General features: G+C 43.8%; 3 protein-coding genes across 4 annotated transcripts; all 3 read right to left on the bottom strand.

Annotated features, from left to right (window-relative positions):
- Nucleotides 1-15,516: 15,516 nt before the first annotated feature.
- Nucleotides 15,517-40,212, bottom strand: rbm46 (RNA binding motif protein 46). 2 transcript variants are annotated; one of them, XM_090183388.1, is made up of 15 exons: nucleotides 40,049-40,212; nucleotides 38,765-38,809; nucleotides 38,540-38,675; nucleotides 38,339-38,442; nucleotides 38,160-38,212; nucleotides 36,514-36,643; nucleotides 31,763-31,865; nucleotides 29,769-29,850; nucleotides 28,711-28,835; nucleotides 28,342-28,475; nucleotides 21,943-22,023; nucleotides 21,516-21,599; nucleotides 17,409-17,530; nucleotides 16,839-16,941; nucleotides 15,517-16,456 (listed from the first exon to the last, which is right to left on the bottom strand). In XM_090183388.1, the coding sequence occupies exons 1-15, from the start codon at nucleotides 40,191-40,193 to the stop codon at nucleotides 16,251-16,253; spliced, it is 1,653 nt and encodes a 550-aa protein (XP_090039514.1). In that variant the 5' UTR covers nucleotides 40,194-40,212; the 3' UTR covers nucleotides 15,517-16,250. The 2 variants fall into 2 exon arrangements, with proteins under 2 accessions (XP_090039514.1, XP_090039513.1); XM_090183387.1 differs by lacking the exons at nucleotides 15,517-16,456; nucleotides 16,839-16,941; nucleotides 17,409-17,530; nucleotides 38,765-38,809; nucleotides 40,049-40,212 and adding an exon at nucleotides 18,813-18,969 and having other exon boundaries at nucleotides 38,339-38,577.
- A 1,092-nt stretch (nucleotides 40,213-41,304) lies between these two features.
- On the bottom strand, nucleotides 41,305-52,138 carry LOC118965977 (lecithin retinol acyltransferase). Its single transcript, XM_036987138.2, has 5 exons — nucleotides 51,812-52,138; nucleotides 51,364-51,519; nucleotides 50,070-50,144; nucleotides 48,046-48,198; nucleotides 41,305-41,897 (listed from the first exon to the last, which is right to left on the bottom strand). Exons 1-5 carry the CDS (start codon nucleotides 51,953-51,955, stop codon nucleotides 41,742-41,744), a joined length of 684 nt encoding a protein of 227 aa, XP_036843033.1. The 5' UTR covers nucleotides 51,956-52,138; the 3' UTR covers nucleotides 41,305-41,741.
- Nucleotides 52,139-57,189: 5,051 nt separating this feature from the next.
- On the bottom strand, nucleotides 57,190-64,586 carry LOC110532986 (lecithin retinol acyltransferase). The gene is made up of 2 exons (XM_036987139.2): nucleotides 63,899-64,586; nucleotides 57,190-57,759 (listed from the first exon to the last, which is right to left on the bottom strand). Exons 1-2 carry the CDS (start codon nucleotides 64,496-64,498, stop codon nucleotides 57,607-57,609), a joined length of 753 nt encoding a protein of 250 aa, XP_036843034.2. The 5' UTR covers nucleotides 64,499-64,586; the 3' UTR covers nucleotides 57,190-57,606.
- Between the last annotated feature and the right edge of the window lie 414 nt (nucleotides 64,587-65,000).

Here is a 65,000-nt window from a genome sequence, read left to right as displayed (position 1 = left end):
CCCCCCTTTCCTCCCCTGTCTCTTTGCCCCCCCTCTCTCCTCCCCTGTCTCTTTGCCCCCCCTCTCTCCTCCCCTGTCTCTTTGCCCCACTCTTCCCCCCTCTCCCCCCCCTCTCTCTTCCAAAATGATAGAGACATGTCAAAGGTCATATTATGTCTATATACAGTGTTGTTGATGTGCAGTTTACTTAAAATACAAAAGGGAAAATAAATAAACATAAATATGGGTTGTATTTACAATGGTGTTTGTTTTTCCCTGGTTGACATTTTCTTGTGGCAACAGGTCACACATCTTGCTGCTGTGATGGAACACTGTGGAATTTCACCCAGTAGATATGGGAGTTTATCAAAATTGGGTTTGTTTTCAAATTCTTTGTGGATCTGTGTAATCTGAGGGAAATATGTCTCTCTAATATGGTCATACATTGGGCAGGAGGTTAAGAAGTGCAGCTCAGTTTCCATCTCATTTTGTGGGCAGTGTGCACATAGCCTGTCTTCTAATGAGAGCCATGTCTGCCTACGGCGGCCTTTCTCAATAGCAAGGCTATGCTCACTGAGTCTGTACATAGTCAAAGCTTTCCTTAAGTTTGGGTCAGTCACAGTGGTCAGGTATTCTGCCGCTGTGTACTCTCTGTTTAGGGCCAAATAGTATTCTAGTTTGCTCTGTTTTTTTGTTAATTCTTTCCAATGTGTCAAGTAATTATCTTTTTGTTTTCTCATGATTTGGTTGGGTCTAATTGTGCTGCTGTCCTTGGGCTCTGTAGGGTGTGTTTGTGTTTGTGAACAGAGCCCCAGGACCAGCTTGCTTAGGGGACTCTTCTCCAGGTTCATCTCTCTGTAGGTGATGGCTTTGTTATGGAAGGTTTGGGAATCGCTTCCTTTTAGGTGGTTATAGAATTTAACGGCTCTTTTCTGGATTTTGATAATTAGTGGGTATCGGCCTAATTCTGCTCTGCATTATTTGGTGTTCTACGTTGTACACGGAGGATATTTTTGCAGAATTCTGCATGCAGAGTCTCAATTTGGTGTTTGTCCCATTTTGTGAAGTCTTGGTTGGTGAGCGGACCCCAGACCTCAGAACCATAAAGGGCAATGGGTTCTATGGCTGATTCAAGTATTTTTAGCCAGATCCTATTTGGTATGTTGAATTTTATGTTCCTTTTGATGACATAGAATGCCCTTCTTGCCTTGTCTCTCACATCGTTCACAGCTTTGTGGAAGTTACCTGTGGCGCTGATGTTTAGGCCGAGGTGTGTATAGTTTTTTGTGTGCTCTAGGACAACAATGTCTAGATGGAATTTGTATTTGTGGTCCTGGCGACTGGACCTTTTTTGGAACACCATTATTTTGGTCTTACTGAGATTTACTGTCAGGGCCCAGGTCTGTCAGGGCCCAGGTCTGTCAGGGCCCAGGTCTGTCAGGGCCCAGGTCTGACAGAATATGTGCAGAAGATCTAGGTGCTGCTGTAGGCCCTCCTTGGTTGGTGACAGAAGCACCAGATCATCAGCAAACAGTAGACATTTGACTTCAGATTCTAGCAGGGTGAGGCCGGGTGCTGCAGACTGTTCTAGTGCCATCGCCAATTCGTTGATCTCTCTCTCCCCTACTGTCTGCTCCCATGTCTGACATCACCACTCAACATACATTATCAAAACACTCTTGACACACACACACGCACGCACACACACACACACACACGTACACACACGTACACACACACACACACAAACACACACACATACACACACGTACACACACACACACACGCGCACAAACACACACACACACACACAGATCAAACCTCATGACAGTACCACTCCAGACACATTGTCAAACTCACATATCCGACCGTGACAAGATTCAATCACTTAAAACACAACACGTGGTTTAAATGCATTTCAAAAAACAAACATGTCAGGACAACACAAAACAGGTTTAGAAACTTATTTCAATTGTGGTCCTGATAAAAAAATTACTGATTCCATCATTTCCAGACCTGTATGTAGTATTGACCCACAGCCTCCTAAACACACTGGTTTCACACCGAACACAGAACACAGAACACAGAACACAGAACACAGAACAAAGGACTCCGTCTCAGGCTCCTAAACATACTGGTTTCACACAGAATACAGAACACAGAACACAGAACTCCGTCTCAGGCTCCTAAACATACTGGTTTCACACAGAATACAGAACACAGAACACAGGACTCCGTCTCAGGCTCCTAAACATACTGGTTTCACACAGAATACAGAACACAGAACACAGAACTCCGTCTCAGGCTCCTAAACATACTGGTTTCACACAGAATACAGAACACAGAACACAGGACTCCGTCTCAGGCTCCTAAACATACTGGTTTCACACAGAACACAGAACACAGAACACCGAACAAAGGACTCCGTCTCAGGCTCCTAAACATACTGGTTTCACACAGAATACAGAACACAGAACACAGAACAAAGGACTCCGTCTCAGGCTCCTAAACATACTGGTTTCACACCGAACACAGAACACAGAACACAGAACACAGAACACAGAACAAAGGACTCCGTCTCAGGCTCCTAAACATACTGGTTTCACACAGAATACAGAACACAGAACACAGAACTCCGTCTCAGGCTCCTAAACATACTGGTTTCACACCGAACACAGAACACAGAACACAGAACACAGAACACAGAACAAAGGACTCCGTCTCAGGCTCCTAAACATACTGCTTTCACACAGAACACAGAACACAGAACAAAGGACTCCGTCTCAGGCTCCTAAACATACTGGTTTCACACAGAATACAGAACACAGAACACAGGACTCCGTCTCAGGCTCCTAAACATACTGGTTTCACACAGAACACAGAACACAGAACTCCGTCTCAGGCTCCTAAACATACTGGTTTCACACAGAATACAGAACACAGAACACAGGACTCCGTCTCAGGCTCCTAAACATACTGGTTTCACACAGAACACAGAACACAGAACAAAGGACTCCGTCTCAGGCTCCTAAACATACTGGTTTCACACAGAATACAGAACACAGAACACAGAACAAAGGACTCCGTCTCAGGCTCCTAAACATACTGGTTTCACACAGAACACAGAACACAGAACACAGAACACAGAACACAGAACAAAGGACTCCATCTCAGGCTCCTAAACATACTGGTTTCACACAGAACACAGAACACAGAACAAAGGACTCCGTCTCAGGCTCCTAAACATACTGGTTTCACACAGAACACAGAACACAGAACTCCGTCTCAGGCTCCTAAACATACTGGTTTCACACAGAACACAGAACACAGAACACAGAACACAGAACAAAGGACTCCGTCTCAGGCTCCTAAACATACTGGTTTCACACAGAACACAGAACACAGAACACAGAACACAGAACAAAGGACTCCATCTCAGGCTCCTAAACTGAAATAAGATATATATATATATGATATGTATATATCTGTGTGTGTCGTCTGGCAAGGTAAAAGGAAACTCCATTTCATGTTTGAGACGAAGTCGAGAGGAAAAAGGATCTGTGCGATCGGTTGTCACGGCAACCTAAATTAAAAACAGTTCTATTATCGAAACACTAGTCACCAAATGTTATTTTAAAAGTGGATTTTATTTTTTTGTTCTTGAGAGAAGTGGTGTGTAATTCAAGGGAAGCCAGGCTTCCCTAAAACTATTTGCCCAAATAAATACATTTAAAAAAAAATATGTATATATTTAAAACCATTTATCAGTCATCTCGCTCTGTGTTTTCATAATATTTTTAGTCAATTTGCAAGTGGCTGAATCTCACCGACTAAAATCATCCGAGCGAGGGGGACGTCAGCGAGGGGGAACAGCACCCATCTGTCTAGATGTAGCTCATGTATCTGATGCTGTCTGGACTTAAAGAGGATAACATATTGCCGGCGTAGCATTTCATTGATTGATGCCAGCAATTTTTGTTCTTCTTCTGTTGTTGCCAATCAGCGTTATTAAGCTGAGCTCTTGACACACACACCTGGTCGCATCTGTGGGTCTCTCTAGATGGGAGTCTGCTAGATGACTAATGTAATGTAAATGGTTCTGTGGGTCTCTACATGGGAGTCTGCTAGATGACTAATGTAAATGGTTCTGTGGGTCTCTACATGGGAGTCTGCTAGATGACTAATGTAAATGGTTCTGTGGGTCTCTAGATGGGAGTCTGTTAGATGACTAATGTAAATGGTTCTGTGGGTCTCTCTAGATGGGAGTCTGCTAGATGACTAATGTAATGTAAATGGTTCTGTGGGTCTCTCTAGATGGGAGTCTGTTAGATGACTAATGTAAATGGTTCTGTGGGTCTCTCTAGATGGGAGTCTGCTAGATGACTAATGTAAATGGTTCTGTGGGTCTCTAGATGGGAGTCTGCTAGATGACTAATGTAATGTAAATGGTGCTGTGGGTCTCTCTAGTTGGGAGTCTGTTAGATGACTAATTGAGCGGCTTCACTGCAAGTATAATCGTATGTTTTAAATATTCAATTAAGAAAAATATATATTTTTTAAATCCCTTCCTTTGCAAAACTGAATTTTCAGAAAAACGTACCTGTTTTTGGTCTGCTTGTGTTGATGTCCTTCAGTAGCTATCATGCTAAATTAGCCCTTTGCCTAGCCATGGATGGAGAAACTGGAAATTGGACTTGTGGTTTTGGCTTATTTCTCTGTACAGGCCAATGATTATGACGGCAATTCTGATCTAACCATAAATTAATATGTTGTGCCACCGACCTGAGACGACTGAAGTTCAATATGTAGCCTAGTAGGCTACCGTTAGCTAGCTGGCTAACTTAGCCGGTTCATTGTTGCCCGTGCCAGGAAGTCAGGCGAGCAAGCATTTTTAGCTAGGTAGCTTATGACAAGAAAAACTAACTGTATGACAGAACAATAGATCGCTTTGTCAACATGACAGAGAAGACGATGGCATTGGAGTTCAACTACTACCGTATACTGAAGGGTGAGTCTCACACACACGCACGCACGCGCGCACACACACACACGCACGCACGCACGCACGCACGCACGCACGCATGCACGCACGCACACACACCGTGCGCACACACACACACACACACAAACACACACACACGCGCGCGCACACACACGCACGCACACACGCAGGAATCAGTACCTTGGCCAGCCACATAGTTAGCAACATTGATTGGATTAAATAGTTTTGGTATCTGTAAGTTTGTTTCCAGGGTACAAAACTAACGGTGCATTCGTAAAGTATTCAGACCCCTTCCCTTTATCCACATTTTGTTACGTTACAGCCTTATTCTAAAAGTGATTAAATCCATGTTTTTCCTTATCAATCTACACACAATACACCGTCATTTTTGCTAATTTATTTAAGATGAAAAAAACAAAAAACAGATACCTTATTTACTTTGCTATGATACTCAATATTGAGCTCAGGTGCATCCTGTTTCCATTGATCATCCTTCTACAACTTGATTGGAGTCCACCTGTGGTCATTTCAATTGATTAGACATGATTTGGAAAGGCAAACACCTGTCTATATAAGGTCCCACAGTTGATAGTGCATATCAGAGCAAAAACCAAGCCATGAGGTCGAATTAAACCGATGGAGAGTTTCTCTGTGGAGATGGGAGAACCTTCCAGAAGGACAACCATCTCTGCAGCACTCCACCAATCAGGCCTTTATGGTAGAGCGGCCAGACGGAAGCCACTCCTCAGTAAAAGACACATGACAGCCCGCTTGGAGTTTTGCAAAAGGCACCTAAAGGACTCTCAGACCATGAGAAACAAGATTCACTGGTCTGATGAAACCAAGATTGAACTCTTTGGCCTGAATACCAAGTATCACGTCTGGAGGAAACCTGGCACCATTCCTATGGACTGGGAGACTAGTCAGGATCAAGGGAAAGATGAACGGTGTGGACGGTTCCCCTTCCAACAGGACAATGACCCTAAGCACACAGCCAAGACAACACAGGAGTGGCTTCGGGACAAGTCTCTGAATGTACTTGAGTGACCCAGCCAGAGTCCGGACTTGAACCCGATCGAACATCTCTGGAGAAACCTGAAAATAGCTGTGCAGCGACGCTCCCCATCCAACTTGACAGAGCTTGAGAGGATCTGCAGAGAAGAATGGGAGAAACTCCCCAGATACAGGTGTCACAAGCTTGTAGCATCATACCCAAGAAGACTCGAGGCTTTAATCACCGCCAAAGGTGCTTCAACAAAGTACTGAGTAAAGGGTCTGAATATTTATGTAAATGTGATATTTACTTTATTTTTTCATGAATGTACAAACATTTCTAAACACCGGTTTTTGTTTTTTCATTATTGGGTGGTGTGATGTCATTATGGGGTATTGTGATGTCATTATGGGGTATTGTGATGTCATTAGGGGGTATTGTGATGTCATTATGGGGTATTGTGACGTCATTATGGGGTATTGTGATGTCATTATGGGGTATTGTGATGTCATTATGGGGTATTGTGTGTAGATTGATGAGGGGGTGGGGGGGGGGAAACTATTTAATCCATCTTAGAATAAGGCTGTAACATAACAAGGTTGAAAAAAGTCAAGGGGTCTGAATACTTTCCTTTTAATGCACCGTATATATTTATTGTTGCGTTTGTTGTCAGTGTATTAAACTAGTTGATTTAATGATGTCTAAGTGCTTCCGGAGGAAGTGTGTTGTGACTCGGCTGGAATTCCGTGGTTCTCAATCAGTCGTTGTTTTAGTAAACTGTCGGGGGAAAAAAAACGTGACATTCCTCTACGTGAGTATAACCGTTTGTTATGGGTAATATCTGATTTGTTTACTTCACCGGACAGATGGTTGTATTTCTATTTTACTACGGCTCCCCTTTCACCGTTGCCAAGGCAGCAGCTACTCTTCCCGGGGTTAAAGCCAGTTAAACGCCACTGAGCGGTGATGAAACAAACGCCACTGTGTGACCTGTTGTCACGGGTCTTATTGTATATTACGGATGTGCGTGTGAACTAATGTGTTACAGAGCAAACCAGGCAATTATGACACACACACACACACACACAGGTTGTAATATGGCTAATCTACTAGCCTGGCTTCCTCAGTGAGTTACACCCCAGTGAGTTACACCCCAGTGAGTTACACCCCAGTGAGTTACACCCCAGTGAGTTACACCCCAGTGAGTTACACCCCAGTGAGTTACACCCCGCTGCTGGTTCAGAGTGAACTGTCTCGGACTATGCATTCATCTCACGATGAGTCTGCTACTGTGTCGCTGTGTGGATAGACTGTGTGTGTGTGTGTGTGTGTGTGTGTGTGATAATTATCTTGCTATGAAGGCCTATCTTCTTTTAGAGTTTGTATGGTGGCGGGTATGGAGAGATGTGTGTCACGTTTAAAGAGGAAGAGACGGAATGAGGAACTGAGACCTAGAGAAATGTGTTTTATATTTTAGGAGGTAGAGACGGAATGAGGAACTAAGACCTAGAGTGTACTTGTGTGGCATGCTCACACCACTCTCCTGAATGTGTCACGATCGTCTAAGGTGGAAACAGCGGACCAAAACACAGCGTGGTCAGCGTGCATACTTCTTTATTAGAAGATGTCGTCAACAAAACAATAAACATCAAAACGAAACCGTGACGCCAACGTAGTGCTCACAGGACAACTATACATGGACAGCTACACACAAATACAGGTGGGAAAACAGGCTACCTAAGTATGGTTCTCAATCAGAGACAACGATAGACAGCTGCCTCTGATTGAGAACCATACCAGGCCAAACACACAGAAATACAAATCATAGAAAAAGGAACATAGAATGCCCATCCAAATCACACCCTGACCAAACCAACATAGAGACATATAAAGAACTCTACCGTCAGGGCGTGACAATGGCTTCTGGTTGGGGTATGTACGTACAGTCACTGTGGGGATGACGTCATCGATGCAATTATTGATGAAACCACTCTTACTGTCTCCTCAGTAATCCACAGAGCATCACTCTCCAGAGTCTCATACCCTCTCCTCAGTAATCCACAGAGCATCACTCTCCTGAGTCTCATACCCTCTTCTCAGTAATCCACAGAGCATCACTCTCCTGAGTCTCATACTCTCTCCTCAGTAATCCACAGAGCATCACTCTCCTGAGTCTCATACCCTCTCCTCAGTAATCCACAGAGCATCACTCTCCTGAGTCTCATACTCTCTCCTCAGTAATCCATAGAGCATCACTCTTCTGAGTCTCATACCCTCTCCTCAGTAATCCACAGAGCATCACTCTCCCTAGTCTCATACCCTCTCCTCAGTAATCCACAGAGCATCACTCTCCTGAGTCTCATACCCTCTCCTCAGTAATCCACAGAGCATCACTCTCCTGAGTCTCATACTCTCTCCTCAGTAATCCATAGAGCATCACTCTCCTGAGTCTCATACCCTCTCCTCAGTAATCCACAGAGCATCACTCTCCAGTCTCATACCCTCTCCTCAGTAATCCACAGAGCATCACTCTCCTTATTCTCATACCCTCTCCTCAGTAATCCAGAGCATCACTCTCCAGTCTCATACCCTCTCCTCAGTAATCCACAGAGCATCACTCTCCCGAGTCTCATACCCTCTCCTCAGTAATCCACAGAGCATCACTCTCCCGAGTCTCATACCCTCTCCTCAGTAATCCACAGAGCATCACTCTCCTGAGTCTCATACTGTGGGTGTCTTCCTGCTATCCCGAACCTCTATACCAGGCGGTGTCAGAGGAATGCCCTAAACACTGTCCGACTCCAGCCACACAAGTCGTATAGACCTGTTCTCTCTGCTACCACATGGCAAGTGGTACCGATGCACCAAGTCTGGAACCAACAGGACCCAGGATAAGACTGATAAATAGTTAGTCTGGGTAGCTATTGGTTAACCATTTAACTATCTGCATTGAACTCTTTTGACTCATCACATACGCTGCTGCTACTGTCAATCAACTATCCTGTTGCCTAGTTACTTTACACTACTGACCTATATGTAAATAGCTACCTCAATTAGCTTGTTCCCCTGCACATCGACTCCGTACTGGTACTCCTAAACAGGTGTTCTACTCTGCGTTGGTTATTAAATTATTGCACCTCTCCTAAACAGGTGTTCTACTCTGCTAGCCAGCACCTCTCCTAAACAGGTGTTCTACTCTGCTAGCCAGCACCTCTCCTAAACAGGTGTTCTACTCTGCTAGCCAGCACCTCTCCTAAACAGGTGTACTACTCTGCTAACCAACACCTCTCCTAAACAGGTGTTCTACTCTGCTAGCACCTCTCCTAAACAGGTGTTCTACTCTGCTAGCCAGCACCTCTCCTAAACAGGTGTTCTACTCTGCTAGCCAGCACCTCTCCTAAACAGGTGTTCTACTCTGCTAGCCAGCACCTCTCCTAAACAGGTGTTCTACTCTGCTAACCAACACCTCTCCTAAACAGGTGTTCTACTCTGCTAGCCAGCACCTCTCCTAAACAGGTGTTCTACTCTGCTAGCCAGCACCTCTCCTAAACAGGTGTTCTACTCTGCTAACCAGCACCTCTCCTAAACAGGTGTTCTACTCTGCTAGCCAGCACCTCTCCTAAACAGGTGTTCTACTCTGCTAGCCAGCACCTCTCCTAAACAGGTGTTCTACTCTGCTAGCCAGCACCTCTCCTAAACAGGTGTTCTACTCTGCTAGCCAGCACCTCTCCAAAACAGGTGTTCTATTCTGCTGGCCAGCACCACTCCTAAACAGGTGTTCTACTCTGCTAGCCAGCACCTCTCCTAAACAGGTGTTCTACTCTGCTAGCCAGCACCTCGCTTAAACAGGTGCTCTACTCTGCTAGCCAGCACCTCTCCTAAACAGGTGTTCTACTCTGCTAACCAGCACCACTCCTAAACAGGTGTTCTACTCTGCTAGCCAGCACCTCTCCTAAACAGGTGTTCTACTCTGCTAGCCAGCACCACTCCTAAACAGGTGTTCTACTCTGCTAGCCAGCACCTCTCCTAAACAGGTGTTCGACTCTGCTAGCCAGCACCTCGCTAAAACAGGTGCTCTACTCTGCTAGCCAGCACCTCTCCTAAACAGGTGTTCTACTCTGCTAACCAGCACCTCTCCTAAACAGGTGTTCTACTCTGCTTGCCAGCACCTCTCCTAAACAGGTGTTCTACTCTGCTAGCCAGCACCACTCCTAAACAGGTGTTCTACTCTGCTAGCCAGCACCTCGCCTAAACAGGTGTTCTACTCTGCTAGCCAGCACCTATCCTAAACAGGTGTTCTACTCTGCTAGCACCTCTCCTAAACAGGTGTTCTACTCTGCTAGCCAGCACCTCTCCTAAACAGGTGTTCTACTCTGCTAGCCAGCACCTCTCATAAACAGGTGTTCTACTATTACCAGGTACTTCCTGTATATAGCCATGTTATTACCTGGTACCTCCTGTATATAGCCATGTTATTACCTGGTACTTCCTGTATATAGCCATGATATTACCTGGTACTTCCTGTATATAGCCATGTTATTACCTGGTACCTCCTGTATATAGCCATGTTATTACCTGGTACTCCCTGTATATAGCCATGTTATTACCTGGTACTCCCTGTATATAGCCATGTTATTACCTGGTACTTCCTGTATACAGCCATGTATTTACCTGGTACTTCCTGTATACAGCCATGTTATTACCTGGTACTTCCTGTATATTGCCATGTTATTACCTGGTACTCCCTGTATATAGCCATGTTATTACCTGGTACTTCCTGTATATAGCCATGTTATTACCTGGTACTCCCTGTATATAGCCATGTTATTACCGGGTACTCCCTGTATATAGCCATGTTATTACCTGGTACTTCCTGTATATAACCATATTACCTGGTACCTCCTGTATATAGCCATGTTATTACCTGGTACTTCCTGTATATAGCCATGATATTACCTGGTACTTCCTGTATATAGCCATGTTATTACCTGGTACCTCCTGTATATAGCCATGTTATTACCTGGTACTCCCTGTATATAGCCATGTTATTACCTGGTACTCCCTGTATATAGCCATGTTTATTACCTGGTACTTCCTGTATATAGCCATGTTGTTACCTGGTACTTCCTGTATATAGCCATGTTATTACCTGGTACTTCCTGTATATAGCCATGTTATTACCGGGTACTCCCTGTATATAGCCATGTTATTACCTGGTACTCCCTGTATATAGCCATGTTATTACCTGGTACTTCCTGTATATAGCCATGTTATTACCGGGTACTCCCTGTATATAGCCATATTATTACCTGGTACTTCCTGTATATAACCATATTACCTGGTAGTTCCTGTATATAGCCATGTTATTACCTGGTACTTCCTGTATATAACATGATATTACCTGGTACTTCCTGTATATAGCAATGTTATTACCTGGTACTTCCTGTATATAACCATGTTATTACCTGGTACTCCCTGTATATAGCCATGTTATTACCTGGTACTTCCTGTATATAGCCATGTTGTTACCTGGTACTTCCTGTATATAGTCATGTTATTACCTGGTTTTTCCTATATATAACCATGTTATTACCTGGTACTTCCTGTATATAACATGATATTACCTGGTACTTCCTGTATATAACCATGATATTACCTGGTACTTCCTGTATATAACCATGATATTACCTGGTACTTCCTGTATATAACCATGATATTACCTGGTACTTCCTGTATATAGCCATGTTATTACCTGGTACTTCCTGTATATAGCCATGTTATTACCTGGTACTTCCTGTATATAGCCATGTTATTAACTAGTACTTCCTGTATATAGCCATGTTATTACCTGGTACTTCCTGTATATAGCCATGTTATTACCTGGTACTTCCTGTATATAGCCATGTTATTACCTGGTACTTCCTGTATATTGCCATGTTATTACCTGGTACTACCTGTATATAGCCATGTTATTACCTGGTACTTCCTGTATATAGCCATGTTATTACCTGGTACTTCCTGTATATAGCCATGTTATTACCTGGTACTTCCTGTATATAACCATGATATTACCTGGTACTTCCTGTATATAACCATGATATTACCTGGTACTTCCTGTATATAGCCATGTTATTACCTAGTACTTCCTGTATATAGCCATGTTATTACCTGGTACTTCCTGTATATTGCCAAGTTATTACCTGGTACTTCCTGTATATAGCCATGTTATTACCTGGTACTTCCTGTATATAGCCATGTTATTACCTGGTACTCCCTGTATATAGCCATGTTTTTACCTGGTACTCCCTGTATATAGCCATGTTATTACCTGGTACTCCCTGTATATAGCCATGTTATTACCTGGTACTTCCTGTATATAGCCATGTTATTACCTGGTACTTCCTGTATATAGCCATGTTATTACCTGGTACTCCCTGTATATAGCCATGTTATTACCTGGTACTCCCTGTATATAGCCATGTTATTACCTGGTACTTCCTGTATATAGCCATGTTATTACCTGGTACTTCCTGTATATAGCCATGTTATTACCTGGTACTCCCTGTATATAGCCATGTTATTACCTGGTACTCCCTGTATATAGCCATGTTATTACCTGGTACTTCCTGTATATAGCCATGTTATTACCTGGTACTTCCTGTATATAGCCATGTTATTACCTGGTACTTCCTGTATATAGCCATGTTATTACCTGGTACTCCCTGTATATAGCCATGTTATTACCTGGTACTTCCTGTATATAGCCATGTTATTACCTGGTACTCCCTGTATATAGCCATGTTATTACCTGGTACTTCCTGTATATAGCCATGTTATTACCTGGTACTTCCTGTATATAGCCATGTTATTACCTGGTACTTCCTGTATATAGCCATGTTGTTTTTACCCGTCATTGTTATTCACTGTGTATTTATTTCCTTGTGTCACTATTTTCATTTGATGTTTTATCTTAATTGTGCTTTGTTGGAAAAGTCAGTCACACACCACACAAACACAAGACACACTGTATTTAATATGTTTATTAAATTCAACATGATCTCAGTAACCAGTTAAAATGTTCCTAGTGAACAGTGTGTGTATGAGAAGAAAAACATACCTCCCAAATGGAACTCTATTCCCTATATAGGGCACTACTTTAGACCCTATTCCCTATATAGTACACTACTTTAGACCAGAGCCCTATTCCCTATATAGTGCACGACTTTAGACCAGAGCCCTATTAGTAGTGTACTATATAGGGAATAGGGTTCTGGTCTAAAGTAGTGTACTATATAGGGAATAGGGTCTATAGTAGTGCACTATATAGGGAATAGGGCTCTGGTCTAAAGTAGTGCACTATATAGGGAATAGGGCTCTGGTCTAAAGTAGTGGACTATATAGGGAATAGGGCCCTGGTCTAAAGTAGTGCACTATATAGGGAATAGGGCTCTGGTCTAAAGTAGTGCACTATATAGGGAATAGGGCTCTGGTCTATAGTAGTGCACTAAATAGGGAATAGGGCTCTGGTCTAAAGTAGTGCACTATATAGGGAATAGGGCTCTGGTCTAAAGTAGTGCACTATATAGGGAATAGGGCTCTGGTCTATAGTAGTGCACTATATAGGGAATAGGGCTCTGGTCTAAAGTAGTGCACTATATAGGGAATAGGGCTCTGGTTTAAAGTAGTGCACTATATAGGGAATAGGGCTCTGGTCTAAAGTAGTGCACTATATAGGGAATAGGGCTCTGGTCTAAAGTAGTGTACTATATAGGGAATAGAACTGAGCACCCCATGAGAACAACGTGGGAGGAAACCATAACAACGAAGTGTAAACAACATAGATGTAAACAAAACAACTGCTGGAGAAAAATTACAGAACTTTTAGAATTTATTTACCGGTGTGTGTATCTGTACCGGTGTGTGTGTGTGTGTGTGTGTATCTGTACCGGTGTGTGTGTGTGTGTGTGTGTGTGTGTGTGTATCTGTACCGGTGTGTGTGTGTGTGTGTGTGTTCCCGACGGTCAACTGAACCAACTGGAGAGACAATATGGACCGGTATCACCGGTACAGTACATCAGTTTTGTTCATTTAAAAGGGTACTTCTGGATTTTTTTTTTTTATCTACTTCCTCAGTCAGATGAACTCTGTAGATACCATTTTGTACGTCTCTGCCATGCAGTTTGAAGAAAGTTGCTAACTAGCGCTAGCGCAACGACTGGAAGTCTATGGGTATATGCTAGCACGCTAGTTAGCATTGGCTCGTGAAACTACCTCTAGGCGTCCTTCATACTAGACACAGAGACGTAAAAATGGTTCATCTGACTGTGGGGAAGTAGATAAAGGGCCTCAATGCAAAAATCCCACAGCATCCCTTTAACGAATCCCACAGTATCCCTTTAAATCCCACAGTATCTCTTTAAATCCCACAGTATCCCTTTAAATCCCACAGTATCCCTTTAAATCCCACAGTATCCCTTTAAATGCCACAGTATCCCTTTAAATCCCACAGTATCCCTTTAAATCCCACAGTATCCCTTTAAATCCCACAGTATCCCTTTAAATCCCACAGTATCCCTTTAAATCCCACATTATCCCTTTAAATCCCACAGTATCCCTTTAAATCCCACAGCATCCCTTTAAATCCCACAGTATCCCTTCAAATCCAACAGTATCCCTTTAAATCCCACAGTATCCCTTTAAATCCCACATTATCCCTTTAAATCCAACAGTATCCCTTTAAATCCCACAGCATCCCTTTAACAAATCCCACAGTATCCCTTTAAATCACACAGTATCCCTTTAAATCCAACAGTATCCCTTTAAATCCCACAGTATCCCTTTAAATCCAACAGTATCCCTTTAAATCCCACAGTATCCCTTTAAATCCCACAGTATCCCTTTAAATCCCACAGTATCCCTTTAAATCCCACAGTATCCCTTTAAATCCCACAGTATCCCTTTAAATCCCACATTATCTCTTTAAATCCCACAGTATCCCTTTAAATCCCACAGTATCCCTTTAAATCCCACAGTATCCCTTTAAATCCCACAGTATCCCTTTAAATCCCACAGTATCCCTTTAAATCCCACAGTATCCCTTTAAATCCCACAGTATCCCTTTAAATCCCACAGTATCCCTTTAAATCCCACAGTATCTCTTTAAATCCCACAGTATCCCTTTAAATCACACAGTATCCCTTTAAATCACACAGTATCCCTTTAAATCACACAGTATCCCTTTAAATAACTTTTTTTTGACAAAAACTGTAAATGACATTAAAAAAAAAAAGACAACAAAATGAAAAGTGAATATTTTTGGAGGAGAGGCAACGCTGTCTTGTTGATGATCGCTATGTCTTTATAATGTTAATAATAATAATAATATTCAATATTTAAATCTCAATAAATATATTATGTGACGGAACCATTTTGGATTGTCTTTTACACATCGGCTTTTCCATTTAGATCTGCTCACTTGATTTCCCTTTGTTGTTCAAAATCACCAGCTGCTAATAAATAAATCATGAATTGAATAACAAAATAGAAGTAGAGATTTTTTTTTTTTCAGTACAGAATTTTGACATTGTTTGATTTTTTGAATATTATACGATACAATAGGACCTAAATATACTGCCGTAAAAGATAATATAGGTGGACGATGACATAAAAATAAAATACAGTACATTTAAATAAAAAAAAGTCACTAAAATATTTAAATCATGTTTTATAAATACATATGGTCAAAAGTCAATACTATTCAAGTATCATTATTGCCAAGATATAAAATAAGCGCTAAAGTAAATGAGGTTTTCTTCAGTTTGATCTATAATTCCCTTGTTTACCTTACCTATATGGGGTTTGGGTAGATGCTATGTGGGATCCTTGGGACAACCCTACCCTAAAACCCTACCCGTACCTTAAACCCTACCCGTACCTTAACCCTAAACTTAACCCTTACCGTAACAATTTTAAATGTCAACTTCAAACGGGGTGACGTCGGAGTTAGACGTCCGGAGGATCCCGCTTAGCATGTACCTTTGCCGCATAGAGTAACACTGTGAGCAGAATGAATGCAGCCCTTCCTGAGTCAACTTAACATATGAATTACAGAATGGCCGTCTTTTGAAAACCAAACGACCCAAAAAACTAAACCAACCAAACATCCAACACAAAAGTAAAATGGCTCAGTAACAAACTAGATGTTGTTCACCTCCACCTCCCTCCTCCATCCCTGTGTTCCCTCTTCTCACACAGCGAGTGATGATGGAGGGATGATCAGAAGAAGGCAGGGTTCTGATTAGGGGGGATATAGAGTCTCTGTGGGGTGGTGGGAGAGAGAGGGTAGGGGAAGGCTCTGGTACAGCCGTATGAGAGGAGACCGGGGCTGTTGGAGACAGGAGGAGGAGAGAGAGAACCGTAGGAGACGGGAGGAAGAGGAGGAGAGAGCGAACCCGGGGAACTACCGTTGAGGAAGGAACAGTCTGAGAGAGGAAGGGATAGAGTAGAGAGAACAGTTTAAAAAAATAAAAATAATAATAATCGGTCAATTGATTGCAAACTGGGAACCCCATATCCTGTGTAGGCAACATCGAGGCCCGAGAGCTAATTTGGGAATTCCATGGAGAGAAGATATTTGTAAAGGATGTCATTTTTAATATATATTTATTTTAAAAGATCCATAATAATTTCGACATACTTTTAACCAGGTATAAACGTTAAAAAGTGGAGCCTGAAGTCACGTTATTTTTTAAAAATTCACAAATAATACTTTCCCCCTAAATCCCATCGCGGACCACATTAAAGGGTGCCACCGGTTATGAGTCACTGCTCTAACAAGTGTCAAGCGCGTGTTTAATTACTAACCCAGGTTCCAGAGTGCATTCTGGGCTGCCAGCTCCTTAGCGTCCTCCAACACCGTACACACCTTGTCTGGCATGAAGCTACTTCTCGTCGACGAGATCACGACCTAACAGACACAAACACACACGCGCAGACAGGAGAATTAAAAGGATGTGGACACAGTCGTTGTTAATCTGGCTGACACCAGCTCTCAAAAGTCCTTCACAGCCTGCTGTGTAGTCACGTGGGTCAGCCGTCAGCCAGACTAGATCGTTGTATGAATGTTTGTTTTGGTAAATAGTGTGTAGTTGTGGCAGTAGTAAAGGTGGTGAAAATAATGACTGAATAAATGGCAGGGTAGCCTAGTGGTTAGAGCGTTGGACTAGTAACCGCAAGGTTGCAAGTTCAAACCCCCGAGCTGACAAGGTACAAATCTGTTGTTCTGCCCCTGAACAGGCAGTCATTGAAAATAAGAATTTGTTCTTAACTGACTTGCCTCGTTAAATAAAGGTTAGAAAAAAAAATATTAAAAAAATGAATGAACTAAGGTACTAATTAACAACAAATTAATTAATTAATGAGACATATACCCACCTTGTATATGAGCATTAGCTTCCCATCTTGTCCCGGCGTAGAGTAGAGGTAGTACTCAGGTAGAGCCCAGCTGTTCTTATAGCAGTAGTACTCTAGCAGAGTCACCGCTGAACTAAACTGACCTAGTAACAACATATATAGTATTATTACAGTATATTATATAGTATTATTAGCAGTAGAGGTAGTACTCAGGTAGAGCCCAGCTGTTCTTATAGCAGTAGTACTCTAGCAGAGTCACCGCTGAACTAAACTGACCTAGTAACAACATATATAGTATTATTACAGTATATTATATAGTATTATTAGTAGTAGAGGTAGTACTCAGGTAGAGCCCAGCTGTTCTTATAGCAGTAGTACTCTAGCAGAGTCACCGCTGAACTAAACTGACCTAGTAACAACATATATAGTATTATTACAGTATATTATATAGTATTATTAGTAGTAGAGGTAGTACTCAGGTAGAGCCCAGCTGTTCTTATAGCAGTAGTACTCTAGCAGAGTCACCGCTGAACTAAACTGACCTAGTAACAACATATATAGTATTATTACAGTATATTATATAGTATTATTAGTAGTAGAGGTAGTACTCAGGTAGAGCCCAGCTGTTCTTATAGCAGTAGTACTCTAGCAGAGTCACCGCTGAACTAAACTGACCTAGTAACAACATATATAGTATTATTACAGTATATTATATAGTATTATTAGTAGTAGAGGTAGTACTCAGGTAGAGCCCAGCTGTTCTTATAGCAGTAGTACTCTAGCAGAGACACCGCTGAACTAAACTGACCTAGTAACAACATATATAGTATTACTATAGTATTATTAGTAGTAGAGGTAGTACTCAGGTAGAGCCCAGCTGTTCTTATAGCAGTAGTACTCTAGCAGAGACACCGCTGAACTAAACTGACCTAGTAACAACATATATAGTATTATTATAGTATTATTAGTAGTAGAGGTAGTACTCAGGTAGAGCCTAAATGTTCTTATAGCAGTAGTACTCTAGCAGAGTCACCGCTGAACTAAACTGACCTAGTAACAACATATATAGTATTATTACAGTATATTATATAGTATTATTAGTAGTAGAGGTAGTACTCCGGTAGAGCCCAGCTGTTCTTATAGCAGTAGTACTCTAGCAGAGTCACCGCTGAACTAAACTGACCTAGTAACAACATATATAGTATTATTACAGTATATTATATAGTATTATTAGTAGTAGAGGTAGTACTCCGGTAGAGCCCGGCTGTTCTTATAGCAGTAGTACTCTAGCAGAGTCACCGCTGAACTAAACTGACCTAGTAACAACATATATAGTATTATTACAGTATATTATATAGTATTATTAGTAGTAGAGGTAGTACTCAGGTAGAGCCCGGCTGTTCTTATAGCAGTAGTACTCTAGCAGAGTCACCGCTGAACTAAACTGACCTAGTAACAACATATATAGTATTATTACAGTATATTATATAGTATTATTAGTAGTAGAGGTAGTACTCAGGTAGAGCCCAGCTGTTCTTATAGCAGTAGTACTCTAGCAGAGTCACCGCTGAACTAAACTGACCTAGTAACAACATATATAGTATTATTACAGTATATTATATAGTATTATTAGTAGTAGAGGTAGTACTCAGGTAGAGCCCGGCTGTTCTTATAGCAGTAGTACTCTAGCAGAGACACCGCTGAACTAAACTGACCTAGTAACAACATATATAGTATTATTATAGTATTATTAGTAGTAGAGGTAGTACTCAGGTAGAGCCCAGCTGTTCTTATAGCAGTAGTACTCTAGCAGAGACACCGCTGAACTAAACTGACCTAGTAACAACATATATAGTATTATTATAGTATTATTAGTAGTAGAGGTAGTACTCAGGTAGAGCCTAAATGTTCTTATAGCAGTAGTACTCTAGCAGAGACACCGCTGAACTAAACTGACCTAGATTGATAATGGCGCCGGAGGGAATGGCTGCCGTTTTAACGGGCTCCTAACCAATTGTGCTACTTTGTGTTTTCCCCCCGTATTGTTTGTAACTTATTTAGTACATAGTGTTTCTGCCACCGTCTCTTATGACCAGAAAAGAGCTTCTGGACATCAGAACAGCCATTACTCACCTCGACCTGGACAAAGAAATGTTTCTTTAATGAGTCTGACGCAAAGGATATACTGTTGCTCCTGTATTTCAAAGCCTACCCTTCAAACTCAGTGCCTCTTTGATTGACATCGTGGGAAAATCAAAAGAGAATCAGCCAAGTACAGCTTGCTGTTGCTAGCTAATATGTCCTATTTAGCTAGCTTGCACTTGCTAGCTAATTTGTCCTATTTAGCTAGCTTGCTGTTGCTAGCTAATTTGTTCTGGGATATAAACATTGAGTTGTTATTTTACCTGAAATGCACAAGGTCCTCTACTCCACCAATTAATCCACACATAAAACGGTCAACCCGAATCGTTTCTAGTCATCTCTCCTCCTTCCAGGCTTTTTCATCTTTGAACTTATATGGTGATTGGCATCTAAACTTTCATGGTATTACTATACCGACCGGCAACACGGTTCTTCTTTCAATAACCCACGTGGGTATAACCAATGAGGAGATGGCACGTGGGTACCTGCTTCTATAAACCAATGAGGAGATTGGAGAGGCAGGACTTGCAGCGCGATCTGCGTCAGAAATAGAAAGGACTTCTATTTTAGCCCTTGGCAACGCAGATGCTCGTTGACGCACGCAAGCAGTGTGGGTGCAATAATTGAATAACATAGATTTCTACATTTATTTTGCAACGCTCGCGTGTGGTCAGCCTGTAAGTGTATGTAAACTTCCGACTTCAACTGTAGCCTCGTTACTTTAGTTTATTCAGTAGATATTTTCATAATTCTATTTTCCTAAAACTGCATTGTTGGTTGATAAGGGCTTGTAAGTAAGCTTTTTGCAGTAAGTAACCTGTTGTATTCGGCGCATGTGACAAATTAAAATGATTTAATTTATGAACAACATACAGAGCATTTGGAAAGTATTCAGACCCCTTGACTTTTTCCACATTTTGTGACGTTAAAGCCATATTCTAAAATGTATTAAATAGTTTTTTCCCCTCATTAATCTACACACAAATACCCCATAATGAAAGCAAAAACAGGTTTAGATTTTTTTGCAAATGTGTTATAAATAAAAACCTGAAATATCACATTTACATAAGTATTCAGACCCTTCGCTCAGTACTTCAGCACCTTTGGCAGCGATTGCAGCCTCGAGTCTTCTTGGGTACGACGTTACAAGCTTGGCACACCTGTATTTGGGGAGTTTCTTCCATTCTTCTCTGCAGATCCACAGCTATTTTCAGGTCTCTCCAAAGATGTTCGATCGGGTTCAAATCCTGGCTCTGGCTGGGTCACTCAAGTACATTCAGAGACTTGTTCCGAAGCCACTCCTGCGTTGTCTTGTCTGTGTGTTTCGGGTAATTGTGCTGTTGGAAGGTGAACTTTTGCCCCAGTCTGAGGTCCTGAGAGCTCTGTAGCAGGTTTTCATCAAGGATCTCTCTGTACTTTGCTCCGTTCATTTTCCCCTCGAGCCTAACTAGTCTCCCACTGAAAAAAATCCCCATAGCATCATGCTGCCACCACCATGCTTCACCGTAGGGATGGTATTGGCCAGGTGATGAGCGGTGCCTGGTTTCCTCCAGACATGACGCTTGGCATTCAGGCCAAGGGTCTGAATACTTACGTAAATAAGATGGGTTTTATTTTTAGTAAATTAGCAAATATTTCTAAATATATATATATATATATTTTTGCTTTGTCATTATAGAGTATTGTGTGTAGATTAATGATGATTTTACATTTTTTGTGAAAGGCTGTTTAAAGGCTGTGATGTAAACCATTTGGAAAAAGAGAAGAGGTCTGAATACTTTCTGAATGCACTGTATATAATATAATAATATCACAATCATCATATCATAATATAACATCATCATCAGCAGGTTTTATAAAAAAAATATATATATGGATTTCCTGATTCTGGGAATCTTTCAAACAGGATTTCTGGAAATCATGGGATTTTTTAAACCAAACTTTTGCAACCCTAATCCTCCTCATCATCATCGGTATCGAACGCACCTGGTTTGAGTGACAGCAGGCTGGCGGGGGAGAGACTGGAGCCAGCGAAGATGGGATACACACACCTCTCCACATCCCCTGTTCCTATATAGAGATCATTATACATCATTTACACACACAACCTGTTCCTACAGACAGAACACCTTCATCATCATCATATATTACACACAACCTGTTTCTACAGACAGATCACCTTCATCATCATCATATATTACACACAACCTGTTTCTACAGACAGACCACCTTCATCATCATCATAGATTACACACAACCTGTTCCTACAGACAGACCCCCTTCATCATCATCATAGATTACACACAACCTGTTCCTACAGACAGACCACCTTCATCATCATCATCATCATCCTCATCATATATTACACACTCCCCCCCCACCACGCACGCTCCCTTCCCACAGACACACTGACCTGTTCCAACGTAGAGACTCCCCAGGCGAGGTGGCAGGCTGAGTGGTCGTAGAGGAGTCCCTACCTCCATCCCTCCTCCTCCTAAATTCACCAATAAGTTTAGAGCATCAATGTGCACCACAGTTACTTCTTGATATTACAGTTACACCTACTATTACTACTGCTGCTACTGTTTCTACTACTACTACAACTAGTATTACTACTACTACAACTACTATTACTACTGCTGTTACTACTACTGTTTCTACTACTACTACTACTGCTTCTACTACTAGTACTACTACTACTACTACTACTACTGCTGTTACTACTACCACTACTACAACTACTGTTTCTACTACTACTGCTATTACTACTGCTGCTACTGTTTCTACTACTACTACAACTAGTATTACTACTACTACAACTACTATTACTACTGCTGTTACTACTACTGTTTCTACTACTACTACAACTAGTATTACTACTACTACTACTGTTTCTACTACTACTGCTATTACTACTACTACAACTACTATTACTACTACTACAACTACTATTACTACTACTATTACTAATGCTGCTACTGTTATTACTACTACTACTACTACTGCTTCTACTACTACTACTACTACTGCTGTTACTACTACAACTACTATTACTACTACTACAACTACTATTATTACTGCTGCTACTGCTATTACTACTACAACTACTATTACTACTACTACAACTACTATTATTACTACTGATACTACTATTACTACTACTATTACTACTGCTGCTACTGTTATTACTACTACTACTACTGCTTCTACTACCACTACTACTACTGTTGCTACTACTACAACTACTATTACTACTGCTGCTACTGTTATTACAACTACTATTACTACTACTACTGCTTCTACTACCACTACTACTACTGTTGCTACTACTACAACTAATATTACTACTGCTTCTACTACCACTACTACTACTGTTGCTACTACTACAACTACTATTACTACTGCTGCTACTGTTATTACAACTACTATTACTACTACTACTGCTTCTACTACTACTACTACTACTACTACTGCTTCTACTACTACCACTACTACTACTGCTGTTACTACTACTACCACTACTGTTTCTACTACTACTGTTACTACTACTACTACTACTGTTTCTACTACTACTACTACTACTACTGTTACTACTACTACTACTGTTTCTACTACTACTACTACGGTTTCTACTACTACTACTGTTACTACTACTACTGTTACTACTACTACTACTGTTACTACTAATGTTGCTACTGCTGTTACTACTACTCCTACTACTACTGCTTCTACTACTACCACTACTACCACTACTACTACTACTACTGTTACTACTACTACTGCTACTGCTACTACTGTTACTACTACTACTACTGATGTTACTACTACCACTACTACTACTGCTTCTACTACTACCACTACTACTACTGCTGCTACTGTTACTACTACTACTACTGCTGTTACTACTACTACTACTGCTGTTACTACTACTACTGTTGCTACTACTACTACTGTTACTACTACTGCTGTTACTACTACTACTACTACTGCTGTTACTACTACTACTGTTTCTACTACTACTACTGTTGCTACTACTACTGTTGCTACTACTACTGTTGCTACTACTACTACTACTGTTGCTACTACTACTACTGCTGTTACTACTACTACTACTGCTGTTACTACTACTACTGTTGCTACTACTACTACTACTGTTGCTACTACCACTACTACTGCTGTTGCTACTACTACTGTTGCTACTACTACTACTACTGTTGCTACTACCACTACTACTGCTGTTACTACTATTACTACTACTACTGCTGTTGCTACTACTACTACTACTACTACTACTACTGTTGCTGCTACACCTACTACTGCTGTTACTACCACTACTATTACTACTGCTGTTACTACTACTACTGTTGCTACTACTACTACCACCACTACTACTACTACTACTACTGTTGCTCAGGGATGCAAACTTTTTTGTTGTTGTCCTGAAACATCCCTTCTAGGGGGAAATGCAGGTTCTAACTAATTAAATAACTAAGAATATGATCTACATGATCAGTCTGTGTGTGTCAAATAACAAGTGCTTCATGTGAACCTAACTCACAGCTAAAAAAAAAAACATGTATAGAGGGTAATCCAATGTTATTTGTTGCCTAGACTTTACTGCAAATGACACTCAAGCCTTGAAAAAAAAAAAAACAATACACTAATATTGCAGTTAGCCATGACAGCCTTTATAATAGAACACTTGCTACCACAACAGCCTTTATAATAGAACACTTGTTACCACGACAGCCTTTATAATAGAACACTTGTTACCACGACAGCCTTTATAATAGAACACTTGTTACCATGACAGCCTTTATAATAAAACACTTGTTACCACGACAGCCTTTATAATAGAACACTTGTTACCACGACAGCCTTTATAATAGAACACTTGTTACCACGACAGCCTTTATAATAGAACACTTGTTACCACGACAGCCTTTATAATAGAACACTTGTTACCATGACAGCCTTTATAATAGAACACTTGTTACCACGACAACCTTTATAATAGAACGCTTGTGACCTCACCACATCTAAATATTGCACTTGGGAGGAAAAAAAACAACATCTTAAGTATAAATAGAATGAAACAAACAGACATTTCTATTGGTGCTCTATTATAGTGACCACTATAGTAGACATAGATCAAGTGCGCAAGGCTACATTGTGTGCAAAAATAACATTCACTGAGTAAAAAAAAAAGATGAAATAATCCCCCCTTCACTCACGCACCTGTCACTGTCAAAGTTCAACGCAACAAAAGCAATATCTTTGGGCTACACGGCCACATTATTACATTGTACACTTTCTGCCTGTGGACATCTGTTCTACAATGTGCCAGCAGAGCATGATACCCTTTGTTGGCATAAATGATTTATTTCAGGCAGTGAGTAACACCTGCTATAACCCCTTTTTATCCACTGTATTGGAAAAAAAAGTGAGAAAGAGGGAAAGTGTGTGGTGTTTCTTAAACCTAGTAGCATCCAGCTTAAACCAGGCCCAGCTCCAGATACACTCGTTTAAACAAGCAACGTCTCATTTTCACCCAATTCTCTCACTCTGAAAACTAACCACATACTGTAAAAGGGAAAAACATTAGTTCACAGATAGTAGTTTGTTCGTTAGCTCGTTAACATGTCACACAGATTGCCAGGGTCGAAGTCAACAACTTACACGTTATATAACTTGAGGAACGGCAAGGAGTCGTATAACGTTACCGGTTAATATTATAACCGGTTCGGTTAGCTAGCTAACGTTAGCTAGCGTACTTCGTTAGCTGTCTGACTTTATTAGCCAGCTAATTTTTACACCATGAAGTCAATTCTTTGATCAGTAAAGTTGGCTTATGTTGCTCAACATTTCTCTGACTAGCAAACGGATCGTTCGATCCAGCAAGCAAGATACTCAACAATGCTAACAAAACCTGTTCACCACACTTTCTCCCTCACTTCAAACTTTCCAAATGCCGGTTTTCATCGGTTACAGCTCACCAAGTACTGCTTCATCACCTTCTCACCCCTCGTCTCCGTGGTCAGGCTTCTCACCTACCTCTTAGTTATCGTTCAGGGGAGGGAAACTACCATACAACTCTCCCGCTGTCTTTCCAGAGCACGCTGATGCTGTAAAACTAACCAATCTCTTCTCTCTTCAGTCGAGTGCTGCATTCTGTTGTTATGTGGACGACTGGCTGAGCCTCGGATACAGACAGTACAGCTCCAAAAGCGCATCATTCTTTTGCTTACAACCTGTAGTCATGGAAACCCCCTCTACTACTACTACTACTGTTGCTACTACTGTTACTACTGTTACTACTACTACTGTTGCTACTACTGTTACTACTGTTACTACTACTACTGTTACTAGTACTGTTGCTACTGCTACTCCTGTTACTACTACTACTACTGTTACTACTACTACTACTACTACTGTTGCTACTGCTACTACTGTTACTACTACTACTGTTACTACTACTACTGCTACTGCTACTCCTGTTACTACTACTACTACTACTACTACTGTTACTACTACTACTACTACTACTGTTGCTACTGCTACTACTGTTACTACTACTACTGTTACTACTACTACTGTTACTACTACTACTGCTACTACTGTTACTACTACTACTACTGTTGCTACTACTACTACTGTTACTACTACTACTGTTACTACTACTCCTGTTACTACTGTTGCTACTGCTACTACTGTTGCTACTGCTACTACTGTTGCTACTACTACTACTACTACTACTACTACTGTTACTACTACTACTGTTGCTACTGCTACTACTGTTACTACTACTACTACTACTACTACTACTACTGTTACTACTACTACTGTTGCTACTACTACTACTACTACTGCTACTGTTGCTACTACTACTACTGTTACTACTACTACTACTGTTACTACTACTACTACTGGTGCTACTACTACTGCTACTGTTGCTACTGCTACTGTTACTACTACTACTGTTACTACTACTACTACTACTACTGTTACTACTGTTGCTACTGCTACTACTGTTACTACTACTACTGTTACTACTACTACTACTGTTACTACTACTACTACTGTTACTACTACTACTACTGTTGCTACTGCTACTGTTGCTACTGCTACTACTGTTGCTACTACTACTACTACTACTGTTGCTACTGCTACTACTGTTACTACTACTACTACTACTACTGTTGCTACTACTACTACTACTGTTACTACTACTACTACTACTGTTGCTACTGCTACTACTGTTACTACTACTACTGTTACTACTACTACTGTTACTACTACTACTACTACTGTTACTACTACTACTGTTACTACTACTACTACTACTACTGTTGCTACTGCTACTACTGTTGCTACTACTACTGTTACTACTACTACTACTACTACTACTACTGTTGCTACTGCTACTACTGTTACTACTACAACTACTACTGTTGCTACTGCTACTACTGTTACTACTACTACTGTTACTACTACAACTGTTACTACTACTACTACTACTGTTACTACTACTACTGTTACTACTACTACTACTACTGTTACTACTACTACTGTTGCTACTGCTACTACTGTTACTACTACTACTGTTACTACTACTACTGTTACTACTACTACCGCTGCTACTGTTACTGCTGCTACTGTTACTACTGCTACTGTTACTGCTGCTACTGTTACTACTGTTGCTACTGCTACTACTGTTACTACTACTACTGTTACTACTACTACTGTTACTACTACTACTGTTGCTACTGCTACTACTGTTACTACTACTACTGTTACTACTACTACTGTTACTACTACTACTGTTGCTACTGCTACTACTGTTACTACTACTACTGTTACTACTACTACTACTACTGTTACTACTACTACTGTTGCTACTGCTACTACTGTTACTACTACTACTGTTACTACTACTACTGTTACTACTACTACTGCTGCTACTGTTACTGCTGCTACTGTTACTACTGTTACTACTGCTACTGTTACTGCTGCTACTGTTACTACTGTTACTACTACTACTGTTACTGCTGCTACTATTACTGCTGCTACTGTTACTGCTGCTACTGTTACTGCGCTGCTACTGTTACTGCTGCTACTGTTACTACTACTACTGCTGCTACTGTTACTGCTGCTACTGTTACTACTGCTACTGTTACTACTGCTACTGTTACTACTGCTACTGTTACTGCTGCTACTGTTACTGTTACTACTGTTACTGCTGCTACTGTTACTGCGCTGCTACTGTTACTGCTGTTACTGTTACTGCTGCTACTGTTACTGCTGCTACTGTTACTACTGCTACTGTTACTACTGTTACTGTTACTGCTGCTACTGTTACTACTGTTACTGTTACTGCTGCTACTGTTACTGCTGTTACTGTTACTGTTACTACTGTTACTGCTGCTACTGTTACTGCTGTTACTGTTACTGTTACTACTGTTACTACTGCTACTGTTACTACTGTTACTGTTACTACTGTTACTGCTGTTACTGTTACTACTGCTACTGTTACTACTGCTACTGTTACTGCTGCTACTATTACTGCTGTTACTGTTACTGCGCTGCTACTGTTACTGCTGTTACTACTGTTACTACTGTTACTGCGCTGCTACTGTTACTGCTGTTACTGTTACTACTGCTACTGTTACTACTGTTACTACTGCTACTGTTACTACTGTTACTGCTGCTACTGTTACTGCTGCTACTGTTACAGCTGCTACTAATAATATCAGTAAAATGTCCTGTGTAAGTGGTCAGTTCATTCAAGGCCAATCGTCTGGGGTTTATTTACCTCCTCCCATCATGCCTCCATCCTCATGTCCCTGGAAGAGAAAACTCCCGGTGGAGGACACATCGCCGTAGGGACCCACAAGGTTACTGTTACCGACATAACCACGGTTACCGAACCGCCGACCGCCCTCTTTACTGAAGGAGGAAGAACATCACGTTATCTATTTTCACACAAACAGACAAACAAACACGGGTTGGAGCCGAGCAGTTCTAGAGGGTTAAGTGCCGCCTTGCTCAAGGGCACATCCCATTGGTGCTGGGAGTCGAACCGGCAACCCTTCGGTAAAGCTGACTCGCCTACCTTTCATCCGTTTGTGTTTTAACATTTGACTGTTTTTTAACATTTTAAATAAAAGTTTGCCGGTTTTACCTGACAGGCTTGGCGAGGGTGACCTCGATCGTGGCTCCGTCGATCAGCGCTCCGTTCATCAGGTGTAAAGCCGTCACTGCGTCCTCACGGGAGTGGTAGTGGACAAACGCATAGTCTGTCAATTTCTACAGGAGAACAGAAAAACACTATTGAAAACAGACAGAAATACTATTGAAAACAGACAGAAATACTATTGAAAACAGACAGAAATACTATTGAAAACAGAGAAATACTCTAGAAAACAGACAGAAATACTATTGAAAACTGGCAGAAAAGTGTCTTCTTGTTTTCACGTCACAAGAGGATGACAGAGCAATTTACCGGTTGACTGATATTGTCAGCCGATTTTGGCCTTTCAAAAGAGTATAGAGAGGAGGAAGAGAGGACTGATATGTTGGCCTTTCAAAAGAGTATAGAGAGGAGGAAGAGAGGACTGATATTTTGGCCTTTCAAAAGAGTATAGAGAGGAGGAAGAGAGGACTGATATTTTGGCCTTTCAAAAGAGTATAGAGAGGAGGAAGAGAGGACTGATATGTTGGCCTTTCAAAAGAGTATAGAGAGGAGGAAGAGAGGACTGATATGTTGGCCTTTCAAAAGAGTATAGAGAGGAGGAAGAGAGGACTGATATTTTGGCCTTTCAAAAGAGTATAGAGAGGAGGAAGAGAGGACTGATATTTTGGCCTTTCAAAAGAGTATAGAGAGGAGGAAGAGAGGACTGATATTTTGGCCTTTCAAAAGAGTATAGAGAGGAGGAAGAGAGGACTGATATTTTGGCCTTTCAAAAGAGTATATAGAGGAGGAAGAGAGGACTGATATTTTGCCAATTTATTTAGCAGTCCACATTGCTTTCAACCCAATCCCAAGATATCCCACCCTCAAAGGGAAGGATTGTATTGGCCATTTCAGAGATAACTCAGTATCTGGCTTTATTCTACTGATAAAAACAGGTCCATTTAAGGCAGTTTTCAGACCAAAATAAGGCCACAAATATTGATGAATAAAATTACTTTCAAGAATTCCGCAGTAACACTCAGACACACAGACGCAGACACCAATACCTTGACTCTCTCCACAGTGCCAGGTTTGAATCTAGAGAACTCCTGTCTCAGTGTCTCTTCAGTAGTCGTCATCATCAGGTTTCTAAAAAAAAAAGTTTATTTTATTGTCAAGTTGTCAACAGGGTTGATCCCCCCCCCCCTTCACAACACACACACACAGACACATACTAGGGGTGTGAAAGTTTAAACGTTAAAAAACAAAATTGGGCTCCTTAACGTTGAGACAAATCCCTAATGGAGAAATAATGTGTTTTTTGTCCTCCTCACCCCCCCCAAAGAAAATTATGTCTGGTGACTGACCTGCCTATACTGATAGATAGACCTAGTGCACGGTTCTGTCTGTCTGGTGACTGACCTGCCTATACTGATAGATAGACCTAGTGCACGGTTCTGTCTGTCTGTCTGGTGACTGACCTGCCTATACTGATAGATAGACCTAGTGCACGGTTCTGTCTGTCTGGTGACTGACCTGCCTATACTGATAGATAGACCTGGTGCACGGTTCTGTCTGGTGACTGACCTGCCTATACTGATAGATAGACCTAGTGCACGGTTCTGTCTGTCTGGTGGCTGACCTGCCTATACTGATAGATAGACCTAGTGCACGGTTCTGACTGTCTGGTGTCTGACCTGCCTATACTGATACATAGACCTAGTGCACGGTTCTGTCTGGTGGCTGATCTGCCTATACTGATAGATAGACCTAGTGCACGGTTCTGTCTGGTGGCTGATCTGCCTATACTGATAGATAGACCTAGTGCATGGTTCTGTCTGGTGGCTGATCTGCCTATACTGATAGATAGACCTAGTGCACGGTTCTGTCTGTCTGGTGACTGACCTGCCTATACTGATAGATAGACCTAGTGCACGGTTCTGTCTGGTGGCTGATCTGCCTATACTGATAGATAGACCTAGTGCACGGTTCTGTCTGGTGGCTGACCTGCCTATACTGATAGATAGACCTAGTACACGGTTCTGTCTGGTGGCTGACCTGCCTATACTGATAGATAGACCTAGTGCACGGTTCTGTCTGGTGGCTGATCTGCCTATACTGATAGATAGACCTAGTGCACGGTTCTGTCTGTCTGTCTGGTGACTGACATGCCTATACTGATAGATAGACCTAGTGCACGGTTCTGTCTGTCTGGTGACTGACCTGCCTATACTGATAGATAGACCTAGTGCACGGTTCTGTCTGGTGGCTGATCTGCCTATACTGATAGACAGACCTAGTGCACGGTTCTGTCTGTCTGGTGGCTGACCTGCCTATACTGTGCCCCTCTCCTCTCTCTCAATCCCTCGCTATCTTGCTACTAAAGATGTGAGTGTTTGTGTTCTCGGAAGTACGCCAACTAATCAGTCTCCTCCGTTCCAAAAAATATTGAATCTTAGGAGTCGATTCCTAGTGGAAGATGTTTTCTTTCAACTAAACGTCTTGGCAAGTCAAACTATACGAGGAGAGAGTGGTCTGCGTGCAGGGAGCTCGAGATTATTCGATTGACAGCTCCGGTCGCCTGGTGACGGACGTTACTCCTGCTTCAGAAGCGACATTATTTTACAGGTCGTAAAATGTCAGTTCGACGTTCTCCAGAGAAGGTCTCCTGTTTGCTATTTTAAAAAGCTACGGCGTATCCTTACAGACAAACAAACATGCCGTAGGCAATGCACTTTCAAGGGTAATTTATGACTGCGTGGGTAAATACGAGGGAAAGGGAGATATATATATATAGATACCTAGTCAGCTGTAGATCTGCACGCATTCAACTGAAATGGTGTCTGTTGGATTTAACCCAACCCTTCTAAATCAGAGGTTCTAAATCGACATCCACGCCACCGGGGGAAACAGTGGGTTAACGGCTCGCAGGCAGAAATTACAGATTTTTTTTTTTGCCTCGTCAGCTCAGTTACTGGCCCAACCCGCCATTTATTGCCTGTCGCTATCGGTTACGCATGCATAATAGGAACGTTATTCACACACACACACACACACACACCTGACGTAGAGCACTCTGACACGTAGCATAGTCTCCTCGTCAACATCCTTCTCTGGTTCGGCCCAGTCCACCTGGATAGTGTGGCCCCACAGCTGAAACGTACCTGGAGATACCCCCCCCCCAAAAAAATTCAGTTTTCTCCATTTAGTTTTATCAGGTTACAATTTGTCTTCTTACGTTTTCAAGATTTTGCTCTCAAAACCAAACATTTCTAGATAGAAAAAATAAATAAAAAATGGATGCTCTAATAAGTCCATTAGGATGCTTAAACCACATCAGGATACCCCATTTTGAGGTCTGGGAAAAATGGAAGGAACTTATATTTTCGGGTGTAACCTTTAATTCAACTGCTCGCCAGCCAGAGACCGTCGTGATTGAAGAGTTTTCAAAACAAATGGTCACTGGACTGATAAAAAAAACAACAATAACATGATATCATTCTGCCAGTTAGGTATTAGGCTACTTTGTAGTGAACATTTAATTCAGAAGGTTTTTGGAAAACCTTTGCATCTACCAGAAGACGGCTGTCATCAGCATCCTCGCTAACGTCTTAGCTATCCTCGCTAACGTCTTAGCTATCCTCGCTAACGTTTTAGCCGTCTTAGCTATCCTCGCTAACGTTTTAGCAGTCTTAGCTATCCTCGCTAACGTTTTAGCCGTCTTAGCTATCCTCGCTAACGTTTTAGCCGTCTTAGCTATCATCGCTAACGTCTTAGCCGTCTTAGCTATCCTCGCTAACGTCTTAGCCAGTCTTACCTATCCTCGCTAACGTTTTAGCCGTCTTAGCTATCCTCGCTAACGTCTTAGCCGTCTTAGCTATCCTCGCTAACGTCTACACAAAGTGGTAGACCAACCACACAGACATGAAGACGGCTGTCATCAGCATCCTCGCTAACGTCTACACAAAGTGGTAGACCGACCACACAGACGTGAGCATTCCCTCTCGCCGGTCCCGTTCTGTGAGCTTGTGTGGCCTACCACTTCTCGGCTGAGCCGTTGTTTCTCCTAGACGTTTCCACTTCACAATAACAGCACTTAGTGGACCGGGGCAGCTCTAAGCAGGGCAGAAATTTGATGAACTGACTTGTTGGGTAGGTGGCATCCTGTGACCTTTGCCGCGTTGAAAGTTGAAGGAAAATACAAATCACTAATGTCTTTTGTTCTTATGATAAACTTGGGCAAATTAACGTATGTAAAAAATAATAAGTTCAATATATTGTTGAATTCTGTTTTAATGTCTGGATTCCGTGATACCGACTGCGTTCCCAGCAATGCAGATTTATAGGGCCCTAGCTATGGCACCTATAAATCGATACATGACACCAACATCACCCGATGTCACAGGAAGGCCAAAAAGATAATCAAGGACAACATCCACTAGACCCACTGCCTGTTCACCCCGCTATCGTCCAGCAGGAGAGGTCAGCACAGGTGCATCAAAGCTGGGACCGAGAGACTGAAAAACAGCTTCTATCTCAAGGCCATCAGACTGCTAGACAGCCATCACTAACATTGAGTGGCTGCTGCCAACATACTGACTCAAATCACTAGCCACTTTAAACAATGCCACTTTATATAATGTTTACATACCCTACATTACTCATCTCATATGTATATACTGTACTCTATACCATCTACTGCATCTTGCCTATGCTGCTCTGTACCATCACTCATTCATATATCTTTATGTACATATTCTTTATCCCTTTACACTTGTGTGTATAAGGTTGTTGTTGTGGAATTGTTAGCTAGATTACTCGTTGGTTATTACTGCATTGTCGGAACTAGAAGCACAAGCATTTCGCTACACTCGTATTAACATCTGCTAACCATGTGTATGTGACCAAAAATGTTTTGATATCAATTGTTTAGTTTTAGCCCCCTCTACAGTAACTCCGAGGTACTGCTACTACTATAACTGACTAAACTCCCAACAGCCCAACACCAGTCCTCTAGTCCCCCAACAGCCCAACTCCAGTCCTCTAGTTCCCCAACAAAACAACTCCAGTCCTCTAGTCCCCCAACAGCCCAACTCCAGTCCTCTAGTTCCCCAACAGCCCAACTCCAGTCCTCTTGGGTTCCCCAACAACCCAACTCCAGTCCTTTAGTCCCCCAACAACCCAACTCCAGTCCTCTAGTACCCCAACAGCCCAACTCTAGTCCTCTAGTCCCCCAACAGCCCAACTCCAGTCCTCTAGTCCCCCAACAGCCCAACTCCAGTCCTCTAGTTCCCCAACAGCCCAACTCCAGTCCTTTAGTCCCCCAACAGCCCAACTCCAGTCCTCTAGTCCCCCAACAGGCCAACTCCAGTCCTCTAGTCCCCCAACAGCCCAACTCCAGTCCTCTAGTTCCCCAACAGCCCAACTCCAGTCCTCTAGGGTTCCCCAACAACCCAACTCCAGTCCTCTAGTTCCCCAACAGCCCAACTCCAGTCCTTTAGTCCCCCAACAGCCCAACTCCAGTTCTCTAGTCCCCCAACAGCCCAACTCCAGTCCTTTAGTCCCCCAACAGCCCAATTCCAATCCTCTAGTTCCCCAACAGCCCAACTCCAGTCCTCTAGTTCCCCAACAGCCCAACTCCAGTCCTCTAGTCCCCCAACAGCCCAACTCCAGTCCTTTAGTCCCCCAACAGCCCAACTCCAGTCCTCTAGTTCCGCAACAGCCCAACTCCAGTCCTCTAGTTCCCCAACAACACAACTCCAGTCCTCTAGTCCCCCAACAGCCCAACTCCAGTCCTCTAGTTCCCCAACAGCCCAACTCCAGTCCTCTAGGGTTCCCCAACAACCCAACTCCATTCCTTTAGTCCCCCAACAACCCAACTCCAGTCCTCTAGTACCCCAACAGCCCAACTCTAGTCCTCTAGTCCCCCAACAGCCCAACTCCAGTCCTCTAGTCCCCCGACAGCCCAACTCCAGTCCTCTAGTTCCCCAACAGCCCAACTCCAGTCCTTTAGTCCCCCAACAGCCCAACTCCAGTCCTCTAGTCCCCCAACAGCCCAACTCCAGTCCTCTAGTCCCCCAACAGCCCAACTCCAGTCCTCTAGTTCCCCAACAGCCCAACTCCAGTCCTCTAGGGTTCCCCAACAACCCAACTCCAGTCCTTTAGTCCCCCAACAGCCCAACTCCAGTCCTCTAGTCCCCCAACAGCCCAACTCCAGTCCTCTAGTTCCCCAACAGCCCAACTCCAGTCCTCTAGTTCCCCAACAGCCCAACTCCAGTCCTCTAGTTCCCCAACAGCCCAACTCCAGTCCTTTAGTCCCCCAACAGCCCAACTCCAGTCCTCTAGTCCCCCAACAGCCCAACTCCAGTCCTCTAGTCCCCCAACAGCCCAACTCCAGTCCTCTAGTTCCCCAACAGCCCAACTCCAGTCCTCTAGGGTTCCCCAACAACCCAACTCCAGTCCTTTAGTCCCCCAACAGCCCAACTCCAGTCCTCTAGTCCCCCAACAGCCCAACTCCAGTCCTCTAGTCCCCCAACAGCCCAACTCCAGTCCTCTAGTTCCCCAACAGCCCAACTCCAGTCCTCTAGGGTTCCCCAACAACCCAACTCCATTCCTTTAGTCCCCCAACAACCCAACTCCAGTCCTCTAGTACCCCAACAGCCCAACTCTAGTCCTCTAGTCCCCCAACAGCCCAACTCCAGTCCTCTAGTCCCCCAACAGCCCAACTCCAGTCCTCTAGTTCCCCAACAGCCCAACTCCAGTCCTTTAGTCCCCCAACAGCCCAACTCCAGTCCTCTAGTCCCCCAACAGCCCAACTCCAGTCCTCTAGTCCCCCAACAGCCCAACTCCAGTCCTCTAGTCCCCCAACAGCCCAACTCCAGTCCTCTAGTCCCCCAACAGCCCGACTCCAGTCCTCTAGTCCCACAACAGCCCAACTCCAGTCCTTTAGTCCCCCAACAGCCCAACTCCAGTCCTCCAGTCCCCCAACAACCCAACTCCAGTCCTCCAGTCCCCCAACAACCCAACTCCAGTGCTCTAGTCCCCCAACAGCCCAATTCCAATCCTCTAGTTCCCCAACAGCCCAACTCCAGTCCTCTAGTTCCCCAACAGCCCAACTCCAGTCCTTTAGTCCCCCAACAGCCCAACTCCAGTCCTCTAGTCCCCCAACAGCCCAACTCCAGTCCTCTAGTTCCCCAACAACACAACTCCAGTCCTCTAGTCCCCCAACAGCCCAACTCCAGTCCTTTAGTCCCACAACAGCCCAACTCCAGTCCTTTAGTCCCACAACAGCCCAACTCCAGTCCTCTAGTTCCCCAACAGCCCAACTCCAGTCCTCTAGTTCCCCAACAGCCCAACTCCAGTCCTCTAGTCCCAACAGCCCAACTCCAGTCCTCTAGTTCCCCAACAGCCCAACTCCAGTCCCCCAACAGCCCAACTCCAGTCCTCTAGTTCCCCAACAGCCCAACTCCAGTCCTTTAGTCCCCCAACAGCCCAACTCCAGTCCTCTAGTCCCCCAACAGCCCAACTCCAGTCCTCTAGTCCCCCAACAGCCCAACTCCAGTCCTCCAGTCCCCCAACAACCCAAATCCAGTCCTCTAGTCCCCCAACAGCCCAATTCCAATCCTCTAGTCCCCCAACAGCCCAACTCCAGTCCTCTAGTCCCCCAACAACACACATGTATATTGTAACCCTGGACAAGTACACCTGGTATGACTTTCATTAGTACCATGGCTTCAGCTTTGTAAGACTTGTAGAGTGTGCGTGTGTGTAAAATCCAATCAAAAGTGTATTGGTGTGTGTGTGTGTGTGTACCTGGTATTAGTTTCCTCCGTGCCATGGCAGCTGCTTTGTGAGAGTCGTACTCAACGAAGGCAAACCCTCTGTTCTTAGTCTTGTCTGTAGCGCTGGGGTAAACTATGACGTCTACCACTCCTTCTGTCACCTAGACAACACACACACCGATTGATACACTGTGTGACAAAGGGCATACATCTGAACCATTAGAACAAGGGGAAATTCCCTACCTCATTACGAGACCATGTGATCACACTAACCTTCCTCATGATGTCAGCCCTCCTCATGTCTGCTAGACGACAGCCCACTAACCTTCCTCATGATGTCAGCCCTCCTCATGTCTGCTAGACGACAGCCCACTAACCTTCCTCATGATGTCGGCCCTCCTCATGTCTGCTAGACGACAGCACACTAACCTTCCTCATGATGTCAGCCCTCCTCATGTCTGCTAGACGACAGCCCACTAACCTTCCTCATGATGTCAGCCCTCCTCATGTCTGCTAGACGACAGCCCACTAACCTTCCTCATGATGTCGGCCCTCCTCATGTCTGCTAGACGACAGCCCACTAACCTTCCTCATGATGTCGGCCCTCCTCATGTCTGCTAGACGACAGCCCACTAACCTTCCTCATGATGTCGGCCCTCCTCATGTCTGCTAGACGACAGCCCACTAACCTTCCTCATGATGTCAGCCCTCCTCATGTCTGCTAGACGACAGCCCACTAACCTTCCTCATGATGTCGGCCCTCCTCATGTCTGCTAGACGACAGCACACTAACCTTCCTCATGATGTCAGCCCTCCTCATGTCTGCTAGACGACAGCCCACTAACCTTCCTCATGATGTCAGCCCTCCTCATGTCTGCTAGACGACAGCCCACTAACCTTCCTCATGATGTCGGCCCTCCTCATGTCTGCTAGACGACAGCCCACTAACCTTCCTCATGATGTCGGCCCTCCTCATGTCTGCTAGACGACAGCCCACTAACCTTCCTCATGATGTCAGCCCTCCTCATGTCTGCTAGACGACAGCCCACTAACCTTCCTCGTGATGTCAGCCCTCCTCATGTCTGCTAGACGACAGCCCACTAACCTTCCTCATGATGTCAGCCCTCCTCATGTCTGCTAGACGACAGCCCAGTAACCTTCCTCATGATGTCAGCCCTCCTCATGTCTGCTAGACGACAGCCCACTAACCTTCCTCATGATGTCAGCCCTCCTCATGTCTGCTAGACGACAGCCCACTAACCTTCCTCATGATGTCGGCCCTCCTCATGTCTGCTAGACGACAGCCCACTAACCTTCCTCATGATGTCAGCCCTCCTCATGTCTGCTAGACGACAGCCCACTAACCTTCCTCATGATGTCAGCCCTCCTCATGTCTGCTAGACGACAGCCCACTAACCTTCCTCATGATGTCGGCCCTCCTCATGTCTGCTAGACGACAGCCCACTAACCTTCCTCATGATGTCAGCCCTCCTCATGTCTGCTAGACGACAGCCCACTAACCTTCCTCATGATGTCAGCCCTCCTCATGTCTGCTAGACGACAGCCCACTAACCTTCCTCATGATGTCAGCCCTCCTCATGTCTGCTAGACGACAGCCCACTAACCTTCCTCATGATGTCAGCCCTCCTCATGTCTGCTAGATGTGAGCACACTAACCTTCCTCATCTCCACTAGTATTTCCTCCTTCGTCTTGTCTTTGGGTATAGACCCTGTAAAACAGTCCTATCATTAGTAAATGGGCTATCTAAAATCTAAGACAACACATTTTAGTGATGTTTTCCATTGCTGAAATAGACATACGAGTTCAGACAACATTGTGCTGAAGTCATTCCTACCTATGAACAATCTACAGTTGTCCAGACTGACACACACTCCTATAAACTTCCCTGGTCTGATCTCATGGTTGTCTAGGAGATGGATGGATCTCTGAGCTGCCTCTCTGTAATCACACACGCAGGAGGGGAGAATGATGAGAGAGGGATGAGAAGGGGAAGAGAGAGAGATGGAGACAGAGAGGGGGGAGGGATAATCCCTACCTGGTAGTATACATGACGAAAGCGTAGCCCCGGTTCTCTCCACTAAACTCCATCATCAGTCTGAACTCGTAGATTCTCCCAGCTCTCTCAAACACGGGCACCAACTCATCCTCATACATGTCCCTGGGGATCTTACCTTAAGAGACCACACCCACAAAGATTCTCTTATCGTCATTATACTCTTACACTGACGCGTGTGGAAGTAGATTACACGTGGTTCCTTACCTACAAACACCTCACACCCTCGTGGGGGAGGAGGGCCATCCCAACCTGGGGAGAAGGAGGAAAGGGAAAAAGAGAGAGAGAGGATGAGGAGAGAGAGAATGATGAAAGAGAGAGAGAGAAAGAGGAGGAATGAGGAGAGGAGGCAGAGAGAGTATAATGAGAGAGAATGATGAAAGAGAGAGAGAGGAGGAATGAGGAGAGAGGATAATGAGAGAGAGAGGAGAGAGGCAGAGAGGGGAGGAATGAGGAGAGAGGAGGCAGAGAAAGGATAATGAGAGAGAGGAGAGAGAGGATGATGAGAGAGGAGAGAGAGAGCAAGAGAGAGAGGAGGAATGAGGAGAGAGGATAATGAGAGAGAGAGGAGAGAGGCAGAGAGGGGAGGAATGAGGAGAGAGGAGGCAGAGAAAGGATAATGAGAGAGAGGAGAGAGAGGATGATGAGAGAGGAGAGAGAGCAAGAGAGAGAGGAGGAATGAGGAGAGAGGATAATGAGAGAGAGAGGAGAGAGGCAGAGAGGGGAGGAATGAGGAGAGAGGAGGCAGAGAGAGGATAATGAGAGAGTAGAGAGAGGATAATGAGAGAGGAGAGAGCGAGAGGATGATGAGAGAGAGAAATCGTTGAAGTTCATCACACCTGTATTAATCATTCATAATCTAATTACTATTATTAATGGGAAGGTGCAGAGTTTACATCCCTTCAATGCCAGTAGATATGGAGCCTGAAAGCCTAGCCGAGAGAGCCTCCCTCCTTAGCGTGAGTGAAGTGAGTTCTGAACAACTGAGTGAATTTATGCATCTTAGTAGTTTTCACATACAAACTCAAAATGATATATTCTTCCCAAAAATAACATGATTCCAGGTAAATATGAATATTTGGCGAAATCGTTCTTCTTGCAAAAGCATGCAACGGTTTTAATCCAACGATTATATTAATCTGACTATCCACATGAGTCGCGTTATTGCATGTAACCGTACTCTCTTACACACACACAATTGGTACTACCTTCTCTCTGTCTCTTTTTCTCTCTCAATTCTCTGTCTCTCTCTTTCTCTCAGACATACTAGCTGAATTCAACCACAGTTGTTAACTTAACACACTGTCTCTCTCTCTGTCACACACACACACACACACAAACACACACACGCACACACACACACACACACATACATACATACATACACACACCCAAACACACACACACACACACACACACACACACACACACACACACACACACACACACACACACACACCCAAACACACACACACAACGTTAAACCCACACCTGGAGGCGGGCCACCGAACTTCCTCTGTCCGTTCTCCTGTACCATGCTGTATCCCGTGGTCTCCATCAGCGCTAGTAGCGCAGCCTCGTTCGGGCTCTCCGTCCTCCCGTCGTCCCCGGTCACACTACCGCCGTCTCCGTCCATATGGTCAGCTAACGTCGGACGCTCGGTCTGTGTGGACGGCTGGCTAACTTTAGGCAATTCCGTTAAATAGTCCAGTGGATGAATGAAGTTGACAACATAAATATATATATATATTAGCTAGTTACGTTACTAACAACGGTATTAATAGCTAAATTAGACCGCGGTCTTTGTAACGTTAGCTAGGCGGGAATTAACGCTAGTTAGCTAGCTAACTTTACTATCAATTATCCAGTTCGATGGTTAATTAATAAAAGTCCAACAACAACAAAAAAAGCTGCTTACCTCAGTCGTAAATATATGTATTATAGATATTACTATTTTTTAAACGTGGATTTTATCAATTTTTTTGTGTTTATATATTCGCTACGGTGATGAACTGCGGTTTAGTCGGCGATCAAAGCCCCCGGTCTTCCTCGAGTTGACATAGGCGACCGCGATCATCCACATCCAGCCAATCAGCGTGCGTTGCGGGTGCGAACGGCGGGATAATTGGGGTGTGTTCGTAAATGAACTCTAGAGTAGCAGAGTTTGTAAAAAATATTTTTTTTAATGTTTTTTATTTATTTAACTAGACATGCCAGTTAATAAGAAATATGTAAATATATATAGATATATTTCTAACATTTATTTAACTAGGCATTCCAGTTAATAAGAACACATTCTTATTTATAATGATGGTTTTACCCGATGAAAAGTGGGGATAACTGCCTTGTTCAGAGGCATAAACGATAGATTTTTTACCTTGTCAGCACGGGGATTCGATCCAGCAACCCTTCGGTTACCGACCCAACGCTGACCCAACCTGCCGCCCCAAACTAGCAGAGTTGATTAGACTGTGTTGTGCACCTTGATATCTAGAGCAATTGGTGACTGTAACTGTGCTACGCGGAAATCATTTAATTACGTTTTTTTTTTTTTGTGCCGACGCTTAATTACACCGGTCACATTCAACTGGTGTTTCGTGTTTGTAAATTCATAAATTATTCTGCGCTCTGAAATCAGAGTAGACAGACAAGAGTGATTTATGAACTTATCCAAATCCATACACGTTTCTGTAAATGAATACACATTTTTTTCCGTCTGAAAATAAATAATCACAAGAAGAAAACGGTGACCATTTAAATTTTTATTTTATTTATAGTAACCTAATTCACTGTTATACAGGTCAAAATAGTATACCATTCACACTTATGTAATTAATCAATTAAAATAAAACACAGGGTGTAAACACATGTATTGGCATCATTACTAGGCCTTATGAAGCAGTGGCAAATTATTATTAATAGTTATTGAAGAAACCCTATGTCTGTCTGGTCATCCTGTAATTATCCATTATCTTTAACAGACTGCAAAGAATTTTTGTAAAACAATTTCCTTCCTTCCTTCCTTCCTTCCTCCCTTCCTTCCTTCCTTCCTTCCTTCCTTCCTTCCTTCCTTCCTTCCTTCCTTCCTTCCTTCCTTCCTTCCTTCCTTCCTTCCTTCCTTCCTTCCTTCCTTCCTTCCTTTCCTTTCCTTCCTTCCCTTCCCTCCTTCCTTCCCTCCAAGTGTCTAGGAAGCCATCCAGATAATGAAGGGTACCAGGACAATGACCAGGGCTGAGTAGAGAGACACGACCCCCAGATAGAGCACTAGCACTGGGCCTAACACCGCTGTCACCTTGGCACTCCTCTGGCTCAGAATGAACTTCTTCACTGTCTTACAGAACTGAGGGAGAGAGAGAGAGAGAGAGAGAGAGAGAGAGAGAGAGAGAGAGAGAGAGAGAGAGAGAGAGAGAGAGAGAGAGAGAGAGAGAGAGAGAGAGAGAGAGAGAGAGAGAGAGAGAGAGAGAGAGAGAGAGAGAGAGAGAGAGAGAGAGAGAGAGAGAGAGAGAGAGAGAGAGAGAGAGAGAGAGAGAGAGAGAGAGAGAGAGAGAGAGAGAGAGAGAGATTTTGAAAGAGAGAGAGAGATTTTGAAAGAGAGAGATGTAGAAAGAGGGAAGGTAGAGAGAAGGGGGATAGAGGGGAGAGAGACAGAGGTAGTGGGTAAATAGAGATGGGCGGGGGAGAGGGGGAGAGATGTGAATACATTATTAATTCTCTACAGCTGTGTGCCCAAGGGGCTATTGATTTTCAGGACAACTGCATGTAATTTATAATACCCAACAGGGGGTGCCATAGTATCACTACACATCATGTGTTTGTCAGTCTTGTCGTATTCTACTGAGTGTTCTATATTCTAGAGTTCTACTGTTCTGGTGAGAGCTTGAGCATGGTCGTCCCTGTGACTGTGTATGTGTTTATAACTTAACTCGTTCATTTAAATTCATCCATCCATCCCTTCATCTCTGTGTGTTAAAGGTGACTAGGTTCAGACAGGCCCACTAGCCTCCATTTTAGTAACCAGGTAAAGAAAGATCCAGAATGTCTTTTGTAGATCCCATCAGACTAACAGTGTGTCAATGGGTCCATCAGGTCACAAATTCAATAAATTACTTAAAAATCATACAAAGTGATTTTCTGGATTTTTGTTTTAGATTCCGTCTCTCACAGTTGAAGTGAAGCTATGATAAAAACAAATTACAGACCTCTACATGCTTTGTAAGTAGGAAAACCTGCAAAATCGTCAGTGTATCAAATACTTGTTCTCCCCATTGTGTGTGTATATATATATATATATATATATATATATATATATATATATATATATATATATATATATATATATATATATATATATATATATATATATATATATATATATATATACACACACACACACACACACACACACACACACACACACACACACACACACACACACTGTAGATCCACCTGGTTACTCAACCCTGCACCTTAGAGGCTGCTGCCCTATGTACATAGACATGGAATCACTGGTCACTTTAATAATGGAACACTAGTTACTTTAATAATGGAACACTGGTCACTAATAATGGAACACTGGTCACTTTAATAATGGAACACTGGTCACTTTAATAATGGAACACTGGTCCCTTTAATAATGGAACACTGGTCCCTTTAATAATGGAACACTAGTCCCTTTAATAATGGAACACTGGTCACTTTAATAATGGAACACTGGTCTCTTTAATAATGGAACACTGGTCCCTTTAATAATGGAACACTGGTCCCTTTAATAATGGAACACTGGCCCATTTAATAATGGAACACTGGCCACTTTAATAATGGAACACTGGTCACTTTAATAATGGAACACTGGTCCCTTTAATAATGGAACACTAGTTACTTTAATGATGGAACACTGGTCCCTTTAATAATGGAACACTAGTTACTTTAATAATGGAACACTGGTCACTTTAATAATGGAACACTGGTCACTTTAATAATGGAACACTGGTCACTTTAATAATGGAACACTAGTTACTTTAATAATGGAACACTGGTCCCTTTAATAATGGAACACTAGTTACTTTAATGATGGAACACTGGTCCCTTTAATAATGGAACACTAGTTACTTTAATAATGGAACACTGGTCACTTTAATAATGGAACACTGGTCACTTTAATAATGGAACACTGGTCACTTTAATAATGGAACACTAGTTACTTTAATAATGGAACACTGGTCACTTTAATAATGGAACACTGGTCCCTTTAATAATGGAACACTAGTTACTTTAATAATGGAACACTGGTCACTTTAATAATGGAACACTGGTCACTTTAATAATGGAACACTAGTTACTTTAATAATGGAACACTGGTCACTTTAATAATGGAACACTGGTCACTTTAATAATGGAACACTGGTCTCTTTAATAATGGAACACTGGTCCCTTTAATAATGGAACACTGGTCCCTTTAATAATGGAACACTAGTTACTTTCATAATGGAACACTAGTCCCTTTAATAATGGAACACTAGTCACTTTAATAATGGAACACTGGTCACTTTAATAATGGAACACTGGTCACTTTAATAATGGAACACTGGTCACTTTAATAATGGAACACTGGTCTCTTTAATAATGGAACACTGGTCCCTTTAAAAATGGAACACTGGTCCCTTTAATAATGGAACACTAGTTACTTTAATAATGGAACACTGGTCACTTTAATAATGGAACACTGGTCACTTTAATAATGGAACACTGGTCTCTTTAATAATGGAACACTGGTCCCTTTAATAATGGAACACTGGTCCCTTTAATAATGGAACACTAGTTACTTTCATAATGGAACACTAGTCCCTTTAATAATGGAACACTAGTCACTTTAATAATGGAACACTGGTCACTTTAATAATGGAACACTGGTCACTTTAATAATGGAACACTGGTCACTTTAATAATGGAACACTGGTCTCTTTAATAATGGAACACTGGTCCCTTTAAAAATGGAACACTGGTCCCTTTAATAATGGAACACTGGTCACTTTAATAATGGAACACTGGTCACTTTAATAATGGAACACTGGTCACTTTAATAATGGAACACTAGTTACTTTAATAATGGAACACTGGTCACTTTAATAATGGAACACTGGTCCCTTTAATAATGGAACACTGGTCACTTTAATAATGGAACACTAGTTACTTTAATAATGGAACACTAGTCACTTTAATAATGGAACACTGGTCACTTTAATAATGTAACACTGGTCACTTTAATAATGGAACACTGGTCTCTTTAATAATGGAACACTGGTCCCTTTAATAATGGAACACTGGTCCCTTTAATAATGGAACACTAGTTACTTTAATAATGGAACACTGGTCACTTTAATAATGGAACACTAGTTACTTTAATAATGGAACACTGGTCACTTTAATAATGGAACACTGGTCCCTTTAATAATGGAACACTAGTTACTTTAATAATGGAACACTAGTTACTTTAATAATGGAACACTAGTTACTTTAATAATGGAACACTAGTCCCTTTAATAATGGAACACTAGTCACTTTAATAATGGAACACTGGCCCCTTTAATAATGGAACATTAGTTACTTTAATAATGGAACACTGGCCCCTTTAATAATGGAACACTGGTCACTTTAATAATGGAACACTGGTCACTTTAATAATGGAACACTAGTCACTTTAATAATGGAACACTGGTCACTTTAATAATGGAACACTGGTCTCTTTAATAATGGAACACTAGTTACTTTAATAATGGAACACTGGTCACTTTAACAATGGAACACTAGTTACTTTAATAATGGAACACTGGTCACCAATAATGTTTACATACCGCTTTACTCGTTTCATATATATATATATATATATATATATATACATATACATACATATATATATATTCACTGCTTTACCTTTTACTATACACTACTTGTTACTATACTCTGATTTACTTGTTACTATGTAAACTACTTTACTTTTTACTAAACACTACTTTAATTGTTACTATACACTACTCTAATCTTGTTACTAAACACTACTTTACTTGTTACTATACACTACTTTAAATGTTCCTAAACAACATTTTACTTATTACGATACACTATTTGTTACTATAAACTACTTGTTACTATAAACTACTTTACTTGTTACTAAACAATATTTTACTTATTACTATACACTACTTCTAACTATAAACTATAAACTACTTCTAACTATAAACTACTTGTACACTTATACTTATACACTACTTTACTTGTTACTATACACTACTTCTAACACTAAACTACTTCTACACTACTTGTTACTATAAACTACTTGTTACTATACACTATTTTACTTGTTACTAAACAATATTTTACTTATTACTATACACTACTTCTAACTATAAACTATAAACTACTTCTAACTATAAACTACTTGTACACTTATACTTATACACTACTTTACTTGTTACTATACACTACTTCTAACACTAAACTACTTCTACACTACTTGTTACTATAAACTACTTGTTACTATACACTACTTTACTTGTTACTATACACTACTTTACTTATTACTATACACTACTTCTAACTATAAACTACTTGTTACTAAACACTACTTTATTTGTTACTATACACTACTTTACTTGTTACTAAACACTACTTTACTTGTTACTATACACTACTTTACTTCTAACTATAAACTACTTGTTACTAAACACTACTTTACTTGTTACTATACACTACTCTAATCTTGTTACTATAAATCACTTGTTACTATACACTACTTTACTTCTAACTATAAACTACTTGTTACTAAACACTACTTTACTTGTTACTATACACTACTCTAATCTTGTTACTATAAATCACTTGTTACTATACACTAATTTACTTGTTACTATACACTACTTTACTTCTAACTATAAACTACTTGTTACTAAACACTACTTTACTTGTTACTATACACTACTCTAATCTTGTTACTATAAATCACTTGTTACTAAACACTAATTTACTTGTACACTACTCTCTCACTATACACTGCTCTAATCTTGTTACTATAAACGACTTGTTACTAAACACTACTTTACTTGTTACTATACACTACTCTAATCTTGTTACTATAAATCACTTGTTACTATACACTAATTTACTTGTTACTATACACTACTTTACTTCTAACTATAAACTACTTGTTACTAAACACTACTTTACTTGTTACTATACACTACTCTAATCTTGTTACTATAAACGACTTGTTACTAAACTACTTTACTTGTTACTATACACTACTTCACTTGTTACTATGTAAACTACTTTACTTGTTACTATAAACTACTTCTAACTATAAACTACTTGTTACTATACACTACTTCACTTGTTACTATGTAAACTACTTTACTTGTTACTATAAACTACTTCTAACTATAAACTACTTGTTACTATACACTATTTTACTTGTTACTATACACTACTTTACTTGTTACTAAACACTACATGTTACGATAAACTACTTTCACAAAGACAAACTTTAGACTGTCTGACTAGAAATCGGATTAATTGGTCCAGAGTGTTCTGTTTATAAGATGGATTTAATTAAAGAAAGAGTAAATTGCCAAACTAAAGTCTTTGGTCTTTGTAACCACACAAGAGGCTTAACATTTAATTGGCCAGTGTGTTTGGCCATGGTCATTATTACCAAGCAGTCATTTAGACCCGAGAAAGCACACACACACACACACACACACACACACACACACACACACACACACACACACACACACACACACACACAGACACACACAGACACACACAGGCAGACACACACGCAGACACACATGAGCACGTTGCAGTTGAATGGGCTTTCTGATTGTGTTTCTGAGAATAGATAACCTGCTCTGAGAAAAACAGATTAAGTTATTATAGTTATTATAACGGGACAAATCCTGAGTGTGTGATAGGATTACATTTGGTTTTTCACACACTGCAAATGGGATAGAAATTGTAAGGTGACGGACAAGAACAGAGGGGAACAGTGCAGACAGACAGACAGACAGACAGACAGACAGATAAACAGACAGACAGACAGACAGACTGACAGACAGACAGATAAACAGACAGACAGACAGACAGGCAGGCAGGCAGATAAACAGACAGACAGGCAGGCAGATAAACAGACAGACAGACAGACAGACAGGCATGCAGATAAACAGACAGACAGGCAGGCAGATAAACAGACAAACAGACAGGCAGATAAACAGACGGACAGGCAGGCAGATAAACAGACAGACAGACAGACAGACAGACAGACAGACAGACAGACAGACAGACAGACAGAGACAGACAGGCAGATAAACAGACAGACAGACAGGCAGATAAACAGACGGACAGGCAGGCAGATAAACAGACAGACAGACAGACACACAGACAGACAGACATTGATACTGATGAACAATATGTATCGTGTTTGTATTGGTCCTAACCTGGAAGGTTTGGAAGCTCATGCAGGTGCCGTATCGACAGTACATGACGTAGTGTTCACAGTTATACCACAGGAGGCTGTAGGCCGTGGAGCCCTGAAGCTTCTCTGCCCTGTCTGCCACTTCCTCTCCTTTCAGTGGGGGGCGACTGCACACCTGGTAGACAGAGGTACAGACACCTGATAGACAGAGGTACAGACACCTGATAGACAGAGGTAGAGACACCTGATGGACAGAGGTACAGTCACCTGGTAGACAGAGGTACAGACACCTGGTAGACAGAGGTACAGACACCTGGTAGACAGAGGTACAGACACCTGATAGACAGAGACATAGGTACAGACACCTGGTAGACAGAGACAGAGGTACAGACACCTGGTAGACAGAGGTACAGACACCTGATAGACAGAGGTACAGACACCTGATAGACAGAGACAGAGGTACAGACACCTGATAGACAGAGGTACAGACACCTGATAGACAGAGAAAGAGGTACAGACACCTGATAGACAGAGAAAGAGGTACAGACACCTGATAGACAGAGGTACAGACACCTGATAGACAGAGACAGAGGTACAGACACCTGATAGACATAGATACAGACACCTGATAGACAGAGGTACAGACACCTGATAGACAGAGAAACAGACACCGGCTAGACAGAGGTACAGACACCTGATAGACAAAGGTACAGACACCTGATAGACAGAGGTACAGACACCTGATAGACAGAGGTACAGACACCTGATAGACAGAGATACAGACACCTGATAGACAGAGAAACAGACACCGGCTAGACAGAGGTACAGACACCTGATAGACAAAGGTACAGACACCTGATAGACAGAGAAACAGACACCGGCTAGACAGAGGTACAGACACCTGATAGACAGAGATACAGACACCTGATAGACAGAGATACAGACACCTGATAGACAGAGGTACAGACACCTGATAGACAGAGATACAGACACCTGATAGACAGAGAAACAGACACCGGCTAGACAGAGGTACAGACACCTGATAGACAGAGATACAGACACCTGATAGACAGAGATACAGACACCTGATAGACAGAGGTACAGACACCTGATAGACAGAGATACAGACACCTGATAGACAGAGATACAGACACCTGCTAGACAGAGGTACAGACACCTGATAGACAGAGATACAGACACCTGATAGACAGAGATGGGACGTACAGACAACTGATAGACAGATATACAGACACCTGATAGACAGAGATACAGACACCTGATAGACAGAGACAGAGGTACAGACACCTGATAGACAGAGATACAGACACCTGGTAGACAGACAGATTAACATAGAGTATCGACCAGGATGGAACCAGACAGTGTAACATAGAGTATCGACCAGGATGGAACCAGACATTTTAACATAGAGTATCGACCAGGATGGAACCAGACAGTGTAACATAGAGTATCGACCAGGATGGAACCAGACAGTGTAACATAGAGAATCGACCAGGATGGAACCAGACAGTGTAACATAGAGAATCGACCAGGATGGAACCAGACAGTTTAACATAGAGTATCGACCAGGATGGAACCAGACAGTGTAACATAGAGAATCGACCAGGATGGAACCAGACAGTGTAACATAGAGAATCGACCAGGATGGAACCAGACAGTTTAACATAGAGTATCGACCAGGATGGAACCAGACAGTGTAACATAGAGAATCGACCAGGATGGAACCAGACAGTGTAACATAGAGTATCGACCAGGATGGAACCAGACAGTGTAACATAGAGAATCGACCAGGATGGAACCAGACAGTGTAACATAGAGTATCGACCAGGATGGAACCAGACAGTGTAACATAGAGTATCGACCAGGATGGAACCAGACAGTGTAACATAGAGTATTGACCAGGATGGAACCAGACAGTGTAACATAGAGTATCGACCAGGATGGAACCAGACAGATTAACATAGAGAATCGACCAGGATGGAACCAGACAGTTTAACATAGAGGTTCATTCTGGTGTGTTGACTGTACCTTGTCCATGGGGTTCACAATAATCTCTGAGCCGTAGGCAAAGTCCTGCACAGTGTCCACTCTCACACTGGCACACTGAGGACGGAAGAGAGGAGTTACTGGCATTTTCTCTCTCTCTCTCACACGCACGCACGCACGCACGCACGCACACACACACACACACACACACACACACACACACTTTCTCCCTGTTATGGTAGTGATTATAGCCTCCTTATCATCAGACACCACACACTGCCCCCCCACCCCAACACCACACACTGCCCCCCCACCCCAACACCACACACTGCCCCCACCCCAACATCACACACTACCCCACCCCAACACCACACACTACCCCACCCCAACACCACACACTACCCTCACCCCCACACCACACATTACCCCACCCCAACACCACACACTGCCCCCACCCCAACACCACACACTGCCCCCACCCCAACACCACACACTGCCCCCACCCCAACACCACACACTACCCTCACCCCAACACCACACACTACCCCCACCCCAACACCACACACTACCCCCACCCCAACACCACACACTGCCCCCACCCCAACACCACACACTACCCCACCCCCACACCACACACTGCCCCCACCCCAACACCACACACTGCCCCCACCCCAACACCACACACTGCCCCCACCCCAACACCACACACTACCCCACCCCAACACCACACACTGCCCCCACCCCAACACCACACACTACCCCACCCCAACACCACACACTACCCCACCCCCACCCCCACACCACACACTACCCCACCCCAACACCACACACTACCCCACCCCAACACCACACACTTCCCCCACCCCAACACCACACACTACCCCACCCCCACACCACACACTACCCCACCCCAACACCACACACTACCCCACCCCAACACCACACACTTCCCCCACCCCAACACCACACACTACCCCACCCCAACACCACACACTACCCCCCACCCCCACACCACACACTACCCCCACCCCCACACCACACACTACCCCACCCCCACACCACACACTACCCCACCCCAACACCACACACTACCCCCCACCCCCACACCACACACTACCCCCACCCCCACACCACACACTACCCCACCCCCACACCACACACTACCCCACCCCAACACCACACACTACCCCACCCCAACACCACACACTTCCCCCACCCCAACACCACACACTACCCCACCCCAACACCACACACTACCCCTCCCCAACACCACACACTGCCCCCCACCCCCACACCACACACTACCCCCACCACACACTCCCCTCCCCCTCCTCACCTTAGCGATGACCCCCAGTATCAGTCTGTTATTGGTGACCATCTCTCTGATAGCCTCCTCATCATCTGACAACACAGGTAGTATGTCAGGTATCAGGTGAGCCACCCTACCGCCGCCCAGGTAGATCCCAAAATGAGTGAACAACGTCCGGGGTACCTGAATGAATAAATACATTTAGTGTCCCAAATGGCAACCTATTCCCTATATAGTGCATTACTTTAGACCAGAGCCCCTATTCCCTATATAGTGCACTACTTTAGACCAGAGACCCTATTCCCTATATAGTGCACTACTTTAGACCAGAGTCTTATTCCCTATATAGTGCACTACTATAGACCAGATGTGAGCCCTATGGGCCAACTATGAAGGGAATAGGGGGTCAATTGGGACTCAAGCCATAGAGTCGCCTCAGACATTTGACAACATTAAATGTTTTTTCCACTTCTACCTCCAGCAGGTCTCCTCTCTGGAACATGGAGTCATACTTCGATGGAGCGTCCTCTTTGGTCGCCGCCTGGTTTTTCCCCTTCTTCGTCTTGTCGTCTGTTCGTGCGGTGATGAACAGCAGGCCGAGGAGCGTCAGAGGAAACATGGTCCTGACACGGAGGAGGAGGAGAGAGGAGGAGAGAGGAGAAGAGAAGGGTGGGAGGAGAAGAGGACTGGAGAGACGGACGGAATATTTTAGGAGGTGAGGCGGAGAGTTGACTGAGAAACGGAGAGACAGAGTGGGGATAGAGAGAGAGAGAGGGGGAGAGTTCGCTACCAGGATCTTTTTATTAGTCCAGCCTCTAGCCAGGTAGGTGGAGCTGAAGGAATTAGCCCTAACCACTGATCTAAGGTCAGTTTTATCCTTCCCCAAAATGATCAAGTCTAGGATTTGACTGAGCCTGTAAACTGATCCTAGATCTGTGCTTAAGGACACCTCCTACTCACAGCTGCAGATTAGATAGCTCTGGTCCAGGGCGTTTCATGTGGCTTGTTGACACTGAGCTTCGATGTAACGCCTTGGACCAGAGATGTGGACACTTTTGCTGAGCATTTCATCAATGACAAAGAAAGTCTTCAACACAAGTGGCACCCTACTCCACATATTAGGTCCTGGACTAAAGTAGTGTACTATGTAGGGAATAGGGTGCTATAGGGCCCTGGTCTAAAGTAGTGCACTATGTAGGGAATAGGGTGCCATAGGGCCCTGATCTAAAGTAGTGTACTATATAGGGAATAGGGTGCCATAGGGCTCTGGACTAAAGTAGTGTACTATGTAGGGAATAGGGTGCCATAGGGCCCTGGACTAAAGTAGTGCACTATGTAGGGAACATGGTGCCATAGGGCTCTGGCCAAAGTAGTGCACTATATAGGGAATAGGGTGCTATAGGGCCCTGGTCTAAAGTAGTGTACTATGTAGGGAATAGGGTGCCATAGGGCCCTGGACTAAAGTAGTGTACTATGTAGGGAATAGGGTGCCATAGGGCCCTGGACTAAAGTAGTGTACTATGTGTAGGGAATAGGGTGCCATAGGGCCCTGGTCTAAAGTAGTGCACTATGTAGGGAATAGGGCGCCATAGGGCTCTGGTCTAAAGTAGTGTACTATGTGTAGGGAATAGGGTGCCATAGGGCCCTGGACTAAAGTAGTGTACTATGTGTAGGGAATAGGGTGCCATAGGGCCCTGGACTAAAGTAGTGCACTATGTAGGGAATAGGGTGCCATAGGGCCCTGGACTAAAGTAGTGTACTATGTGGGGAATAGGGTGCCATAGGGCCCTGGACTAAAGTAGTGTACTATGTGGGGAATAGGGTGCCATAGGGCCCTGGACTAAAGTAGTGTACTATGTGTAGGGAATAGGGTGCCATAGGGCCCTGGACTAAAGTAGTGTACTATGTAGGGAATAGGGTGCCATAGGGCCCTGGACTAAAGTAGTGCACTATGTAGGGAATAGGGTGCCAGTTGGAACGTAAACAGATTTGGATTTTGAATCAGCATGTATATAAGCTTAACAGAACAATGGTATTATTTCCCAATGTTAAATCCAAGGTCTGAAATTACACCCTAATCCCTATATTAGCCCATTATGTTTGACCCATGGCCCATGGCTCTGGTCAAACGTAGCCTGATCCCAGATCTGCTGTTTAGTGACTGTGATTGATTGACCATAGGAGTTGGCAAGACAGCACAAACAGATCTGGGACCAGACTAGAAAACATTTTATTTCCCCATAATGCATCATAACTGTAGGGCTGAAAAAATTACGGTACCTTTCCCAAAAAACTCCCTGGTTTTCCAGAAAGCCTGGCTGGAGGATTCCCCTTCTCCTTTAACCGGGAATTTAACAAGGAGGATATTTTTTTATTTAACCTTAATTTATTTAACTAGGCAAGTCAGTTTAAGAACAAATTCTTATTTTCAATGACGGCCTAGGAACAGTGGGTTAACTGCCTTGTTCAGGGGCAGAACGACAGATTTGTACCTTGTCAGCTCAGGGATTTCCGGAACACCGGGGAATTCTGGGAAAGTTACTGGGAAAGTTACTCAGGGATGCTCTGCAGAGAGAGGAATTAATTAATGGATGGCTTGTCCCTCCTCTCCAACCAACCAACCAACCATACACAACAAGGGTAAGTTATATAATTAAAGGTGCACTATGCAGAAATCAGTACGCCATCTCCTGGTTGCTAATTTTTTTTTGTCTAATTTCATTTTTTTGTTGTTGAGACAAGCAGTGTACAGTGTAGAGAATCATTGTACCATCTAAATCACTGTGAAATATATTTTTAATAAACAAAATAATATTGTATTTTCAGCTCTTTGAAGCTGGTGTACAAAACCAAAAGTAAAAAAAACTTTACAAAAAAATGAAGAACAAATGAAGAACGGGAAGCATAGAAATAGCACACATAGAACAGATCCACCGTCTTCTTAGACTTGCTTTCAATGAGAATGGCAGATCTAGAACTCACGTTTCTATGTGAATTTGATCGGGGTCGCCCCCCCCCCCCCCCCCCCCCCCCCCCACACACACCACATATTGCAGCTTTAGTGATTACTGTTGTTAAAGTGGTGAAAGATAGAAGGAAATGGGTAAATTCATGATTTCCTTCATCAGTCAGTAGTTCCAAAACACACAGCAGGTACTGTAGAGCTGGATATTGCTGGGTAATAATAATTGTGGCATATGTTAGAGTGGGTGAGAGAGAGAGAGAGAGGGTGAGACAGAGACAGAGACAGAGACAGAGAGAGACAGAGAGAGACAGAGAGAGAGAGATAGGGTGAGAGAGAGAGAGAGACAGACAGAGAGAGACAGAGAGAGACAGAGAGAGAGAATTGAGGCACGTCTACAGTTACAGTAAGACAGTAAACGAGCCGTTTTGTTAGTTCTGTCAGTCACACACACAGGCCAGAATCAGCACACTACAGTGTTTAATGATTCAGGTATTTATTTACACAATGTAAAAAAAAAAGAAGACATTCTGTACAAAATATCATGGTTAGAGAAAGGTCAATGTTAGAGATGGGTACAATCGCAAAGGTCAATATGTACTGGTGTTTTTGTGGTATGAAACATATTAAGAGACACAAGGCTACTGTGTGAACGCTGTGGTAATGCTGCTGTTTCGGAGTGGCAGGTAGCCTAGCGGTCAGAGTGTCGGGCAAGTAACCGAAAGGTCGCTGGTCTGAATACCGGACCTGAGTAGGTGAACAATCTGTTGCTGTGCCCTTGAGCAAGGCACTTAACTCTAATTGCTAATTGTACGATGGGGACCCCACTCTCAGGGGGAGTTGGGATATGGTGACCCTGACCGTGACCACACTCCCTGAGGGTGTCTCAGGGGGAGTTGGGATATGGTGACCCTGACCGTGACCCCACTTCCTGCGGGTGTCTCAGGGGGAGTTGGGATATGGTGACCCTGACCTTGACCCCACTTCCTGCGGGTGTCTCAGGGGGAGTTGGGATATGGTGACCCTGACCGTGACCCCAAACCCTGCGGGTGTCTCAGGGGGAGTTGGGATATGGTGACCCTGACCGTGACCCCACTTCCTGCGGGTGTCTCAGGGGGAGTTGGGATATGGTGACCCTGACCGTGACCACACTCCCTGAGGGTGTCTCAGGGGGAGTTGGGATATGGTGATCCTGACCGTGACCCCACTTCCTGGGGGTGTCTCAGGGGGAGTTGGGATATGGTGACCCTGACCCCACTCCCTTCGGGTGTCTCAGGGGGAGTTGGGATATGGTGACCCTGACCGAGACCCCAAACCCTGCGGGTGTCTCAGGATATGGAGACCCTGACCCCACTTCCTGAGGGTGTCTCAGGGGGAGTTGGGATATGGTGACCCAGGCTGTGACCCCACTCCCTGCGGGTGTCTCAGGGGGAGTTGGGATATGGTGACCCTGACCGTGACCCCACTTCCTGCGGGTGTCTCAGGGGGAGTTGGGATATGGTGACCCTGACCGTGACCCCAAACCCTGCGGGTGTCTCAGGAGGAGTTGGGATATGGTGACCCTGACCGTGACCCCAAACCCTGCGAGTGTCTCAGGGGGAGTTGGGATATGGTGACCCTGACCGTGACCCCACTCCCTGAGGGTGTCTCAGAGGGAGTTGGGATATGGTGACCCTGACCCCACTTCCTTGGGGGCGTCTCAGGGGGAGTTGGGATATGGTGACCCTGACCGTGACCCCACTCCCTTTGGGTGTCTCAGGGGGAGTTGGGATATGGTGACCCTGACTGTGACCCCACTTCTTGCAGGTGTCTCAGGGGGAGTTGGGATATGGTGACCCTGACCGTGACCCCACTTCCTGCGGGTGTCTCAGGGGGAGTTGGGATATGGTGGCCCTGACCGTGACCCCACTTCCTGGGGGTGTCTCAGGGGGAGTTGGGATATGGTGACCCTGGTCGTGACCCCACTTCCTGCGGGTGTCTCAGGGGGAGTTGGGATATGGTGACCCTGACGTGACCCCACTTCCTGCGGGTGTCTCAGGGGGAGTTGGGATATGGTGACCCTGACCGTGACCCCACTTCCTGCGGGTGTCTCAGGGGGAGTTGGGATATGGTGACCCTGACCGTGACCCCACTTCCTTGGGGGTGTCTCAGGGGGAGTTGGGATATGGCGACCCTGACCGTGACCCCACTTTCTTGGGGGTGTCTCAGGGGGAGTTGGGATATGGTGACCCTGACCGTGACCCCACTTTCTTGGGGGTGTCTCAGAGGGAGTTGGGATATGGTGACCCTGACGTGACCCCACTTCCTGCGGGTGTCTCAGGGGGAGTTGGGATATGGTGACCCTGACCGTGACCCCACTTCCTGAGGGTGTCTCAGGGGGAGTTGGGATATGGTGACCCTGACCGTGACCCCACTTTCTTGGGGGTGTCTCAGGGGGAGTTGGGATATGGTGACCCTGACCGTGACCACACTCCCTGAGGGTGTCTCAGGGGGAGTTGGGATATGGTGACCCTGACCGTGACCCCACTTCCTGCGGGTGTCTCAGGGGGAGTTGGGATATGGTGACCCTGACCGTGACCCCACTCCCTGCGGGTGTCTCAGGGGGAGTTGGGATATGGTGACCCTGACCGTGACCCCACTTCCTTGGGGGTGTCTCAGGGGGAGTTGGGATATGGTGACCCTGACCCCACTCCCTGCGGGTGTCTCAGGGGGAGTTGGGATATGGTGACCCTGACCGTGACCCCACTTCCTTGGGGGTGTCTCAGGGGGAGTTGGGATATGGTGACCCTGACCGTGACCCCACTCCCTGCGGGTGTCTCAGGGGGAGTTAAAAACACCCCCAAAATTATTATATTTTAAAAAGAAAATACATTGTTATTGACACGTGAACATTTCAATTTCTGGAGATTTTATTTATATATATACACACACCTATATACATATTATCAAAATTCCTACTGAAATGAAACGGAATTCCAGAATGACATTTTCATTATGGATTTTCCAGAATTCCCAGGTATCAGCCTGCCATCCAGAGGGTGAAGGGGATGAGGAGGGTGGGAAGCGTGGTGTAAGGGGGACATTCCCAGACTGAGAAAAGACAGAATTCCCAGGTATCAGCCTGCCATCCAGAGGGTGAAGGGGATGAGGAGGGTGGGAAGCGTGGTGTAAGGGGGACATTCCCAGACTGAGAATAGACAGAATTCCCGGTATCAGCCTGCCATCCAGAGGGTGAAGGGGATGAGGAGGGTGGGAAGCGTGGTGTAAGGGGGACATTCCCAGACTGAGAATAGACAGAATTCCCGGTATCAGCCTGCCATCCAGAGGGTGAAGGGGATGAGGAGGGTGGGAAGCGTGGTGTAAGGGGACATTCCCAGACTGAGAATAGACAGAATTCCCAGGATCGCCGTCAGCGGAACACTCCTATGATCCCGGATGACAGATTTCAGCCAATCACAGAACTAGAAGTGGGAAAAAAAACGGAAAAGATGGTTTATATTATAGTGATAGACAGGGGAATATTTAGAGGGCGAATGTGTGTGTGTGTGTGCGTGTGTGTGTGTGTGTGTTGGGGTGTTGTGCCCTGTAGTAGAATTTATTACAGGGAGAACATCACCCGTGTTAAGTGTGTGTGTGTGTGTGTGTGTGTGTGTGTGTGTGTGTGTGTGTGTGTGTGTGTGTGTGTGTTGGGGTGTTGTGCCCTGTAGTAGAATATATTACAGGGAGAACATCACCCGTGTTAAATGTGTGTGTGTGTGTGTTGGGGTGTTGTGCCCTGACTATCTGAGTGCCATAATCATGTCATGAAATACATAACATGTCTCATTTGGTCAATATCAGATGGCCTTTGTTTTGACTCTTGGGCCTTTGACAAGATAAAACATTTAGGACAGAAAACACATGTTTCTGTATGTCTCAGTCTGTCTCTATCTCTCCCTCCCTCCCTCTCTTCTAACCCTCCCTCCCACTCACTCTCTCTCCCTCCCTCCCTCTCTTCTAACCCTCCCGCTCTCTCTTTCCCCACTCACTCCCTCCCACTCTCACTCCCTCCCTCCATCCCACCCACTCTCTCTCCCACCCACTCTCTCTCTCCCTCCCACTCTCTCTCACTCCCACTCTCTCTCACTCTCTCTCTGTCCCTCCCTCCCTCTCTCCCCCTCCCTCCCACTCCCTCTCTCTCCCTCCCTCCCTCCCTCTCTTGAAACCCTCCCTCTCTCACTCCCTCCCACTCTCACTCCCTCCCTCCATCCCACCCACTCTCTCCATCCATCCCACCCACTCTCTCTCCCACCCACTCTCTCTCTCCCTCCCACTCTCTCTCTCACTCCCACTCTCTCTCACTCCCACTCCCTCCCTCCCTCCCTCTCTCCCTCTCCCACTCCCTCTCTCTCTCTCTCTGAAGTAAGCACGTGCCACAGAATGTTATTCTGTCTCTGTCTCTGCTTCTGCTCTGCGGTAGCTGGTCTTTGTAGCCTACATATCAAGTTACAGTCAAATATGTCAAAAGTTGTAGAATAAGTTTCCGTCCAGACTGGGCTACTACTGTCCGTCTCAAATGGCACCCTCTTTAGGCTTGGTAGTACACTACTTTGAACAGGGTCTATAGAGTCTGGATAAAAGTAGTGCACTATATAGGGAATAGGGTGCCAGCCCCGGTCTAAAGTAGTGCACTATATAGGGAATAGGGGGCCATTCGGAACACATTTCAGGGCTCATTTTGGGGGAATCATGGTTAGTCTACAAAGATCCAGAAAACCTCCGCTACCCCTCCTGGCCAACAGTGCTGCCAGTCCTCAACTCTGGTTAAAATCACCTTCCCCGAATACTGCAGTGATTTGGCCTGTCCACAATAGGACCGTTGTTCTCCATTTGTCTTGAGGAACGACACAGGAACCAGATTTCCCACTAAGAACATTTAAGCCACTAACCTAACCTAAAATAAACGCCGGAAACGATATCCCCCTGAATTATGGTCTTGACGAGAATAAAAAAATAACTAATCGGGGGGAGGTTCTCTTCTGCACTGTTTCGACCAATCCAGTAAATGTGGAGGAGGAGTTAAGATGGCGTGTCACCTTGTTATTAACGGCCAAAAGAGGAAGTGACATCACATCGGCTCTCTTTCCATTTCCCCTGAAAACCGGCTACATCCGGGTCGCTAAAAACACGCCAGTGTTTGTGGATCAACTTGACTAAAGTTAAGCCAGTGGCGTGTTTGTGGATCAACTTGACTAATGTTAAGCCAGTGGCGTGTTTGTGGATCAACTTGACTAAAATTAAGCCAGTGGCGTGTTTGTGGATCAACTTGACTAATGTTAAGCCAGTGGCGTGTTTGTGGATCAACTTGACTAAAATTAAGCCAGTGGCGTGTTTGTGGATCAACTTGACTAAAGTTAAGCCAGTGGCGTGTTTGTGGATCAACTTGACTAATGTTAAGCCAGTGGCGTGTTTGTGGATCAACTTGACTAAAGTTAAGCCAGTGGCGTGTTTGTGGATCAACTTGACTAAAGTTAAGCCAGTGGCGTGTTTGTGGATCAACTTGACTAAAGTTAAGCCAGTGGCGTGTTTGTGGATCAACTTGACTAAAATTAAGCCAGTGGCGTGTTTGTGGATCAACTTGACTAAAGTTAAGCCAGTGGCGTGTTTGTGGATCAACTTGACTAAAGTTAAGCCAGTGGCGTGTTTGTGGATCAACTTGACTAAAGTTAAGCCAGTGGCGTGTTTGTGGATCAACTTGACTAAAGTTAAGCCAGTGGCGTGTTTGTGGATCAACTTGACTAAAGTTAAGCCAGTGGCGTGTTTGTGGATCAACTTGACTAAAGTTAAGCCAGTGGCGTGTTTGTGGATCAACTTGACTAAAGTTAAGCCAGTGGCGTGTTTGTGGATCAACTTGACTAAAGTTAAGCCAGTGGCGTGTTTGTGGATCAACTTGACTAAAGTTAAGCCAGCGGCGTGTTTGTGGATCAACTTGACTAAAGTTAAGCCAGTGGCGTGTTTGTGGATCAACTTGACTAAAGTTAAGCCAGTGGCGTGTTTGTGGATCAACTTGACTAAAGTTAAGCCAGTGGCGTGTTTGTGGATCAACTTGACTAAAGTTAAGCCAGTGGCGTGTTTGTGGATCAACTTGACTAATGTTAAGCCAGTGGCGTGTTTGTGGATCAACTTGACTAAAGTTAAGCCAGCGGCGTGTTTGTGGATCAACTTGACTAAAGTTAAGCCAGTGGCGTGTTTGTGGATCAACTTGACTAAAGTTAAGCCAGTGGCGTGTTTGTGGATCAACTTGACTAAAGTTAAGCCAGTGGCGTGTTTGTGGATCAACTTGACTAAAGTTAAGCCAGCGGCGTGTTTGTGGATCAACTTGACTAAAGTTAAGCCAGCGGCGTGTTTGTGGATCAACTTGACTAAAGTTAAGCCAGTGGCGTGTTTGTGGATCAACCGCATCGCATTATATATTTTTATTCATCTAACTTTTGAATTATTATTAACTTATTGATATTGAGATGAACCTGTAAGTAGACCTGAGCATTGCATTGTGGAGAGATGAACCTGTAAGTAGACCTGAGCATTGCATTGTGGAGAGATGAACCTGTAAGTAGACCTGAGCATTGCATTGTGGAGAGATGAACCTGTAAGTAGACCTGAGCATTTCATTACACTTTTTATATGACAAATAAACAAATTTGTTTAAGTAACAAACTTGAACTTAAAGAGGTTGTATTTTATAGTCCTGGTCTAAAGTAGTGCCACTATATAGGGAATAGGGTGCCAGTCCTGGTCTAAAGTAGTGCACTATATAGGGAATAGGGCTCTGGTCTGAAGTAGTGCACTATATAGGGAATAGGGCTCTGGTCTATAGTAGTACACTATATAGGGAATAGGATGCCAGCCCTGGTCTAAAGTAGTGCCACTATATAGGGAATAGGGTGCCATTTGGGATGTATAGCCTCAACTTGTTCTTTTACTAGAACCGATGGAACAGAATGAACAGAACCCGCCGACGGGTTCTACCAGAGAACGGAACTAAGAACAGAGTTCTTTTCAAAACGAGTCATTTCTGCCCGGCGCTCTGTGAACAACAGTTAAACACTAGTCTAGCTTAGCTTCGCTCGATGGTGCTCATTTAGAACAGAAACAAATTCAGACTCTCACCAGAACCTGCAGACTAGTTAGTCAGCCTAGTCGACTGCAAACGGACTCATTTAAACACCTGTGTTGATGTTATGATAAAGTACGGAAACACGGCGTTCTCACTCGGACTGGTTCACATTTGTGACTCGTTTCAGGAAGCAGGGAGTAATGTCGCACGTCACTGTTTCACAGGAGTGATATGATATGGTCATTACTTGAACTGTCTAGCCAGCTAACGTAACTTTAGCTAGCAGTTGAGAAACAAACCAAAACATTGTTCTGAAACTTTCCTGTTTTTTTTTTCTTTCTAGATTGACATATTAAAACTACAATCATTTTTTAAAAACGGTTGTGTTGATTGGTGTTACGATACACGGGGCGACAGGGTAGCCTAGTGGTTAGAGCGTTGGACTAGTAACCGGAAGGTTGCGAGTTCAAACCCCCGAGCATAAAAAAATTATGCTATGTTGGACCATCGGGCCGCTGACCTCAGGCAGCCTGTCGTTTTTTGTGTTTACACTTTCTCCTAAACGACAAGTTTGACATCAGACGACAACAGAAGGTTCCTGATGTCACTTGCGATAACTATAAACAGACATGTCAAAAGACGCATTACGAACCAGCTTTACGTCTTGAAATCTACACCCATTCAGCCTCACGTGTGAATCCTTGAAGAGATGGGCGGGGCTTAAAGGCTTACGAGGGTGTGAACGGTGCTGAATGGGCGGGGCTTAAAGGCTTAAGAGGGTGTGAACAGTGCTGAATGGGCGGGGATTAAGGCTTAAGAGGGTGTGAACGGTGCTGAATGGGCGGGGCTTAAGAGGGTGTGACCGGTGCTGAATGGGCGGGGCTTAAGGCTTAAGAGGGTGTCAACGGTGCTGAATGGGCAGGGCTTAAGGCTTAAGAGGGTGTGAACGGTGCTGAATGGGCAGGGCTTAAAGGCTTAAGAGGGTGTGAACAGTGCTGAATGGGCGGGGATTAAGGCTTAAGAGGGTGTGAACGGTGCTGAATGGGCGGGGCTTAAGAGGGTGTGAACAGTGCTGAATGGGTGGGGCTTAAGGCTTAAGAGGGTGTCAACGGTGCTGAATGGGCAGGGCTTAAGGCTTAAGAGGGTGTGAACGGTGCTGAATGGGCAGGGCTTAAGGCTTGAGGGTGTGAACAGTGCTGAATGGGCGGGGCTTAAGGCTTAAGAGGGTGTGAACGGTGCTGAATGGGCGGGGCTTAAAAGGGTATGAACGGTGCTGAATGGGCGGGGCTTAAGAGGGTGTGAACGGTGCTGAATGGGCGGGGCTTAAGAGGGTGTGAACAGTGCTGAATGGGCGGGGCTTAAGAGGGTGTGAACGGTGCTGAATGGGTGGAGACATAGAAGAGCTCTTCCCTAGATACCAAAACATTCAAGGGCCATGTTCTCAAAAGCGGAGTCACAAGTTTATACAACTTTCAAAGCATAATTACTTTCCCATTGTTTCTCAACTGTAGTGTTTGATATACCATTTTATAGCTCTGAGTCTCTACTTTTGCAACAAAAAAACTAACAATTTCAAATGTTGCTACGTAAGATTGAATCGAGCCGTTGCTACACATTTTCATGTCGGTCTGTCTTTTTTTTTAAGGCATGGGGTACGGGGGAGGTTGATCCCGTTTTGTGGTCCGGGAAACTTGGACAAATCATTTGCTGCATGCCAAATGGCACCATATTCACATAAGGCCCTACTTTAGATCAGAGCAGGACACTACTTTAGATCAGAACAGGGCCCTACTTTAGATCAGAACAGGGCCCTACTTTAGATCAGAACAGGGCCCTACTTTAGATCAGAACAGGGCCCTACTTTAGACCAGAGCAGGACACTACTTTAGACACTGGCCAAAGTGAGTGCACCATAATAGGCCTATATAGGGGATGCAAAGATTGTCTGCCTGGTCCGTTGCTCTATAAAACATTGGCCCATATTGATGCACATCGTTGACATTGCTCACAGAGTAAAGTAGACTAGTGAACCTTTTTTAGCCTATTTTACCTTGAGATCAATCAAATAATCCTGTTTTATCATAGCTTACTTTGGAGTTAAGTCTACATTTTTGTATTTATTTTTTTAAATCAAGGCATATAAGCCTATCACCTAAACCAGCAATTACTAGTTCACAGCATTCACCTAATCAATAGATGGATATATTTAAATAATCCAATTCTGCAACTAGTTATAGAAACGGGCAGAGTCCTGACGCGTCACTCTGTGAAAACATCTCGCGCGCAACAGTTCCAAGAGCGCACGCAGGACGCACACCCAATGTATAAATCAACACTTATTAGGGACCTATGAAATGAAAGGTCTGTGTAGTAAAACACCGTTATCATATTGCAGTTAGGTGAACGTTTGGGATATATAGCTCTTAATTAAAGATGGCATCTTCATCCGCGCTGCGCGTTAATAAAAAGAAGAAGAAGAAGAAAGGCCAATATCAATATGTTACCTTGTCTGTCTGAATGCTGATTGCGCTGCCGTACCGGCAGTAAGTAACGAAATGTTCACAGTTATTCCACAGTAAACTGTACGGTATCTTCCCAACCATTTCCTCCGCTCTCCTGGCAATCTCTTCGCCATCCAACGGTCGTTTCTGCACGGTAGTGTCCATAGCGTTCAGTAGAATTGACGCGCCGTAGGCAAAGTCCTCAACGCTATCCACCCGGATGCTGGCGCTCTTGGATAGAACGCCAAGAACTAAGCGTTTGTTAGTTACCATCACCTGAATGGAAAGCTTGTCCGTTGTAAAGAGTGGCAAGATATCCGGAATCAGATGTGCCACCCGGTTGTCCCCTAAATAGATGCCGAAATGAGTGAATAGAGTCCGGGGAACTTCTAACAAGTCTCCCCGCTGGTACAGGGAGTCTGTGAGTGCGGTGCAGGCGGAGGGATCGGGGACCTCCTCTTTCTCGCAGTGATTTGTAACTATCTTCTTCTTCCTCTCTCTCTGTGTGTCGGAAAAAAACAGACCGGTCCTGAACTGATTGAAGACATTGAGGTGAGTGAGGAAGAGTACTTTTTCCAGGAGTAATGTGAGCGAATCCAACATGTTTATTGGAGGTAAATTTCTTGTCCTTGTTTTTTTTCCCGAGATGTTGTCCTCCTCGCCTCGCGCTCCTCTATCGTCTTCAGCTCGCGGCCAATTTCAACGCGTAGCCCACGTGACGTCGTGAGGGATTCGAGAATCCGATTGGCTGCTGTTTGAAAGCAGTATTTCGGTAGGTAGTCCTCATTCGAAAGAGAGAGAGAGAGAGAGATATATAATATGACATTTGTAATGTCTTTACTGTTTTGAAACCTCTGTATGTGTAATGTTTACTGTTAATTTTTGTTGTTTTTCACTTTATATATTCACTTTGTATGTTGTCTACCTCACTTGCTTTGGCAATGTTAACACATGTCTCCCATGCCAATAAAGCCCTTGAATTGAATTGAATTGAATTGAGAGAGAGAGAGAGAGAGACAGAGAGAGAGAGAGAGAGAGAGAGAGAGAGAGAGAGAGAGACAGAGAGAAAGAGAGAGAGAGAGATTTATGCTTATTTATTTTATCT

The sequence above is a fragment of the Oncorhynchus mykiss genome, chromosome 9 (assembly GCF_057628025.1).
Source record: "Oncorhynchus mykiss isolate SJ-2025 chromosome 9, ASM5762802v1, whole genome shotgun sequence".
In the NCBI taxonomy this organism is placed as follows: Eukaryota; Metazoa; Chordata; class Actinopteri; order Salmoniformes; family Salmonidae; genus Oncorhynchus; species Oncorhynchus mykiss.
Note: the sequence above shows the minus strand (reverse complement) of the source record. Positions and strands in the feature narration are given on the sequence as shown.

Coding starts and splice junctions, on each gene's coding strand:
- rbm46 (XM_090183388.1), bottom strand. CDS start 40,193: ATGGACGGAGACGGCGGTAGTGTGACCGGGGACGACGGGAGGACGGAG. Junction 38,443..38,539: donor TTCGTCATGTATACTACCAG/GTAGGGATTATC, acceptor GTGTGATTACAG/AGAGGCAGCTCAGAGATCCA. Junction 29,851..31,762: donor GTCAGAGTGCTCTACGTCAG/GTGTGTGTGTGT, acceptor TTTTTTTTTTAG/AAACCTGATGATGACGACTA.
- LOC118965977 (XM_036987138.2), bottom strand. CDS start 51,955: ATGTTTCCTCTGACGCTCCTCGGCCTGCTGTTCATCACCGCACGAACA. Junction 51,520..51,811: donor AGAGAGGAGACCTGCTGGAG/GTAGAAGTGGAA, acceptor TTATTCATTCAG/GTACCCCGGACGTTGTTCAC. Junction 50,145..51,363: donor TACTGGGGGTCATCGCTAAG/GTGAGGAGGGGG, acceptor TTCCGTCCTCAG/TGTGCCAGTGTGAGAGTGGA.
- LOC110532986 (XM_036987139.2), bottom strand. CDS start 64,498: ATGTTGGATTCGCTCACATTACTCCTGGAAAAAGTACTCTTCCTCACT. Junction 57,760..63,898: donor TCAGCATTCAGACAGACAAG/GTAACATATTGA, acceptor TCCCACTTCTAG/TTCTGTGATTGGCTGAAATC.